The following is a 71,164-nucleotide window of genomic DNA, read 5'->3' as shown; positions in this document are numbered from 1 at the left end:
GTGGCAACCGTGACTGTGCCTCGCTTGACGACGTGTCAAGCCACTTGGATTGCTGACTCGGCGGTGGTCCAAAAAGAATAGTTTGGGCCAAGCACCAAGCCCAAAGACCACCCAAAGACCAATTGCCAAGATCCAAGTCCAAGATCCAAGTCCAAGTCCAAGTCCAAGTCCAAGTCCAAGTCCAAGTCCAAGATCGAGATCGAGATCGGGATCGGGATCGGGATCGGGATCGGGATCGGGCTCGGGCCCGGGCCCGGGCCCGAGGCCCGAGGCCCGCGGCCCGCGCCCGCGACCACGAGCACGAGCACGTGCACGGGCACGGGCTCGGGCTCGGGCGGGCGGGCGGCGGCGGCGCGCGCGTGTGCGCGCGTGTGGGCTCTTTCACCCATCTTGGTCCACTATAATTATTAAGTAACATAAAGTCACTTAATTTATACACATTAAAGATGTGTTAATCCTCCAATGTGGGATAATTAACACTAGTTAATTATTCCCTAAGCTCCATCTCCAAGCTTTAATTAAAAGCTAATTATGCCCAACTTTAATCCACTATTCTCACTCACCGGAAATCGGATTTGAGAAAGTGAATATACTACATTTACCTACGTAAAATGTAGATCGACGCTATGTCATTTAATTTCACAAAATTAAATGTCTCGTCACATTTATTATTTGGTCAAAATCCATTGACCGGGCATATTTAATCCATGATTTTTTACACGATATACCAAAAATTTGATTTTGTATCAATATGATATTTTGTCATAGCGCAGTTTTCGATACGGTATATGCGATCCGCCCCTAATTTAGTCAACGAATGAATGCAATTATGATCATCATAGTGTGGTCACTGGTGAGCATGGCCAAGGCAGCATTGAGCAACAATAATGCTCAATGCTCTACCTCTCTAGCATATGCATATCCGTAGTTGTTCTCCACTAACTGTACTTGTGCTACAATGTTATTTTGGATGGTTTTGATTAAGGAAAGAGTGTCATGCTACTATTTTTAATTTTTTCTGATTTAGGGATGAATCACTTTTGTGCCAAGGGTTGGCACTGAATGATGACTTGCAACGTGTACTGGCAAAGCACCAAGCACTTGCCTCTGGTGTGGTGTTACCCCCCTGTTCAGTCAGAGTAGATAAATCCTGAACCAACTAAAGCCTTGGTACCTCCTCTTATCGACACTGGCGATACCAAACTATCTGACCCTTCCGCCCTTTAGCATCTTTGCTCCATATGGCTGTTTGTCATTTTATTATTATTTTTGGTCTCATCGAGACAAATAATTTTGTGTGGCACTTGTTCCTGTGGGACATCCTCAATTGCTCTCATCGACATGTTTTCAGATAGTAATAACAACCAGCCGTCGACTCCTCCTCCTCCTTATGGTATCATCATGTTTTCTTGATTTTATGTAAACTATACCAAAAAAGAGGTTGTAAGCTGAACCTGAATCATACCTATATTTTATGTTTTGGTGTGATAGGCGCTGAGGCAAGTGACTCTCTCCCCCCTCCGCCATGGGAAGCAGAACTTGACAGCAGTAAACCAGCCAAGCAACTGAAGGAATAGTAAATCATACCCAACCATCGCCTAGCGGAGCTTATCTTACAGGTCAGCCATGATCAGGCGGCACTTGGTGTGTATAACAGTAGCCACTTCACAGCAATGCATCCTTATCTGATGCAGAACCCGCAGCTACCCCCCAACCCGTTGTTCTGTATCCTCCCTAGACGGGATACATGTATAATCCTCAGCACATGTACAACAACCAAATGCCTGCTGGTTATGGCTACCCACAACGCCAAAATCAAATGCAATATGCCTACTTTGCTCAGCAAACCATATCTGAGGGACGACAGCAGGCTGAAGAATCCAGTGTCGAGCATTCTTGTCGACATCTCTAAATTCAAACCGGGGAAGACAGCACCAGGTTGAGCTGAGAGCATGTGAAGAGATACATGGTTTTATTTGCCTTTGTCAAACCGTATTGGGGAGAATATCTCTCGTTTATTAATTTATGAATAATGTAGTAATCTCTCTTAAATAGGGAGTACAAGACGTGTAGCTATTCTAGGAAAATATTTACACACTAATTAGGTCCTACAAATAAGGAATGTAATTCTTAATTTGATTGCCTATGATCTTCCTTGATTTAATCTTGATTTGCATATATCCTGCTAACAATCCCCCTCAAGTTAAGTCACGGGATGTCTGAAAGAGCAGGTTTGTGCAGGTGTCGCGTCAAGCAAAGGATGTGTCCTACTGATCAGGATGGACGTCCCAGCTAAGCCTGAACCTGGTATCAATAATTGCTCAACCCACTTCTACTGACTAGTATAGTGGATGTAAGGGTCGAATCCCACAGAGATGAATGCGCTTTGGTAATTGTGGTGATATTCTGGAAAGGTTGGTTAGCTACCACGCTTTGGGTTGAGATTCTAACTAGACTGGAAATTAAGGTGGTACTCTACTGACTAGGAGGTGTGAAAGATGATTGATAAGCAGCTATGTACGTGAGAGTGGGGGAACATTATGTTTCAGAAAATATGTGGAAGGTACGGGGTTACTATAAAAGGCTAAACGGAATATCAGAGAATAAGTGGTAGTTAGGTGACTAGATTAATAGGTCTGTAGGGTACCAGCAGAAAAGATAGATAAAAGTAAGGACAAAAGCAAAAAGTAACTAAAAAGCAAAAGTGGTCACAAACTTAGATGTGGATGTTATCTTCTCCAACATGAATAAACTTAGATCAACAATCCCAGAATTCATCAACGAGAGTTTCAGATTAACAACTCACGAAAACAGATCTAACAATTAAAACTCCAAATCAAAAGATTAAACTAGCGAAACTGAGATTACGCGCACTGGGTAGCATGCAAGGTGGCAGAATCTGAACCTGGAATTCACACTTAACCATTTCGGATCTAAATCTAGCATCAAACTCAATTCACAAACTCAGAACGGTCAACTTAAAAATGAAAACATGCATTCAACACTTGGAAATTACAGTAGCAACTAGATCTACACTATCTAGGCAGAAAGACAACTTCATAGCATTAAAACGTTTGGATCTCAACCAAAGTACTTCAAAATCAGCAAGTATTGAAAATGCAACAGATCCAACGTAGAAAAAACAAGTAAGATTAACTACGAAAGCAATTAAAGATTGTTTTGCCACTTCGGTGATGAACGACTGTCACTACGCGACGAACTGGTTGGAACGAGATAATGCGGAACTCCGGCGAACTGGTGAACTTCAGGTGACCATGGCTGTGGCGAGGAATGAGAAGATGTAGGACAATGCTGAAAGGAAAGATCTACCGAGAGAGAATTCTAACTAAGTGTAGAGCTCCTAAAGTTGATGATTCCCTATGATCGACGATGATTTCCTCTCTCCAAGTGGCTTCCTTTTATAGAGAGGTCTGCCCTTGATTTTTAGGTAGACTCTCTTCGTGAAATGACCCTTTTGCCCTTACTTGTGGTTGATCTTCCCAGCAATCCTTCTTCTCCATCTCGAGCCTTTTTGGCATGCATACTGGTCAGCATAGCAACATTCTGATGCCCTTTTCACCTGAGTTATCCAATACCTTTCCTTCTGACTGGAACCCTTTCCCTGCACACTTTAGCAACTGTTTTGCAGATATATTCCAATTATGCACGTTATACTGACCAGTAAACAACACCTAGAATACGACTTATCAATTTCCGATACTTAACTTGCCAAGCACTTCTGAGAAATTCTTTGCTCCCACTGCTTTTGTCAGAATATCAGCTAACTGATCTTCAGAGCGAACAAAAGGAAATTCAACAATACCAGATTCAATATTTTCTTTGATGAAATGCCTGTCCACTTCAACGTGTTTTGTTCGATCATGTTGGACTGAGTTCTCTACAATACTGATTGCAGCCTTGTTATCACAGAATAATTGACAAGTGTATTGTGACACAAGTCCTAATTCACTCATCAACCCTCTAAGCCACAATACTTCCGTTAAACCGTTCCTAATGCCCCTGAACTCAGCTTCAGCACTTGATAATGCCACAACCTTTTGTTTCTTACTTTTCCACGTGACAAGGTTTCCCCCTACAAAGGTAAAGTACCCTGAGGTTGATCTTCTATCCATCGGGTTTCCAGCCCAGTCAGCGTCTGTGTATCCATAAACTTCAAAGTGTCCATTTTTCTTGAACATTATTCCATGATCAAAAGTCTTCTTCAAATATCTGACTATTCTCAATGCCGCTTCAAGGTGATCATTTTGCGGGCGATGCATAAACTGACTAACCACACTAACTGCATAAGCTATGTCGGGTCTGGTGTGAGATAGGTAAATCAACTTACCTACTAGTCTCTGATACATTTCTTTATCGGCTAGTTTTACTCCTTCTACAATCTGAAGTCCATGATTCACAACAATTGGTGTCTCTGCCGGTTTGCACTCCATCATCTCTGTTTCTGCTAATAGATCAAGAATGTACTTCTTTTGACTGATGAAGATTCCTTCCCTTGATCTTAAGACTTCAACTCCTAGGAAGTATTTGAGTTCCCCTAAATCTTTCATCTCAAATTCCTTGACAAGATTCTTTGTCAACTGCTCTATCTCTTCTGTGTCGTCTCTTGTGATGATCATGTCGTCAACATAGATTATTAAACACGTGATCTTGTCTCTTTTCTTCTTCAAGAACAACGTATGATCAACATGACTCTGTTGGTAATCATATTTTTTTTATCACCTCTGTAAACCTCCCAAACCAAGCTCTTGGAGACTGTTTCAACCCATATAAAGTCCTTTTTAATAAGCAGACTTCTCCACCTGCAAACTCATCTTCAAAACCAGGAGGAGCCACCATATAGACTTCCTTCTTCAGCTCACCATGTAGGAAGGCATTTGTTACATCGAACTGATGCAATGGCCAGTCCTTATTGGCTGCAATAAATAGTAGTACTCGTACATTGTTCATTTTAGCCACAGGGGAGAATGTCTCTGAGTAGTCTACACCGTATGTCTGAGTGTATCCTTTTGCCACTAAGTTGGCTTTGTATCTTTTAATGGATCCATCTGGTCTTCTCTTTATCGTAAATACCCATCTGCAACCTACAGGTTTCTTCCCTTCAGGAAGAAGACATTTCACCCAAGTGTGATTCCTTGCCAATGCTTTTAACTCCAACAACATTGCTTCTTTCCAATGTTTGACTTTGATAGCCTCCATCCATGTCTGTGGAATTTCCTCTTATTTATATAAAGCAACTTCAAACGCCCTTGCCATCTTTGTCATGTTTGCCTTGGCCACATTTCCATTCGCGTATCGTGACCGTCTGTCTATCTTCTCTGGAGAATACCGTTTTGGCAGAATTCCTCTCGTGCTCCTTGGAGGTAGGATCCCCATCTATAATCTCGTCATGCATATTGTCAGTAGTAAGGGAATTCTCAACGACATTATTTACCTAGGATACCAGAGCGGGAGGCGACTTTGGGTGAGCAATGGGCTCCTCGGGTTGTACAGTAAGTAAAACTTGCTCGGCAACAGATGTATCTGACTCGGGTCGATCTCCAGTAGGATTATGATTAATGGTCACAGGTGCCCAACTTAACATGTCACTAGCATTGAAGTCCATTTCACTCTCCCCCTGGTTGGTAAGTTGGGTATTGTAGAAGAATTCTGTTTCTAGGAAGGTGCAATTCATGGTTGTGGTGATATGTCTGGTTTTGGGATTGTAGCATCTATAGCCTTTTTTATTAGACCCATACCCAACAAAGACACATTTGACGGCACAGGGAGAAAGTTTTGTACGCTCATGTTTTGGGATATGGACATAGACAGAGCAACCAAATATACGGGGATCTAGAGATAATGCGGGAGGAATATTGGTTAGTGTGGACAGGACTTGGAGAGGGTTTCTTTTGTCAAGTATTTTTGTCGCCAAATGATTAATAAGGTAGGAAGATGTGGCAACGGCTTCTGGCCAGAAGGATTTTGGGACTTTTGAGTCAAAAAGGAGAGCCCTGGTCATTTCAAGAATAATACGGTTCTTACGTTCAGCAACCCCATTTTGCTTAGGTGTGTAAGCACAAGAAGTTTGGTGTACTAAACCAGTTTGGGCACAAAAGTCTCTCATTTTTGTGTTAACAAATTCCCCCAAATTATCAGACCTAAGGGTTTTGATTTTTGTATTGAACTGAGTAAGGATCAATTTATAAAAAAATGTAAACCTTTCAAAGACATCAGATTTATTTTTTAGAAAATACACCTAAATCATGCGAGTGCAATCATCAATAAAAGTAACAAAATACCGAAATCCCCCTCCCCCAAGTACTGGAGCCGGACCCCAGACATCATAATGAACAAGCGAGAAAACAGAATCGACTCTAGTATTACTGGGTTTAAAAGTCTGTCGTTTGTTCTTGGCCAAAATACAAGTCTCACACTCAAAAACTGAATTCTTAAAAAGGTGCGGAAATAAAATATTCAAATAACTAGAAGACGGGTGTCCTAACCGCCTATGCCATAACCATAAGTCCCGTTCTGAAGATCCGTAAGCCAGCATTGCCCTGCCAGTTTGAGCTATCTCGTCTACATAGTACAACCCTCGGCGCTCAGTGCCACGCCCAATGATCTTCCCCGTCCGGATATCTTGTAGTAAACAAAATTTTGGATACATCAATAGAGTGCAATTGAGTTCCCTAGTTACATGACTAATAGACATTAATTTTGTGACAGAGATGGAACATAGAGACAATTTGATATTGTCAAAGTAGGGGAAATTTCCACAGTTCCCGCCCCTTCCACAGGAGCCAAATCACCACCAGTGGTTTCCACATAAGTACGTTTAGCTTGAAACAGTTCACCAAAATCAGACCTATCATATGTCATAGTGTCTGTCGCTCCACAATCAAATATCCATCCCCTATCATCTTCTGTAACATATTTTTTAACATGACAAGCCTTGGAATTTTCAGAATCATTATCAAGGATTGCAAAACGATTACTACACATAATTCTGGGGTCGATTTGCAATGTATCACAATCCTGGGGTGCAATTCCTAAATCAGGCATGTAATGGGGTCTTTTATCTAAATATGAGTTAGATTGTGGGTTTAGATTAAAAACCTAAACCCATTACCTCCAAAGCTTGTCTGCTCAGCGAGATTAGCTTTTGCTCCCGTCGGCTGCGCCTCCCTGCCATTGACCACTGGGTTCGCCGCCCACCACCCGCCGGTTAGCGTCTCCGTCGGACCACCTCCAGGTGTTCCGTAAGAAGTCCCATTTGAGGCAGTTCCAGACTGAATGTCTTGTTCGTTTGTAGGAAAACCGACGACGGACCTCCCCCTCACCGTCTGGTTCCGATTTCGCTGCTTATGCCCGTTCTCCCACCATTCCGGGTATCCTATTAACTGGAAACATGTTTCCTTAATATGTCGAGGCATCTGACAATGGGTGCAATAAAGTTTGGATTTATCTTCCTTTTCCCTATTCTGATTTGAGGCAGATCCGGTCGGAGGTTGGCCTCGGCGTGGTGGTTGCGGTTGCGGGCCACGCGGTGGCTGTCAATTCTGTTGATGCGGAGGAGGAGGGTAAGAAGGACGGATTCTGAATCCGGCGCTGATGCCTGAATCTGGAGGTTGTAGCTGCCTCCAGATCCTGTTGCGTTCTTCCTCTTGCTTCAAAATCCCGAGCGCGGTCTCGGTGTCGGGTGTAGGGTCTTCCTTTAACAATTCCCTCCGGAGTCCATCGTATTTGCTGTTCACGCCAGAGAGGAATTGATGGAGTCTTTTGATTTTTGTCTCCGTCTGATAGATCTTGACGCCTTCGTCGCAAAATGTGTATGGGCAGGGCTTCCGGTTATCCATCCCGACCCATAAGTTCTGAAGCTCCGCCCAGTAGGCTTCGAGTGTATCAGTTCCTTGAACCAGCTTGTTGGTTCGATCCTCCAGATCATATATCTGGACGGGATCCTTGCGAGCGCCAAACGTGGTAGCGAGGCTCCACCACATTGAGGCCGCAGTTTGGTGTTGAGCAAACTGTAACACCAAGCGTTGTTCCATGTTTTGGATTAACCAAGAAAAAACGATGTAATCTTCCGCCTTCCATGATTTGAATGTCGGGTCGTCTTTCTTGGGTGGATCTGTATCGCCTTCAGATGGTCGAGCAATTCACGACCTCCAACTGCTATTCGCATTAGACGAGACTAGACACGAAAGTTATTCCCATCTAGTTTGACTCCTATTGAAACTGATTCGATTGTTTTGTGGCCATCGGTTGCTTTCACTTGATTTTGCTAATTGGTCCAGGGTCGGGGCTGATATGAGTCGTGCGTTGTTGCCTGATTTTAGTTGAGGGTTTGAGAAAGGTATCCGAACGATGATGAATGTGTTCTGAGTTCGAAGATTGAATCGGGTTTGGTACGGGTGTCAGATTGGTTTGATTTCTGGGCTGTTTGTTGAAGAACTGAGATGAACAAGATTCTGAGTTCTTGTGCTTTGAAAAAAAACGGCTTGTGTTTAGGGTTAGGATCGTATGGCTTTGATACCATGTCAAAGCGTATTGGGGAGAATATCTCTCGTTTATTAATTTATGAATAATGTAGTAATCTCTCTTAAATACAGAGTACAAGACGTGTAGCTATTCTAGGAAAATATTTACACACTAATTAGGTCCTACAAATAAGGAATGTAATTCTTGATTTGATTGCCTATGATCTTCCTTGAATTAATCTTGATTTGCATATATCCTGCTCAGCCTTGACTTTTGCTATTTTGTTTGCTAACTCGCGTGGCCTGCTGCATATACATTCTTCACCTCCTTGCGCCGTGTTGCTGCAATTTATCACCACTTCTTTTCTTTTTTTGTTATGGATTTCTTGTCATTAGAATCAGGTACATTTCATTGTAGAAACGAAACTCGTATAAAAGAAACAAACATTTTCTCTCTTTTTGCTTTGGTTGGGTGAGTAACAGCATAGATGAGCATACATTATAACACGTATTTAAAATTACTATACGAGACGCATATTAGTACTCCCCCGTTCCAATGAAGAAGGTGATTGTCTCAATCAAAATCAACCATTTATAAAATAGAAATAACTTTATCTGATTTCTACTTTATTTCTTACTAATTAGCACACAAAACAACATTGCATACAATTACATATTGTTTACATTTATTGGGGACGGATGGAGTACTAAGAGCATACACATCCGTACTCTTTGGCAAGAACATGGATATGGACCCCGACCCAGTTTTATTAATTTTTTACTCCCTGCTCTTCTCCAGGAGCACAACACCCACATCCATGCTCTTCCACAAGGACATGCTCAAGGGTCCTACCATTCCATTATTTAATTTAAATACTTCAATTACTAAAATACATTAAAATATAAAAATTACATAATTAAATCCTAAAAAATAAAAATTACAAACTTAAAATCCTAAAAATAAAAAATTACATAATTAAAATCCAAAAAAATAAAAAATACATAATTAAAATACTAAAAAATAAAAAATACATAATTAAAGGCTAAAAAATACCCCATGGAAGACTAATCTTCTTGCCCTATCCCCAATGTTTTTCAGAGACTCCGTATCATTGCCAAATGTGAATAAAATTGCTCGGGAGTCATATTTGACCTATTGGCCAAATTGAGATGAGCCAAAAGGGTCCACAAAGAGTTTGTGGGGGGTTGAGGTGGCACAAAAGGAGCGGGGGCGGATGGAGTCGCAGCGTGACGGCGGTTGGCCGTCGCCTTCTTCCTTCCTTGCGGTTGGCCGTCACCTCATCCTCGCTGGCGTCGGATAGGGATACCGACCTCGACCGTTTGCTGGAGGAGCTGGAGGAGGATGATACGTCTCCCTTATACTTTGGATGCACACGCACCTCCTGCCAAGAGCTGAGGTACTTGAATAGTTTGTAATGTTGGGATTGGTAGGTCGCCAAGGCGGCACTGACGATGCCGAGCTCGCTCCTGCCGCTCCCCGCCGACCGCTCTTCCTGGAGGTAATGCCTCTAGAACTTTTGGATTTCTTCATTGGCTCTGAAGATGGAATTGCACACCATACTCTCATTGCGCTCGATGGTTCCATCCGGACGGTTTTCATTGTACCGGTGAGAGATGCGCCACCAAAACCTATCCCCGCTTTGGTTCGTGCCAACCTCCGGATCTTCGGAGATAATCAAATAGGCTTTGAATAACTGATCCATCTCCGCCAGAGTGTACGGGGTGCGGACACCACGAGGAGTAGGAGTAGGAGGAGGAGGAGTTTGAGAGCCGCCGCTCCCTCCCGATCCGGGTTCGGGTGCCCATTAGGGGCATCTTGGTCGTCCACCGGGTATGGCCGGTAGCCATCCGGAACTTGAGAACCTTGGGTTTGAGGAGGGGCTGAGAATTGCGTTTCCGGACTAGGGAATGATTGTGAGCCAAACCATTCGTGGTTCCAACCGCGGGAGTCGGAGGGGTGATCGCCGGAGCCGAACATTTTTTTTTTGTAAGAGTGAAAGATTGAGAATTGATAAGAGAATTTAGATGAGAATTGTGTAGTGTGGTAAGAAATTTTTTGTGTGGAAGTGGGGGTATTTATAGATAAAAATGTGAATTTTGGGGAAAAAATTGAAAAATAAATTAAAAGTGGGGAGAAAACGGATATAATTTATTGGGAAGTGGGAAAATATTTTTTTATTTAAAAAAGATTTTTAAATTAAATTCTATTTTTTTTAAAAAAAATTGAAAATGCCAACGGCTTTGCCGTTGGCCAATCCCGTCGCGCCGCGTCAGCCTGCTCAGCGGCATGGACGTGCTCTATGTATCGAGCAGAGTCGTGCCAGCGGCAAAGAGCACAACGGCGGACAGCACAAAGCCCATCAGCGGCACAGAAGTCGTCCGTCAAGGAAAGCAGCGATGCGGATGCTCTAAGAAAGAAGGGAAAGTCGCAAATCAATGAGAAGCAACACCAAAATCTATAAACTAATTTAGAACAATAAATTGCATAAATATATGATATTTTTAAAGCGTAATTCAGTTGGTTGGAAAAAAAAATTACACATAAAGATTACAGTTAATGAGTGAGTTTGTACAATGCGTTCTTTGGCGTAATGCGCCGTCACACAGAGGATTACCGGTTCCTGGGAGTACGGTGCGCCGTAATGCATATGATTACAGCTTCTCCACGTAGAGCTCCTTTTCCTTCCCTCTCTGTGACGTTTTTCATTCTCAAGTTTCCATCTCAATTCAGCTGAGCCTCATCAATTCACTACGGTAATTTTTTTTTTTCATGTGAATTTTCGATTGCGTTGAGTTAGAACCAGGATTTTCGTTTTGTTTGATTATTTTTTTTAGCCAGAGAAAATCGCTTCTGTGTATCTGTTTAACTGATTCTCGGCCTTTCGGCTTTGTGATCGGTAGCATAATATTGCTAATTGTTGATTAAAATTTCGATTTTTTCTTCAATTGATGCAGACCGTACCTGAGAATTGGTGTGAATTTGATAGCAAAAGCCGTTGTTCAAAATGCAGGTTAGTATTATTGACCGCTTTCAGTGTTGTGATGATTTCGGTTTTCAGTCTTAACCTATCTTTTCGTATGATTGGGAATAGATTCCATTTCACAAATTTATACAAATTCGTTGTTTCGCATGTTGGTGGTAACCCTAGAATGTTGAAATTTCTGTTAGGCTTCCACTTCATTTTGACGAAATTTGTTTTTTTTATTTAGTTTTGTAGCTCAACTTTGTATGATTACACCATTGTTGTACTCATGCCTCTATTGGAAGGGATAAGGAGGCGAGTTGAAAGTTATTACTAAACTATGTTGACATTCTAACTGAATATCCAGCTGAAATAAGATACCGACTCGAGTTCAACTGCAAACTTAATACGAAAATAATGGGTATTGCTTGAGAATTGATCTGAACAGATATCCATAGGTTAAAGAATTATAAATTGGGAGGCAGTGGGAGAGTGAATTACTTTTGGTCTCTATCAGGATTGTTATTTTTAGAAGGGGGTTCACTGAACTGGAGGAATAGATTCTTGAAGCGTATTCTTTGACGATGAGACTTGGATTTCATGCCTTTTATTTGCGAAAAGGCCTCAACTATCAAATTATCCAATGCTAAGTCTTTGTTGAGATTTGAGAACTTTTCAAAGTCAATGCTCTTAAAATAGGCATCAAGGGCAAGGCTCTTTAAGGAATACAAAGAAGTGCAGCGAGAGAAAACGGCAGATCCTGATATCCAACTCGTTTGTGATGATTCAAACATATTTAAATGGACTGCACTCATAAAGGTACATTTTACTGTTTCTTGTTCTTCGTTGTGTGCCATGAGACGTTTTCCAAGTAGAGCATCTGATAAAATATTACTTCTGTGATACGTAGGGGCCATCCGAAACTCCTTATGAGGGTGGAGTTTTCCAGCTTGCTTTCTCTGTACCTGAGCAGTATCCTTTGCAGCCACCTCAAGTTCGGTTCTTAACCAAAATATTCCATCCAAATGTGCATTTCAAGGTATTTACTGTCTTTCCTAAAGTTTTAAGGTATATTGTCTTCAGCCAAAGCGATAATTTCTAGTCTCGCTGAACAAGGTAGATGATGAAATTTGCTGGAATTCTGTCTGTATAGTTGTTTGTGGAACTTAAAAATTCTGCATTAGAAACATCACGTATGCTTTGAGTGACGAAACTAAGGATCCAAATGATGCCATAGTTTGTGACATGAAATGATTGAGATTGTAATGCTTTGGGTATATATGACTAAATGAATGTAATGAGTTGAACTTCGTAAGCATCTGCACATGCTTATGGTCGTGGCATACTACTAGCCGCAATATCATAGCTAAAAATCCTTGAACTTGACCACGTCACTTACACTTCTGCGATCATTGTTAACTTACCATATAAAGATGAAGCATGGCCTATTGGCATTTTCTGTTGATGTTTTTATTTGAGATAGCAGATGTCATATGGAATAATTTTAAAGCTGTGATTTTTGTTTTCCTGCAGACAGGTGAGATTTGCCTTGATATATTGAAGAATGCTTGGAGTCCAGCATGGACGCTGCAATCAGTTTGTCGAGCTATAATCGCTCTGATGGCTCATCCAGAGGCTGATAGCCCGCTGAACTGTGATTCAGGTATTTCCCCCCAGATTCCTTCATAAACTACCCGTGTGGTATTGTGGTACTTTCTGAGTAGTTTTACAGCTTCCAAGAAACATTGAGATAAGTTTGAAATGGCACTTAAAATTATTTGAATTCAGATTCCCGCTCTCAAGAACATGCAACAATCTAATTTTCTGAACATGTGATTTGGGGAAGTCTAGCTTGTCTTGTGATTTGTTTAGGAGTAGTTTTAGTGATGTGTTTCTGGTTGGCTGTCATTGCATAGGCAACCTTCTCCGGTCTGGTGACGTCAGAGGATTCCATTCTATGGCCAAGATGTACACAAGACTTGCAGCCATGACCAAGAAGGGGTAAGAGAAGGATTTTATAGCGCTGGATTCCGACTTACCCAAGTTCGGAGTAATTTTCTCGCTCTTGGAAGTGTGATGATGCATAACATAATTGCATGTATAAGTGTATGTTTCAACCTTACAACCATGTGCTTTTCATTCAAGTGTGCATTTGTTAACATGTTTTTAGCATCCTTTCCAAATTGTTCATTTCCCTTTCATAGCTGATGTCTGATGAATGAATAGAGCTGGGGAATTATACCGAAATACCGGACTTACCGTACCGAAAAAATACCGATTTTTCGGTATACCGTAGTTTTTGGTACGGTATGACCGTACCGAAAGATTCGGTACAGTAACGGTACCCAAGTCAACTCTCGCCTCTGAAAACCAACAACACAGAAAGAATCCTCCTCAGGTTTAGGAGTCAAGATATATATACTGCAGGAATCAATGAAATGCAGACACGGTTCTTATATTGAGTCATGAACCTTCAAATACGTGCTTAAGGCTGTCAACTCGAGCGTGCCACATGTCATGCTCAATCGCCCAACGGAACCCCTGAAATATTTTAAGTACTGAGACTGTATACTTGTTTACGTAGTCATGTATGTGTCAGGAACAGCTACCTGAACTCCAATTACGGGGGGCAACTACTGAATAACGAGTATCAGCAGCCGCACCAAGCCATGCGTGCATTCCTGAACGATGGAATATCTTACTGAAAGGTGTAAACAGAATAAGATTTTCATACATACTACCATCTTTGCAGTAACTTACCTCCCAGTGATTCACCAGTAATTCCTATCCTAGAAGGATCGATATCCAGCCTTTCTACAAGATGATCTGCCAATTTTATCAAGTCCCATACCTGATATATTGAGTACACGCAAGAATATCAAACTAAGGGGAAAAAGAGCTGATTTCTTCAATTACTCGGTTACAGAAACAGGGTGGAACAATACCGTATCAAAAATGAAAGGCATCGTATCTCCATGTTTCCACGATGATACTAGAGCCTACATACATTGTAACAAACGTTAATCCAACTCATATTTTGTGCAATTATATTGATTTTACCAATAAAGACTTGGAACTTAGGAGGCATACATCTTGGTAGGTTGTCAAGTTTCTAGCACGCTCTCCGTGATAACGCGAATCAATGGCTATAGCAATATAATTTCTTGAAGCATACGCCTGAAGATATAAAAAAGAACATGCTATGGATCAATCTGCTAAACGGAACACCAGGTAACGCCTAATCATCACGAAGCATCTTATACCTCAAGTAGTGGCCTCAACCACTCTTTGTTTTTATGTGTGCTATGCAGGAAAACCACTGCTGGCCTTCTCTCCGGAGTAACCTCTTTCAGCTTCAATAGCATTACCGGCAGACGTCCTTGCTCCCCTGCCTGGTCAGAAATTCATTTCAAATTTAAGAGATATATCTACCATCGTATCACATTCATAACTCTGAAGACATCGCAAATGATAGACACCCAATAGTCTTATTATTGTGTAAGCTCAAGACGCACACATACACTCACAAAAACCACACAGAAAACAGAAATCATAGTACCTCAGTAGTTAGGTAAAAATTCTCCTCTTGAAGCAGTTCCTTGAAATTCGGAATCTCTTTCTTTGGACACGACTCCATAGCCTGATGATTCATCATAACAACATTTGTGAGTTAGATTCTGCTTATTTGTCCATCAAGTGATACGAAAAGGAATTTCAACGCGGTTTCGACCTCACTGTAGGTTGGCGTCGGAGTTTCCTGAAATAGTGGATCTTTTACAGGCTGCGCAGATTCAACAGAAAGAGGAACTGCACAGTTTTGCTGAATTTTAGTCGAATGCTTCGACGATTGTGACAGATTTTGCAACAAACAATAATTCGTGATACTGAATGCGTTTAAGACGAATAACAGATTCATAACCAGGATCTCCACATATTATAGCCAAAAAAAATCCAGAAATTCAGAAATTTCTTCAAAACTTGTGCAAATAGCAGAAGAATGTGCAATCAAAGTGATGAGGCGATCAGGCGATGCTAAACAAGCACCATTACTGTAACATCTGCTTCAACTCTAGTTCTCATCCGAGACTAAATCGCGCGAGGATCATTCTCAACAAAACCGCAATTCAACGAAACACTGACAAAATTACATCAACACACAGGGTGAAGTGAGTGAGAAACGACCTTCGGCAGTCCGGCGGCTGCGGAGGAGCTGCAGGAAGTCGGAGCGCATCTCGGCGGAGGCGGCGGAATGGTCCATTTTCCGATCGGCGGAGTGGAATCGAGTAGCAATTGCGTGGTGTGGTAATTTGGCGTAGCAGTTGGGTTTACAAGGCCCTCCACAATAGGAATAGCCCAGCAATAGCCCAGCCATAGCCTAGCCACTGCCACATCATCAGCACTAAAAATCCTCCTGCCACATCATAAATAGTCCAGCCATAGCCTAGCCACATCATAAATAGCCCAGCCACATCAATAGCCACATCACTAATAACAATTATATAAAATGACATAATTAACAATCACACAATATACGGAATTAAATTTACGCCACAAAAACGAGAAAATTCACTAATATTAATAAAATTTAAAAAGTACATTAATTAAAAAAAATTACATAATTAAAAAAAAACTAACGTCGTGCAGTCCTCCGCGCCCATAACTCTTCAATTAAATCCTTTTGGAGTCGAATATGAGCCTCCGTTTGGCGCATGTCGGCATGTGCTTGGAGGCGGCCGTCTTCATCGTTGCTCCAATCCGTTAACAATACGCATAAACAGGGACCTGCGCATCCTAAAACGGCGCCTGAAAAGGTTGGCGTTGAACCGCGGCTCCTGTGTGAAGTAGTCTTCGTATAGGCGCTGATGTGCAGCTACGTGATCACGATCAATCACCGCTCTGCGGTGTACCACTGGTCGAGGTCGAGGGTACCGCCGGCTGCAAGGCCCTCTGCATCCATTGATCAATCTCACGGTTCGTATAGGCCTCTAGCGCTTCGTTCATTATACGCTCGTACTCCTCAGCATCCCCACCACTCCCACCACTACCACCGGCGTTACTCATTTCTAGGTGTTGATCTTGTACAGAAATTAAGATAGAGAGAGTACTCGTTAATACAAGTGGTGCGAATGAAAATGACGGGCAAGTCGCGTATATATAGTGTTTCGGAAACAAAAAAAATTAAAAATTCGCGCTAGGCGGTGCGCTAGGCGATCCGGACGCTGCAATAGCGCCTAGCGGATCGCCTAGCGCACCGCCTAGCGCCGCGGAACCGTCGAGCGCTAGGCGGTTTTTTTCCGCGAAATCGGCTAGGCGGCTGCAATAGTTCGCCTAGCGCACCGCCTAGCGCCGGCGCTCGGCTAGGCGGTGCGCTAGGCGCTATTGTCACATACTCCTCCTGCCACATCCATAGCCCAGCCATAGCCTAGTCACATACTCCTCCTGCCACATCACCTAAAAATCCTCCTGCCATATCATCAAGACAAGCAAATAGCCCAGCCATAGTCTAGCCACATCACTCAAAATTATATAAAACAAATAATTAACAATCACACAAAATACATAATTAAATTTACGCCACAGATACAGAACTTGCAATAATTTTATTTAAATTTTAAAAAAGTACATTTAAAAAATTACATAATTAAAAAAAAAAACTAATTTCGTGCAGTCCTCCGCGACCATAACTCTTCAATTAAATCCTTTTGAAGTCGAATATGAGCATCCGTTTGGCGCATGTCGGCATGTGCTTGGAGGAGGCCGGCTTCATCGTGAGGTACCCCACTCCGTACGTTGGGGGCGGCCACGCCGTGGCTTGGACCGGCTTCATTATCGTCGTTGGCCCAACTAGTCAGTTGTACACCTTCGTCTTCGACAATCATGTTGTGCATGATAATACATGCGTACATTATATCAGCAATGCAGTCGATATGCCACAAACGCGTTGGACCCCTAACTGTCGCCCATCGAGACTGGAGCACACCAAATGCCCGCTCCACGTCCTTGCGCGCCGACTCTTGTCGTGCCGCAAAGTAGGTCTTCCTCACATCTGATGCGCCTCGGATCGTCTTCATAAAGACGGGCCACCTAGGGTATATCCCATCCGCCAAGTAGTAGCCCATATCATGCCGGTTGCCGTTGGCGACAAAACTGATGGCCGGACCGACGCCCTGACACTGCTCGTTGAAAAGGGGCGACGAGTTGAGGACGTTGAGGTCGTTGTTCTAACCGGCTACTCCAAAATACGCATGCCAAATCCACAACCGATAATCAGCTACGGCCTCGAGGATCATCGTGGGATTCTTTCCCTTGTAGCCGGTCGTGTAGAACCCCTTCCAGGAAACGGGACAGTTCTTCCACTCCCAATGCATACAATCTATGCTGCCTAACATTCCCGGGAACCCATGCTTCTCCCCGTGCATTTGCATCAGATCCTGGCAATCTTCGAGGGTAGGGCTTCGAAGGTACTGATCACTGAATATTTCAATCACGCCCTGACAGAAATACTTTATACATTCCAGGGCAGTCGTCTCACCGATGTGGAAGTACTCGTCCCACATGTCTGCCGCGCCTCCGTAGGCCAAATGCCGGATTGCCGCAGTGCACTTTTGAATAGGTGTGTGGCCGGGTCTGCCAGCCGCATCGTGCCTGAAGCGGAAATACAGATATCGATGCTCGAAAGCGTTAACAATACGCATAACCAGGGCCCTGCTCATCCTAAAACGTCGCCTGAAAAGGTTGGCGTTGAACCGCGGCTCCTCTGCGAAGTAGTCTTCGTATAGGCGCTGATGTGCAGCTACGTGATCACGATCAATCACTTCTCTGCGGTGGACAACTGGGCGAGGTCGAGGTATCGCCGGCTGCAAGGCTCTTTGCATCCATTGGTTTATCTCGCGGGTCGTATAGGCCTCCAACGCTTCGGCCATTCGACGTTCGTACTACTCAGCATCCCCCCACTACCACCCGAGTTACTCATTTCGCGTTGTTGCTCTTGTACAGAAATTAAGATAGAGAGAAAACTCGTTAAAACAAGTGGTGCGAATGAAAATGAAGTACAAAGCGCGTATATATAGTGTTTCGAAAAATTTTAAAAAAAAATCCGCTGGGCGATGCGCTCGGCGATCCGGAGCCTATAATGGAGCCGAGCGGATCGCCCAGCGCCCACACATCGCCTAGCGCTAGGCGATTTTTTTTCCGAAAACCGGCTCGGCGGTTACAATGGTTCGCCTAGCGGACCGCCTAGCGCCGGGGCTCGGCTAGGCGGTGCGCTAGGCGCCATTGTGGATGCTCTAATAGCAGGAAGTTGAGACTGAATTGGCTCGCACGTGAGAGATGAAGTTCGGCACGTGCCACACCGCAACCACCATTATTATTACGGATCAGAGCAAAAGCCACGAATTCTCACTTCTGTTATTAATCGGCTCCATGATAGTACTAAAATTTGAATTTTACTTTTGTAAAATAGAGCAATAATGATGTACAAATTATTGAGTTTTGATTTTAATCATACTTGTAACATGCAAGATACGATGTTTTAAATATTTTGTTAAGTAAGATACTATATAGTAGGTAGAACAAGAACAGAGACTAAGAGAAAATTATGTACTTATATTTAATCATTTAGGCTTTAAATATGTTTTGTGAATACAAACAAAATAATTAGTTGTCTGATTAAAGAAAAACCAATCTCAGAAAACTTGAGTTTAATTATTAGCGTTATAGTAGGTGAAGTATAAATTGACTGTGTAACATAAAACAAGGTCTTGGGAAAAAAATGCGTATTTAAATTTTTTTTGTGTGTAATAGACTATTTAATTTTTAATCATACATAAATTTTACCCATGGTCATCAATTTGCGAAGTGCGAGGCACACGATATTTTACCATCTGAATTTTGTCCCAAAATAAACATACTCCATATATTATACAAATGTAGTATAGTACGAAATCAAATATTTATTTACCAGTACAATAATACCGAACCATTATAGTATTGACCCTTCTCCCTGCACATGAGAGGCCAGCCATGATTCCCAACAACATGAGTTTAGGATGAGGAAAAATATTGTATCGAAAAAATATCGAATATATTGAATTTTCGGTTGTGAGACGGTGAGTGGATGGAGCCTTAGCAGCCACCATAAACGTTGCATCTCGTTTGTCACAAATGGTCTTCCATTTTGAATATCATAGCCATCAGATTCACAAAGTGATGCCCTATCTTTACATGCTACTTTTCCCGGCAGTTCCACAGCATTCCGTTGGCTTTTGATGGTGTCCAATGCCACCATCGACCACTCTCTTTTCTTCCAAGGAGGGTAAATACAAAACTCAAGACTGTCAAATTTTAAGTCTCGGATAACACAAAAATATGTATGGTTCCTAATAGTTACGTAGCTAATCCATCAAAGCAATCAACAAAACCGCATGCGCTGAACTAACAATTACGTTGCAGATGTTCTCGTCACCGTTTCCAAAATGATCAACGATTTGAAACTGCACACTCTGAGGCGGTGAAACCTAACTGGAACACTCTGCTTCTGTTGATACTTCAACCAAGAGTTTGCACAATTCCTTCACATGATGTAATTGGAGGATGCCACTTAAAAGAGACCTTCAATCATAGGAAGAGAAATTACATTTATATGCCAAAAACACTTGGTTACTAACAAGTTAATACACAACCACAAGGATCAAAATTCACCTGCACGGATTAACAAAGTCCTAATTTGGCAGGGTGGTCTGGTTTAGACAGCTGAACAAATGACGGAAAACATGAGTTTTCGAATGGTTCCTGATAGAAAAGAAAATTTCATCAGATATAAACCAATCACCTTATATAGGAAAAGGAAATTGATGAGATGACCTTAAAATTGTCTACTAGATGTCCAATCAAAACCAATGCGCGGATTTCTACTCTTCTTGCTTCGAGTTCCAATAGCTCCATTGATGGCCGCGTTGGCTTGCTGGATAAATGCTACTGAATCTACTGAATGGTGATAAAGACCAGTTTTCTTCTCTTTCACATCCTTCAATGTTTTTCCAGTTAGATTAGTCGGAGCAAGAAATATTTGCCTGGAAGCACTCACAATACTTCTTAAAACACCCAGTTCTTTTACAGTGGCATCCTCTATTATGCTCTACCTAAATCATATGAAATCATTCTGCGAAAAATATACAAATTTAGAAGTCAATTGAAGATGTCACAAAGACAGGAAACCTGTTCAAAAACTAAAAACTTGCTGAATTTTACCTTTGACAATTTTTCCAAAGGAAAACCACAGCTAACAGAGGGGAAGAGAAGAAGGAATAGTCAAAACTACACTGATACAATCATCAAGATGATTAACCCCTATAAGCAGAGGTTTAACGAAAACTCAGGAACTCTACTTAAAATTCAAAGAGTCCACACGCATCATAGAATCATTTGCATACCCCATCATCAAAGCCATCGGGTTTTTCTCTCCAAAACTGCATCAATTGCTTAATTCCTATCAGCCTCGTCCGCTTTTGTATCGTAGCAATTGATGCAGTTCATCAATCACATTACCATACATTTTGAGCCAGCTAAGTTCAGAGGTTGGATACATATACTTACAACTTCAACCATCATTCTGTTCTCGATTACGTTCTTGTGATTTCAGGGAGATAACACAGAATAAAAGGTTTATCTAATTGCTAAATTGCATTCAATTTTTTTCTCTCTGCCACAACAAGCAACGAATATAGATGGCATTGTAAATAGGAATGGGTAATTCAGTTGAAGCACTAGAAAAAGGCCGATCCAAAATCAACAAACACATAAACACGAAGCCTTACACCGGATGAGACAACCGCGGCGCTGTTGGATGCGATGCTTCGGCAGAATTCGGTAGGGTTTGGATTGGCGGCTGAAATTCACAATCCTCTTCTCCTGTGACCTTCTATCCAATTCCGTGATTAGTACACATTTGATTGAAGATCAACAGCATAAATCGCGTTGATGGATTCTTTCATAAAATGAGTTAATTAGGGAGCTACAGCTACTGAACTGAAATTACTCGGAAACGGAGAGAAGGGAACCGGAATTTTGGCGCTAAAGAAGATACAATCTGCTGCTGGTTGCATAAGGATGCACTCTGACACGTGGGACATTTTCATTGGACAGATTCTTCAGCGTAGTTTGATTGAGACGCAGAGAATTATCGCTGGTGGGTCATCAGTTGGGCCCACTTTGTCTTTTTATGACAGGATTTTTAATTTTGAAATTCTAGGCTCAGTTTTTAAATAATTAAAACTCCCACATCCCTATATTTGGACATCAAAGAAAAATCTAAAAAATTGCTCCTCTTGTTTTGGACAATTTATACAGAGACTGAAGTTTATAACCCTTCAATAACTTAACAGTGGTGCATTTCGAATCGCAAGCAACCGAAATAGATTGAACAGATTTCGATTCGACTGAGGGTAAAATAATCATTTATTAGTTTAGTCTTTGTTTTAATTGATTTGGAGTAGCATATTGGAGTATGATTTTTTTTTCAATAGTCTTACTTTACGAAATCATTGATAATTTGATATATATATATATATATATATATATATATATTATCCAAAGTCCAATAGTTTTGTCTGATTTAGGTCAATTTGAACCATAAGTTAGTAGTATCTATTAATTTATCTAAAAGTTATGTAGATAAAAAAGAATAAATGCCACATTTGTTTTTATGTACTTTGTAATTAAATAAATGATTGATCTCATTATAATTTTTAGCTTTTAAAACCAAATTGTATACATAAAACGGAAAAGAATGAAGCTAATATACATGCATGGATTAAATATGAGCTATGCTCATGACTAACGAGTTAATAGTACATGATAAACATCAACTATACTTTTGAAAATTTTGAATTTGGGGTGAGTTAGAAAAATAGTTCCCTAAAACGGGAACATCTTTTGGATTTTATAAATAAGGAAAATGACAATTGCCCTGGCGTATTTAAACACGCCAATACAAAATTTCAACTTTTTGTATATACATGTTTGTACAGCTTCATGAATAATCAAGTCTTCTCAAATTATTCACTTTTTAAATAGTAGAATATAAACACAAATAATTCAAAATATGAAAAACGCAAATGACATTGACATGTTTAAACATGTCGACATTTACATTAAACCCACCCTAAATTCAAAAATTTTCCTATAATGTTACTTAATTAACAAGAATTAATTATACCTTACAAAAGTACCCTAAACATGTGGACCATCAACTTTTCTATCTAATATAATTCACCTAAAAGAAACGAGCCATAAATACCGGCACCGGGGAATATAATATTTTATTAATAACTTTTTACTGTTACATTAACAATATCCAATTAACACGTGCGACCGAGAACATACATGAACTGCTTAACAAATAAAAACAAATTAAATAAAATGTGTGAACATGATTTGTTAATTTTCATTTCAAAATTTCTCCGACAGGACACGGTATGGGTATGAGTATGAGTATATTTATGTTATGTCCAATAACAAATTACATTCAATTCGCATAATGTATATCAATTATAGTAGAATGCATAATTCTTGCTAATAATCCACGTTACTTAACCTACAACATTTTTACTGGTCCCCGTTGGATTATTTCATAGATAATTAATATATATTGCTAACTAAGCACACTAATGGAGCAACTGCTTAATATATTATGTAATTTTTCTTATTTATTTTGATTAATTTTACATGAAATACTATTGCTAAATAAGTTGTTCAAAATGTTCTACCACTAAACAAGATTAACTAAATTTTTTTTTAACATACCAAATTCATAATCTCATGAATGCGTTTATCGTGATTATTAGTTATACTTCGACTAAAGGACAACCTTTTTTATTCAATTGTACACAGTATTTTAAGTTAAGTTTATCAAAACTAAATATATTAGATATACTGCCAGAAGTGTGATTCGTTGCTACTTTTTTTAAGTTGCTAACTCCGTTGACTCATTAATGTAGTGCATTAAAAATGTCAACATGATGATATTGAAATGTCAACATAAACTTAGTTGATAGTATTTTAATACACTGTGTTGATGAGTTGATATTTTAAAATGTCAACACAATATATTAAAATGTCAACACAAATTTGTGTTAATATTTTAATGTGATCATGTCGACATTTTCAATACAACGCGTTAATGAGTTAGCAAGTTAACATTATAATCATTTGCTTAAATAAGAAAAAAGTATAACTTTTTAATAATTATTCCAACATTTATTTCGAGAATTGCTTAAAGATGATACATTATTTAAGTATATATGCATATGCAATATAGGAGTACCAAATAATACTGAAAATAATTCTTTCTGTTTTTGCTCAGATAAATAATTGTGGCTCGCTTGGGTACAGACATGAGGTAGGGTTTTTCTTGACATTTGGATCGTGATTGCGACATATCATAAGAACCAATTCTTTCATTTTTATTACAAAATTTAATTTTTATTTTCATGTATGTGACAACCTATGACACATATTTAAAGTAACCATATAATCCTTAATTATTTCAAACTGTCAACAATAATCAAGACTTCGTGTCAGTTCATCTTTTATAAAATATTTATAAGTACTACATTATATGGTCTCAATTAATTTACTATTATGAAAGAAACCTACCTATATTTCAATATATAGTACCGAAAAACGAAGTGTCCTATCGTATTTGATTAGAGTCACTATGTGCCTTATAATTAAAATTACTTGAAAACGGCATGATATTCTTACTTTTTAGGTTTTGAACATTAATTACTTAGTAAAAGTGAATATCGAGAATTAAAGTTCAATCTATAGAAATCAACATAATACATGTGGGTTAGATATCATTCTGTCACTATATCTGTCTTGACAGTGCAAAACACTATTGATATTCAATAAAACGTTGCATTATATATATACATATTTAACACCATTTTACTCTCGTCATCCGCCGTTTATAGTCCCATTTTGATTCGACACAGATTTTAAATATTATTTACTTTATAAAAATAAACGAAGAAATAATTAATGGAATGCGCGTCCAACTTTTATATATTTATTTAATAATAGAATGCAATTGTGATTATTTGGTTGAAGTGAGGTTAAGTTAGCCAAAATGGAAAAAAAAGTACTCCGTAGATGATATTTTAAATCCTAGATATATAAAATAAGACATATTTTCACGGAAGAAAACTGAGGGAGTATATACTTTTAATTTATTATTTTACAATAATTGAACACATAAAATGCAAATTCAAAGGTGAGATTTTCACATGACTTCTATGCCATGCAACAACAAAACTTTACTAATTTAATAAAATGGCAAATACAGCTTAAAAAGAGAAAATGAAACCCTAGCACAATTTATCCCCACCTACCTACATGATTAATCCAAAAATTTTTATTTCTTTTTCTTTTTTTTTGATACCTTCCTTCTTAATTACCACAAAATTTAGGGTTCTCTTTTTCCTCGCATCCCAAATCCTAGCCCACTCTCACTCTCCTTCCGTGAACGCACGCACAAATGAAATGCGAGTTAAGTGCGTGGACCATGTTTTGACAAGACAGCGACCGTTCACCTACCTCGCGGATCTGCGCGTGTGCGTCACGGCTGGACTCTCGTTTGACTAGGGTTTCATCGTGGGTAGTGATAAACATCGCACCTCAATGTCGCGCTGGCGCTCTTTCATTGGTTGGAGCTCTCTCTGTATACAAACACATGGGTTTGTATGTATAGACGCCAAAAAATCTGTACCTAAAGAGAAAAAGAAACTCAGCTCCTCTCTCTTCATTTTCATGTTTCTCTCTCTAAAACATTTCTCCTCTCTTTCTATTTCGGATTTCAGACCTAATACGCTAGGGCACGCGGCGGTTTCCGGCGCCAATTTCTCCGGCGCAGCTGTGGAATCGCTTCGAGGAAACGGTGGAGATTGTTCTAATTTGGAGAGAAGCTTATGCTGGAATCCGATTGTTTCGGAGTGATTTCTGGAGAAATTTCTCTCTTCTCGGATTTTTCCATCTGATTTCGCGATCCGAGAAAAAGGTGCATATTTTCTTTTCTTCTTCTTCTTCCAGTATCATTTACGTTTTTATTTTTTCTGATTTATTGTTTTTTTCTTTTTTATTATTCGCCTATTGAAAATTTACTAGGTTTTAGCTGATTTTTTACCTGATAAATCCGTATCTATTTATCAGTGGATTTCAAAATTTACCTTTGTTTATCTATTTATTTTTGTTGTCCTTTTTTTTGGTGTGTTATTTCTTATCACGTTCTCATCATTTTGAGCACTTTTTTTATTGCTTATTCTTTACTGTTTTTGTCATTGGTGAAGTTGGTGTAACGAAATAAGTCAATAATCGCAGCTTTTATGACTCAATAAACCCTAATTTTAGCTAAGCAAATTAACACATAAAATCATGATCCACATTTCCGTTTCTCCACAGTTGTGATTGCTGAGCTGTACGGGTTTTTGAGTTAATTGTTGGTCCTAGTTGAATTTCTCGATCTCATTCAAAGTTGAAAGTTGAATGTCTCCAACAGAAAAACCCTAAAATTGAAATTGTTCTTTTATGGGCTGTCTCATTTTGCTTTCTTTTTGGTTCGTTTATCTCTATCGCATGATGGCATCTGTATGTTTTTTATGGGATAAAGCTTGTCCTTTGCTGGGATTCTTAATTAGGGTTTCAACTGTTGTGTAGTAAAAGCAAGACTCATAAATTCACACTTTGCAATTGATGGATATGCTTCTTTCACTTTTGCTAATTGCTTGTCTATTAGTTCATTCTGTTAATGACTGTAACTGCTTGTATCTTTATCTTTAAACTCTTAGGTTATAGGAATTTCATACCATGATTTTATGCACTAATTGTTGCGACTGTGTACTAATAACTTCATTTATTAACCGCTTCTTAGGTTTATGTTATTGAAATGGATATTGTTGTATTGGGAGAAAGTCCAGGAAACAGTGGTTTTGCAGATTCTACATCGAAAGTAGGATCATTTGTTCAGATTAGCTCAATAGCTATTGACATTAGTAGTTCCATGGAAGCGATTGAGCCACCAGAACATGAGCATTTTTCTATACGGTGAGTACAAGCTAATTAATTTGATATCGTTTTCTGCACAGTGCATATTGTAGGTGCGACGGGCCCTAGAGATGTATCATCTAGGTAGAATCGCGTGGGATATTGAGTGCTTCCAACTATGTGAAGTGTAATGGCTCAAAATTTGTTGTATAGAAGCATGTTTTCCTTTATGGATGTTTCAATCAGGAAGTGATATATATTTGATCCAGTTTGCACAACAACCGATCTTTTTATGTATGAATACCGGGTATAGTATTTAGAAAAACCAAATGTCAATGTTTTAGCAGTAGTTATTTTCTTACTTTCCATCTTCTTCTTTAGATATTGCTTTATTCCTTTTTCGTTATAGTTAAGGTGTGATCTGATAGAATATTGGACGATGATACAAAAAGCTAGAGGTCTGATAGAAATGATATACATTTCTTATGCGTGCTGATTCATTTTATTACAACATATATATTCATTTCTCCAATGTTAATGCAGTGGTTTTGTTGCTGGGATGAGAAAAAAAGATTGGAAGACATGTTTTCCGTTTGCTTCTCAAGGCAAAGACATTGATCCAGTGAATAATTTGCCTCCTCTATTTGTTCCTGAATTTCGATGGTGGCAGTGTTCAAGCTGCATTCCAAATGTTGAAATGAAGAGAACAACAAAAGAAGTGGCGACCAAAAGTGATCCCAGTACAAGTTCTTGTGAGAATGTTGGAGCAAAGGATGGCTTCTCCATACTCAGGAGAGACAACACAGGTAAAGGGAGACTAAGTGAAATTCAAGGAAAATTTGTTAAAAGGGTGTGCTTTGTGTATAGTTTGGGAACTATAGAGTCATAGAGATGCATAAATATGGTAAATCGCTATTGGTAAACCATGTATTTGTGACAGGAGTAGATAAATTGGTTTCTTGTGCAAAATTTTTTAATTGTGCATCCATAGATCCATAGATATGGTTAACAACATTGTGTTGAGAATTTTTTGTTGTATTTGTTATACCCTTACAATATTGGTTAAAACTGCAGAAGGGGAAAACAATGATAATAATGTATCTGAAACTGCTCACTGTTTATTTTTCTAGCAACGATAAGATCATTTTGTATCTAATGGTGCAGATATGGTATGTCTTGCTGACCACTCTTCATGCGCAGTTGAAGAGCCAGATAACACATCATCGGGAAGCGATGGTACTTTCAGTGTACTGCCACATAAGAGAAAGCCGAAGCTACGATCTTTGGCTGATATATTGGTGGAAAAAAGGAATCAAACTAGCAGTATTCCAAGGACAAGATCTGCCTCATCAGGTGGAGTGCAGATTGCATCTACTAAGATGGAAGCAGTTTTAGTTCCTCAGCTTCAGGTAGCCATCCCTGCTGGTGTTGCAGAAGCTGCTCAATGTCCTGGGAGGAAAAGAAAGATCGTTCTTGAAGAAGACAGAGAGCCTCTAGCAGCAACCTTTCCAAGGGATTTCGCTAAGAGAACTAAGGGCCCTGTGCTTGATGCGGAAAAAAGTTCTAGGCGAGTCGAAATTACTGATACCGTAACTAAAGTGGTTGATTCTATGAGATTGGATTTTCCAAGGACTCAGCAGGTCCAGCCCAAAAAGGTTAAAGCTATTGATGCGAACAAAAAGATGAGGCACATCCGTAGAGAGGATGAAATGGCCCAAATGGGAGAGCCAAACAACGTTTCCTCTGCAAATTTACAGGAACAAGTGGTTCCTGTGGAGACAAATCTGGGAGGTGCTCCTTCCATGGCTAAGACACCGGAAGTTGGAACAGATGATGACACTTTATTGCCTCCCAGAAAAAGAATCTTTAGAAATTGCAATATCGGAGGAACCATGGCATTCGGCCTTTCACTCAATAGTTCTATGGATGCTGTAGGTAGTGTCAGGGAACATAGGTTCATTCCTGATCTCAATTTGGAATTTCCAGAGAAGGATGCTATGGAAGAAGAGCAACAATCCACTATTCTTTACGAGGAGAGGCGTTTTCCCCTGCAAAAAAATTTGGTACCTAAAAAGATGAAGTTTCGTATTCATTATCTTTAGATTTCTTGTCTTTATTAATCATCAATGGTGTTAATTCCCGTAAGTAGCATGCCAATTCATGATCAAAATTGTACAAATGAAGATTTTGTGTTTAAAATCTGTTTTCTTTTGGTGTGCCTTATTTCTCCTCTGCTACTTTTTTCTCTAGGATGCCCCTGTCTCCTGCAGTTATGAGACTGTTAGACAAGGCAAGCGAATATCTGAGCCGAGAAACAAGGATAACAACGCAGAACTTGGACCATCAGATGACATACCAATAGAAATAGTTGAACTGTTGGCCAGAAACCAACATGAAAGAGAACTTGAATATTCGAGGAGACATCTGCTGGGAATCAATGATACAACGAAAGGATATTCTTCTGCAGTTGCTGTGGATGGCACGGTCCGTTTTCCTCTTCCCAGCAGAATAAATGGTTTAAAAGTGGCAAATGTAAACATGGGTGTCCAACCAAATAAATACTGGATGGATATGAGCAAACCAGAGAAAAGTCACTTTAGACTCTCGAGTTCATCTACTCCAAGCCAACTGAGGAAACCGGAGTATCCCACATCAGCTTCTATAATGGCGGGACCAAAGTCTATTTCATTGGAAGATATGCTGTATTCCCGTGCCACGGATAATGTACCTTTTCGTCTCAGCAATCCCCCCATTCAGCCGAGTCGACATTCATTCTTAGACGAGTGTCACAGAGGAAGGACTGTCGACGGCAAGGGAAAGACAGCTGTACCTGATGTGGCTGAGCTCAAAGAGGGGAGAATTATAGGATCATCAGATCCTTACCAGAACGATACAATTCCAGCAATGCAGTTGTTATCCTTGATGGATCAGAGAGTTAAATCGGGCCCTTCTTACAAAGTAGGTCCTGTTAATAAGCCCTTGTCTTCCTGCAAGCACCACCCGCGTCTAAATGGAAAGGAGAACCACAGCTTCCTTCGCGGGCCGTACTTTCCTCAAAATGGCAGTTCTTTGTTAAGATATGGTGTTTATTCCTCTGGCGAAAGCTCTTTCACATCTTCACCTAATTTAAGAGGTAAGTAAGATAAGATAAGACCCTTCACTACTGCAATACTTCTTCATTTTTATCTTGACAATATTTATCTTGATTGTGTTATTTTCTTTAGTACCTAAAGTGGTCAGAAACTCAAAAACCACTCTCTTGGATGGACCGGATGAGCTTGAGAGACGGACAGCAAGAAGTAATGAAGCCTTTGGTGAGTGCACTCTCAACAGGAATCCTGCAGACTTCAGCTTTCCTCAAGTAGGAAATGAGTTCACCATAAGCGCAAAAGATTTGAGGCCTAGGAAGAAGAGGAATGGTTTGAAAGAAAGGTCGCGGTTAGGGAATGTCGATGGCAGGAAAAGACAAAGAATGGCTTGCAGGAAGAACGAGTTAGAATGCTGATTATAACTTGTAGCCCGCACATAAAATTATATGTATGTTGTTATTAGTAGACCTCTTGCTTCGAATTCGTTTTGGTTTGTATTTAGTACTCACAGTATCTGTTTTTTTTGTTAGTTTCATATACAAAACTCAACTTCCAAATGTGAACTGGACTATAAATGAATGAAATAAAATACTACTACTACAAATTTATATGTGCATTTGGACTCTCAACATGTTCCTTTCTTTCATGAAATCTTTGTTTCCAATATGAATGTGCTACTTCAGCAACTGGTGCTTCTAAATACTACTACTAATACATTCAGTCCAATGTAAATATAATGATGACAGTATGATAATTTTGGGAGATCAGCAGTTACAGTCTTACAGAGTGGTTAAATACCATTAATTTCACATAAAACTTTCTGTCGCATGATAATCTTCGAAGTGACAGTATGATCTCAGCTTTACTAAATTCTGTTTGATTGACGAGATTGAAGAGCACTTTCGAAGATGCCCCCGAGGACGTGTTGGTGAGCCAAACGCCAAGTAGAAGCCGTCCAATCGGGCAGAAGACAGTGAAGCACAATTAAGGGGAAGGGCAAGGTGGTGACTACATCTTCAACTTCCCCGGCCGAAAATATAGGAGTAATGAATGCGCGCGGAAATGAAACAATCCATTGACATTGGCTTCCTAGCTTTGTACTACACGACAATGACTAGAGATTTGTCCGGTCTCAACGAGAAGAAGATCAAGGACACACAAGAAGTTTGTTTATTACCATAAGGGCTCAATTACATGGATCCTATGACTTCATTTTTTATAATGTAATTTTTTTAATTATGTGATTTAGTTTTTCTCTAATTACATTATTTTAATTTTTTTGATGACATACTATTAATATTTTTATAATTTCATATTTAAAATCGGAATTGTATAGTATTAATTGTTTAAGATTAATTTTGTGTGCTTTACATGTATATAAATAGGGATGTAGAAAGAAAATAGAGATAAACACTTGGGCTACTAAATTCTTGAGATTTAAATGCTCGACAAAAAATAGGTTTCGGATGCGGAAGTTTTTCTAGGAATGTTTATTTTATGTCAATTTTTATTTATTTATATTCGTAGCATAAACACAAATACTATAGTTCATTATATATGCACATGGTCCACTCTCCACTGCCACTTTCGGACTCAATTCTAATGTCATGGCACCATCTCCAGTTGTCCAAGCAAAATAAATATAGAAGGCCCCACCCACCTGCCAATTGGATCTCGTAATAAATACTCTATTCCCCATACAAAAAAATAGACAAATTAGAAAGTAAGAGAGAAGTGGGGTGTATGTAAAATTAATACTCCCTCTCTTCCACTCTAGTGAAGATATTTCTTTCTCTGACATGAAGATCATTAAAAAAATGTGTAATGTATTAAATAAAAAGATAATAAAGTATGAGAGAAGAAAAACTAGAGAAAAAAATAAAAGAGAAGAAAAAGTAAGTGAGAATAAATGTATTCATTTTTACTAAAAAAGAAATGACTCCGTTATTAGGGGTAGACGCAAAAAATTTGATTAGTATGGGCTATACAGTAAATGATACCCACCATGTCCTTCATGGTCTTGGGCAGTGGCAGACCTATTAAGGGTCTTGGGGAACCCATGGAACCCCCAACAATTCCAAATAAACTTAACTATATTCATTCCAATCACGTAACTGCTCAATTGCGCAAGTGGTTATTCATAAAAACATTGTAATTAACTTACTTTAAAATTTATTCAAAATTAATAATTTCATTTTCTTTGCAATTTTTTGTGATATCTTTCATTTTTCTACAACTATTATACACCAAAATTTTGATGTTATCACTTAACTTATTTCAAATTTTATTTATAATTAATAATACTAAATATATACATATCTCGAATTTTCATATCATTTAATTATTTTTATACCCAATTGTGAAATCTTATGTGCATCCTTGAATTTTCATATCATTTAATTATTTCTATCTCATTACTCATCTTATGCGCATCTTTGTCGCAACTTTCAGTTACGACGACATAAAAAATACACTACAACTACAAGACTACAATTGTTACCAATATATTGGACCCCCCATCCGCAAAATCCTACGTCCGCCACTGGTCTTGGGGGTATTTTTGTCCTCAAAAAAATTGATATAGTGAAAAAGTAGCTTAAATGATACTGAGTCATGATGGAGCTCAAAAGATATTTTCAAAATTTACAGACTAAAATAATATTTAGCAAAGTTCGCGGACTAAAAAAATATTCCCTCTATTAAATTACAACTAACACTCCGAATTTGTTAGGTATCAATCATCTAAAATTTTTTCAATCTAAACAACTCAAACGCAAATCAATAAATTCAGTAAATAAAAAGTTCTTATAATTTAAATTTTCTTATTATTAATTTCACTTAATAAAGTAAATATGAATAATTTTAAACATACAAACTTACGTATACTTAAATTGAAAAATAAACAAGAAAAAAACTAAAATTATACCAAGCAAAGTCAACCATGGATAAGCTGAATAATAAATTATAGAGTATTTGCATAGTTCTAGTCCAGGAAAATTTTAAAATTAAAGAAGAATTCAATTGGATTATAGTTCTACTAAATCAAGTTTATAATGACCAAACAGTATATGCACGTTAGAGCATCCACAACCGTGCTCTTGCCAGCGGTACGGTTGTGGGCCCGACCCCACTTTTTCCTGCTCTCTGGCAAGAGCACAACACCCACAGCTGTGCTCTTCCGCAAGGACGAGCACAATTAATTTAAAATTCATTAAAAAATCACAATAAATATTACAAATTACAAATAAAATAAAAAGACATAATTAAAATCCTAAAAATTAAAAATTACATAATTAAAATCCTAAAAATTAAAAATTACATAATTAAAATACTAAAAATTAAAAATTAAATAATTAAACTCCTAAAAATTAAAAATTACATGATTATTGGCTAATATTACCCGAGGAAGACTACGCATCAGGCGGTACCAACCCCAATTGTTTTTTGAGACCCAATATCATGTCCTCGTGCGTTTGAAGTTGCGTGGGGGTCATAGTTGACCTATCGGTCATATTGAGTTGGGCCAAAAGGGCCCACAACGAGTTGTTCGGGGGTGGAGGTGGAACATAGGGTGCGGGTTCGGGGGCGGGGGCCGATGGAGTCGCGGAGCGCCGACGGTCGGCCGCCGCCTTCTTCTTTCCTTGCGGTCGGCGTTGTGAACCGCTTGGTCCGGCGTCGGGGCTACCCAAGTTAGCTCCGGCGAGTTGGCTAGCCACTTCTTCGGAGCCGGAGTCGGATAGGGATACCGACCTTGACCGTTTGGAGGAGCCGCTCGAAGAGGATGTTACGCCTCCCATATACCTCGGGTGGAACCGCGTTTCCTGCCAAACGTTGAGGTACTTGAACGACTTACCATTCAAGGATTGGTAGGTGCTCAGCGCGGCAGTGATGATATCGACCTCGCTCCGGCCGCTCCCGGCATTCCGCGACTCCTAGACGAAATAGCCATTGAACTTGCCAATTTCTTCGTTGGCTCGGCCGATGCAGTTGCGCACCATACTCTCGTTGCGCTCGATCGTTCCTGGCGTCCGGTTTGCATTGTACCGGCGAGAGACGCGCCACCAAAAGTGATCGCCGGATTGGTTCGTGCCAACCGCTGCATCTTCGGAGATTTCGAAGTACGCCTTGAACAATTTATCCATCTCCGCCGGAGTGTACGGTGTTCGGACACCGCTACGAGTAGGAGCCGGCGGAGTTTGGAAGGGGGCGGTCGGCCTAGGCTCCGGTGTCCACCCGTATCGCCCTTCGGAGGCACCTTGGTCATCTATTGGGTATGGCCGGTAGCCACCCGGAACGGCCGAATCTTGGGTGAGAGGAGAGGCAGAATATTCCATTTCCGGACTAGGAAACGGTTGTGCACCAAACCATTCGGGGTTCCAACCGTGAGAGGGCGGGTTGTCATCGCCTTGGCCGGACATTGTTAGGGTATGAGAGAATGAAGATGAAAATGGATATGAGAGAATGAAGATGAGAATGGATATTAGAGAATGAAGGTGAGAATTGTGTAGTTTGATGTGAATTTTTTGGTGTGAAAGTGGAGGTATTTATAGATGAAAGTGTGTATTTTTGGGGGGAAAAAATAAAAAAAAATAAAAAAAGTGTAAAAACGGTAATAAACGGTTATAATTTTTTTGGGAAGTGAAAATTTTTTTATCGGTTTTTTTAATTAAAAACCGATTTTAAATTAAAAAAAACATTTAAAAGCCGTTGCCCAATCGCCGCGTGACACGTCAGCTGCTCGCTGGCGCAAGCGCAGCAGCGCGGACGGCGATGGCGACGGCTGCCACCGTTGCGGATGCTCTTAAAGAGGCCAGAATTAAGTTCGTATCTTTTTTGTAGGAATATATCATTATTATATTATTTAATATTTAATTGTCTTTTTCTTCTTCCTCAAACCACTATCACTGTTGTTGCTTTTCTTCAACTATTTCAGAATTTCAAATTCAGTCCAATACTTAGTCTTCAGAAATCCTGGTTTTGTAAGGGCTAAAAGTACATGGTTTTCAAAAAATTCAACAAAAATTACAAATTAGAAAAAAAAAGAACTATTGGGTAAGGGCTTAAGCTCCACTCGTCTATATGGAATGGAGAGAGTATTGGTTAAAAACTTTCCATTTCTAAAATTAATCTAATTTTGATGGATGGTCCAAAATAGCAAAACTAGTCTATTTTGTTGCACGAAGAGAGTAGTATACAAGGTTAACTATAATATTAAAATTCGAATTAATAACATACGCATTTTAGTGTTCATAAGTATGGGTTTGAGACATATCCATGAAAAGAGTACCTTAGACTGACAATTAACTACTACATGTAACAACAATGTAATATACAATAAATAATAGTGCGATCAATTGTTAACTATTTAGATTGCTAACTCTATTAACTCATCAATGTAGTGTATTAAAAATGTCAACACGATAACATTAAAATGTCAATACATAATAGTTAGCAATATAGCATACCCCCAATAAATAGTGTGATCAATTAAAACTACATATAAAAATTATATAATTATAAATAATAAATACAATTAAAATATTTACAGATAAATTTATTTTACTAAATTCAAAATACTCTACAAATTTAAAAAATCTATTATAATTATAAATATGTATCACTATAATAATCATGATTACACTATTAAATACTTTCATAATCCTACTTATTTAAATTATTTTTATAATTGAAATGTCTTATTTTATTTTCTTTCATACTTAAATGACATAAATATTATCAATAATTTATTTTTTCTTATTAAATTATTTTGAATTATTAAATATAGATAATATATGTAAAAAATTATAAACAACATAAAATTGTTAACAATTAATTAATAAATTGTGTTATATAAATAAAAAAATGTAGCGCGTAAAATTGACTAAAATTAAAATACTATTGGGTAAATTTTTTACTATATTATATTGTGATTTAGATCATGGGAAAAAAACAACTCGAGTTATTACGATGCAAACTATAATACACGATTTTTAAGACAATTACTCTAAGTTTGTTGGAAATTTTGCCCAAAATTCATAAATGTATTCAAAATTCTATCCAAAACTTGGTTTTTATATGTTATGATGATGGTATCGCCTTGTGCAAAGACAGAAAGACTTATAGGTGAGGTTGTTTTTACAAAATTTATAGTATTAATTTTAATATGTATTTTTTTCATTATTCTCTATTATTTAACCTTCACCATTTTAATTAAATTTCAGTAATTTTTTTGTTTATTCATGAATCAATATGATTGGAAATTAAAAAGAAAAAAAAAATTAAAAAACGTTAAATGAAAAAAGTAAGGATCTAAATATGTTTACTTCGAATCATATCCTTACATAAGTCTATTATTCTTGTGAAAAAAAACTATTATTCTTGTGGGCATCTATATATCACATGTAAAATGCAATAAAACAATATCCTCTCCGTTCCACTTAAGATATTCAAATTTTCTTTTCTCTCACTCAAGATATCCACTTTTTATATATACAAATAAATCTTTTTCTTCTTACTAAAATATTATCTAACATCTCCTTCTAAAATTTCATGCCAATAAAAAATATGGATATCTTGAGTGGGCACTCAAGAGGAAATATTTTTCTTTACACACTTCAATGTTGCAATTTAAATAGATAGACGACTTACTTAACTTTCAATTAAACCAAAACCATTATAAATATAGTTACCTAATTTTCTTTACACACTTCCATGTTGCAATTTAAATAGATAGACGACTTACTTAACTTTCAATTAAACCAAAACCATTATAAATATAGTTACCTAATTTTCTTTACACACTTCAATGTTGCAATTTAAATAGATAGACGACATACTTAACTTTCAATTCAACCGTGGCAAGCAAAAATAAAAAACCTCATTTGTACAAACAAACCTCTTCAACAAATCACCCCGATTTCCAACCACCAAAAAAATGCCAATCCCCAATTTCTATTTCCAAGCCCTAATTATCCTCATAACGTCCGGTTCAGCCCTAACCGGAGCCATGCCCCCTCAAAACCCGGTCCAATGCAACCAGGCCGGCTGCACCTTATCCAACTCCTACGGCGTTTGGGGCGATCGCCAGCCCTGCCACGTCACCACCGCCGTCTACCCTACCACCGAATCGGAGCTCCTCGCCGCCGTGGCCGACGCCAGCAGGAGGAAGCTGAAGGTGAAATCCGTCTCCAAATTCTCGCACACGATTCCGAAGCTCGCGTGCGGGGGTACAATCCTGATAAGCACAGAGAGGTACAACTCGAGCATCGCCGTCGATCCGGCTAATTCGGCCGTGACGGCGGACGCCGGCGCCGGGCTGAGGGCGGTGATCGATCAGGCGGCGGAGGCCGGGCTGAGCCTGTCGGCGGCGCCGTACTGGGAGGGGGTGAGCGTCGGCGGCGCGATCAGCACCGGCGCGCACGGGAGCTCGTGGAGGGGGCGCGGCGGCGCACTGCACGACCACGTGGTGGGGATTAGGATGGTGGTGGCGGCGGGGGAGGCGGAGGGTTTCGCGAGGGTGGTGGATTTGAAAGAGAGAGATTCGCTTTTTAGTGCGGCCAAAGTCTCGCTGGGATTGCTTGGAGTCATTTCTAAGGTGAGTTTCTAAATTTCAATATCTTTAACAAAAGAGTGAACTACGCAAATGAAACCTAAACTTTAAAAATATTATAGGTAGTCCTTCGACTAAGATATAATCACATTTTTTATACTTTTTCACTATTCATCATAATTTTGCACCAAAAATGCCCCCAAGTCATGAAGGGAATTTTTAGACTTTCATATCTTGGTAGTGAATTTGATATTTTCTTTATTTTTCTCTCTAGTACTAAATATGATATTTTCTTACAGTTTGAGTTCCTAAAATGATATTATTCACTTCACTTTTTTCAATCACTTTCATATCTTCTTTCTCTCTTTCTCTAAAAATTGTAGGAAGTAAAAAATTTAAATAAAAAAATACACTATGAATTCTTAAATATGGAATAAAATTTAAAATTATAAATTTAAGTATCAAAATAAATTTTAGCTAAATTTAATTAAAAAAATTAATTTTTAATATTAAAAAAAATCAAATCACAATCAAAATGAAATTTTGTTACAAATAATTTTTATAATTTAATTTATAATTAATATATTTAAGAATTTCATACTATTTTTTATTTTAATTTTTTACTTCCTAAAATTTGTAGAGAAAGAAGATATGACATAAAGTGATTGAAAACGAAAGTGAATAATATCATTTTAGGTACTCAAACTGTATAAAAATATCATATTTAGTACTAGAGAGAAATATAAAGAAAATATCAAACCTAGTATCTAGATATGAAAGTCCAAAAATACCCTTTATGTCTTTAGAGGCATTTTTTGTGCAAAATTGTGATGAATAGTGAAAAGTATAAAAAAATGTGATTATACCTTAGTTCAGGGACTACCTACGATATTTTAAAGTTTAGGTACCATTTACGTGCAAAACGCATAGTTCAGTGACCATTTGCGTAGTTCACTCTTAACAAAAAGATAGGAGAAATATCACATATTCAAATTATATAAACGGATTGAATTTTTCACAAAATTAAGAAAGATATAGGAAAAAGAATATAAAATCATTTTTATTCTTGAAAATAGAAACTTTTAAAAAATATGAATTTTAATAAAAAAATGATAAAATAGAAAAGATATAAAAAAATATCTGTTAATAGAAAATGGATCCCGTTTCTTTAGAAAGAAAAAAAGTTCTTAGTATAAAAATTTCTGTTTTCAGATGATAGACGATAAAGAAACTCTACATAGTTAATAGAGCATAATATATTTCAAGTTGTGCTCCAAAATATTCTCCAACTTATTATATGAATGCAAAATTATCTATATCAATTAAGCTAACCTTCATAGTCAAATGAAATAGTTCTGTTACTATAAATTATTTAGTTTTCAACTTTTCATAGTCAAATGAAATAATTATTTTATACTGCACATTATTGAGTTTCCGTATTGTAATATGCCCAAATCGTGCGCTCATATGCACGTTGTTGCCATTAAATGGCAATAATTACGTGCATTAGCTAGGCAGCATGATTAGGGCTGGCAAAATATACCGAAATACCGAAATACCGCACTTACCGTATTGAAAAAATACCGAAAATTTCGCATTTTCGGTATACCACATTTTTCGGTACGGTATGATACCTTACCGTTAGATTAAGGTACGGCAAATGTATGAATTTTGCATATACCGCGGTATACCGCATCATACCGCAATTACGGTATATACCGTTAATAATTATATATATTTAATATATTTATTATTTATTATTTATAATATTATAATATATTTATTATTTATAATATTATAATATTTAATATATTTATTATTTATAATATTATAATATTTAATATATTTATTATTTATAAATCAAACAAGTATGATTTGCGGTATACCGCGGTATACCGCAATGTCGGTAAGGTAAAGGTTTTCAAATATTGACATACCGAATTTTCGGTATACCGCAATGCTGTATACCGAAAAATTCGGTAAGGTATAGGTATGACATTTTCTCATACCGCAATTTACTGTACGGCATGCGGTATGATATTTTCGGTGCGGTATACCGTACCGTGCCACCCCTAAGCATGATAGCTGGAGTAGTAATTAAGATAAATAGATAATCAAGTACTATACTTAATTAGTTGAATTTTTTGAAGCACATATATACCAACTAGAAAAGCTCTATCTGACTAAAAATAAAAAAAATACATTAATTGGTCAAATTTGAGAGCTCAATATGAAGAGCGCCTCTCTCTTCTAATTGGTATTTGGCCCTCAACAAAATTTAATTAATTACCATAATTAATAGTACTACTTAATTATCTTATTCGAAATGTAATCATCCTAATTAATACTAATGCTTGTTATTAATGGCAATTCGCGTATGAGAGTTGAATACACTACAACAAAAATTCGAAACCACATTATTATAGTCTTTACTTTAATTAGGTGCTTATAAATAAAAGAAAAAAGTTTTGTAACGTTAATTACTAAAAATATTGGAATATATTACTTGTAAACAGGAAAGACAATTTATATAGAAACTCAAAAAATATATTGCCCTTATGTTTATTTCAATGTAATCACAGAAAAATACTACTTCATTTTATAGGTAACGTTCTCATTGGAACCGGCTTTCAAACGAAGCATTACGTTCAATTTCAGTAGCGATGATGGCATTGAAGAGGAATTCATGGACCACGCCAATAAATACGAGTTCGGAGACATCCAGTGGTACCCGTCACGACACGAGGCTGTGTATCGCTACGACGACCGGGTTCCCATGAGCACACCGGGTGATGGAGTTAATGATTTTATCGGATTCCAATCGAATTTTGCCCTAGTCGCAAAAACAGTTCGAGCATCAGGTATGTTATCATCACTCTTATTTATTATCAATGCATCATATCATAAATTAATTAAATAGAGACTAAATGTGCCCTATGACATATTTACAGTAATATGAAATTGTAGTCAAATGAATAAAAATATAGAGATGATACCTATTTATGACTTTAATACCTCTATATGGGAAATTTTGCGTAACATTGTTGAACTAAAATTTATATTAGTGTATATAACATTGTTATATCAAAATAATATGATTTTGCAAAGGCTTAATAATAGTAAAAAATGGCTAATTATTTCCATATTTTTTCACATGGCATATAATTTCGTTTTGGTATGTGAAAAATGCTAGAATGGCCTATTAACCCAATCAATTATAAATTATAATTATGTTTAGATATACACATGATTTATGGAGTATAAGATATGCTATGTGAGCACATTATATGATCAACATCATCCTTGTTTGATGCAGGTTTAGCGTTGTTTGGTTTGTTTTATAATTTAGTTCAACAATAATATATTAAAAGATGCTATTGATACTTTTAATTTGACAAAAAATTCGTTTAAATCAATGCTCAATTTACTCATTTTCTTTATAAGTTCAAATAAATGAATAAAAAAAAACCACCTAATCTCATCTCCTTGGTGCATCTTCTTCTCCTTCACCAATAACTGATGAAATCTCCTCTGATCATTTCTGCAACAAATCCAGAAAAAGCCGCAGAAAAATCAAGAGACACAAACGCCAAATGCATCCTCGCATCCTCCTTCGTCGCCTACAAAAAGCTAATCGCCAACGGATTAAAAAACAACAACCTACTCTTCACCGGCTACCCCGTCGTCGGCCACCAACGCCGCATGCAGACCTCCGGCTCGTGCCTCTACTCGCCCGAGTCCGACAAGACCACCTCCTGCGCGTGGGACCCGCGGATCAAAGCCCTCTCCTTCTTCGAGTCCACCGCCATCTTCCCGGCCGCCCAATTCGCTGCCTTCGTCCGTGACGTCAAGAAGCTCCGCGACCTCGCGGGCCCCGCAAGCTTCTGCGGGGCCGACATCTACAACGGCTTCCTATTGCGCTTCGTGAAGAAGTCGGACGCATACCTAGGTCAACCTGAGGACTCCGTGGTGGTTGACTTTAACTATTACCGTGCAGATGAGGCGGGGACTCCTCGTCTGCACGGGGATGTGTGGGAGGAGGTGGAGCAGATGGCTTTCTTCAAGTACATGGCAAGGCCACATTGGGGTAAGAATAGGAAGGTGGGGTTTGTTAGGGTTGGGAGGAAATATCCTAATTTTGGTAGGTTTTTGGAGGCTAGGAAGGGTTTGGACCCTTTGGGGATATTTTCGAGTGAGTGGTCGGATGAGATACTATTTGGGAGAGAGGGTGGGAGAGGGGATGGTTGTGCACTTGAAGGTTTGTGTGTTTGCTCGGAAGATAGGCATTGTAGCCCTAGAGATGGCTATTTTTGCCAATGGGGGCTTGTTTATAAGGAAGCTAGGGTTTGTAGGTATTCTAACACTTCTACTAGTTGATTTGTTGTTGAATTTGAGGAGAAAAGGAAGTGTGTTTTGATGCATAAGACTATAAGAGTGTTGCTTTCATTCTGTTCACATTTCATTCGCCAACTTTTTCACTACATTCAGGTCTCATTCTATTTACGTTTCATTTGCCAACGTTTTTCACTAAAATCCTTTGCATTTCTTAAAACTCGGAAGAAAAAGTTTATACCTTACTTGATTTCTTTTGAATTCCTTACTTGAGACTTGTCAAGGTTTCTTCGGATGAAGAAATAGATCATGAGAAAATATGAAGGAATAATATATTGATCCTAATGGATCATATTAATAGTAAATCATACTAATAAATTGCTAGAATAGATCCTTGAGGAACATAATAGATAATGGGATACTTATTTTAAAGTCTAAACATACATATTCATAGTTTGGAAGAGACTTAAGTAAGATTTAAATCTTAATAGGAAAGAGATTTGACCTCAGTGGACATTTACATCTTGAAAATCCCAAATTAATTTCTGCCAAAATCCCACCAATCTCTTGACTAGGTAGTGCAAATTTTATAAAATGCTCATAACTTCTATACAGAATTAATCCAATTGAGGTATGCGAGAATAACAAAGTAACAATAAAAATGAGATTTAATTCAACGTTTAGTTTACATGAGTAAATTTGTGATGAATAACTCGACCTAATCATGCAAATGAACTACTATTATTTTTTCGATTAATTTTGTTATATTTAGTTTTAAATATAACATGTGGTAATTTAAATAACATTGCCTTAATTTTTTCATTTACGTGTAATTTGTAAAATATTTCAACACGATTTCCTCTCTCCCCTCCCTCCACAGATGGAAAGATATTGGCCTGTATTTTGGGCCTTCTACATTAGAGCATCCACAATGGCGCCCGTCCCGGCGGACGTCCGACCGGCGTGCCGGAGTTCCGCGCGGGACGTCTTCCATTGCGCAACGGTAACGCGGATACGGACGTCCGTTGTGGACACCGGAGTTCCGCTGCGGACACCAGAGTTCCGCGGCGTTCCCGGGACGTCCGTCGCGACAACCTTGCGGACGTCCGCCATTGCGTTGACCCCACGGACGTCCCAATTATTTTATATTTTTTTGTTGAAATGTGCCTTTCTTTTTTTTATTTAATGAAATTTTTATTCCGTAATCGTGGTGAAATTTTAATTACGTAAATTGTTTAATTTGGTGAATTTGTGAATTTTTATTATTGTGGGAAGTCCGTCGGGATGTCCGCCACTGTGCAGTGGGAAGTCCTTATGACGTGACAGTGCAGTGGGAAGTCCTTATAACATGGCAGGAGGTGTTTTTGGGATGTCCCCCGGGACATCCACACCACTGGATGCTATTAGTATTATAAAAGGCCTCTTAGCATCGATTAGTTAAATGAACAATTTTTTACAATATATAATGAAATATTTGAATTAGCCCTATAAATATGTACTATAAATAAATGGAAAGTATCTCGTTTTCAAGAGTAATTAGTCATAATTAAAATGGTTGATTAAACTTAATGTTCATTTGAATTTAGAAGTGAAAGCACGGATTAAACATTAATAACAATTAACACACATTGCATACACACAAATTCGTATTAATAGCTACTACCATACCTTGATGAATTTTCCTTTTCACAACATAGCATAATAAATGCACAACACTATGTCCTAAAATTTGTTAAAAATATTTAAAAAGCTGTTAAATAAAATTTGAAGACTCTCAAAGCATGTGAGGTAATTATGCAACAATATGGTATCTCTAATTTAATTAATGCAATACTTTTTGAATAATAATTATACACATTAAATTCCATCTCTGTATGTGTTGTTCTTGAGAATGATACCAATCAACATATATGCAAAGATACCGTCTTTCTTTATTCCTTTTCCTTTACTTAAAAACTTTTCTATTACTTGAATCAACATAAAGTTGAATTGAGCTTTTTGTTGTAGATCTAGGCTGTAATAATTTAATATAGGTCTGGGCCCTCTTGGTTTGAATTTATCACTTTCTATTGGATTTGGTTTGTAATTGTATACACATTTATTCCCCTCTTTTTTCCACTCTCTTTGCATCTCTTGAAATGATGCAAAAATTGAAGTCTCCTATAATTTCGGGATGAAATCAAGGTAACTGATTCTTGCTACAACCTTGTTTTTTTTTCATTATCTAAGCTTCAAGACTAGTTTTTTGTAGGATTGATATGGGAATTTTTGCTGGCTTTGTAGCTGTTGATGTTCGTTTATTGTTCTAGCTTGCATCTGTGATTGGAAGGAAAATACTAATTATAATAGTGATTTGAATTTTTTAATGGGATTTGTTTGTGGAGGAATTTAGTGTATGTTCAGGCTTTGAAGATTGATTATGATGTCTCAAAATGGAGTCTGTTGCGTTGCAGAATCATAAAAATCAAATCTTTGTTTCAAGTGATATAAAGGGGAAGAGAAGAGAGGATTGTCTACTTTGATATAGCAGCACTTACATATCAGATAATCATGTTTGCAAAGGTGGGAAACTGCATTTGGTATGATTAGCATATTATCTGATTGGAGGGGTCTTTGTTAGGGCGAAATTCGAGAAAACGGGATGTCATGTTTAGGAATTGATAGAAACTGTGTGGGTTGGGGAAATCAGATCTCCTAGTAGGGATTTGTGATGGCCTCAATCAGAAGAACGTTGTCTCCCGTCCCTCGACCGGGAGGTTTAACCAATGGTGAGGCTTGTCAAGTGGCGTCGCCTTTGTCCAAGTCGTCTTCCAACAGTCAGAACTACCCTCCACAAGGGGGTTTGTTGTCTTCCTCGTTGGGATCCTTGGACTATGCGTTGTACAGAGTACAGAGCTTCGTTCTTGGCCTTTTCTCACAACGAGCTTCAAGGGATGTTGATAGGTCGAGGATGAAGGGGCAGAATTGGCGGAGGGCGTATTTACATTTCTTGTTGTGCTTTGTTGTTGGTATCTTTGCTGGGCTCACACCATTTGTACCGATGAGTATGTCCGGGAATTCCTTGCCTAAGCAAGAAGCTTTTGATTCTGATGAGTTGCTTGGGTTAAAAAATGAGATTTCAATAGTAGGTAAAGTTTCTTTGCAAAAGAACTCTACATTGGAGATAGAGAAGGCGAGTGTTAAAGTTAATCCTCCTCCTGATTATTCACTATTAAATAAGTCGTTGGATCTGTCTCGTGATGGGGTGTTTGATAAGCTTCTGATCATCATCACTCCTACACATGCTAGGCCGCTTCAGGCCTACTTTCTTGATCGCTTGGCACTAACGTTGAGACTGATCCGACACCCTCTTCTCTGGATAGTTGTTGAGATGAATTCTCAATCCATGGAGACAGCTGAATTGTTGAGGAACTCCGGTGTCATGTACAGACATCTCGTATGCAATATCAAGAACGCAACCGAGATAACAGATAGAAGTGCACTCCTTAGGAATGTGGCCCTCTCACACATAGAGACACACCGTCTTGATGGGATTGCTTACTTTGCAGACGATGATAACATATACTCGATTGCCCTCTTCGACCAAATGAGAAACATCAGGTACTGCTCCATCTCCACCATTTTTATTATGTGTTCTGTATTACATGCTTGAATTTTCTAAGAGGTAACAATTTTAGCGTCGAACTTACTCATCTCTTCGAGCTACTTAGATGCATGGAGCTATTGAATCAGTAACCTATCCCAGTTGTGATGATACTCAACAATTTATTGATGCAGTCGGATTGGGACATGGACAACGGCCAAGCTGGTGCAAAGCAGAGACGGAATTCTTCTGGATGGTCCGATTTGTAATAGCTCCCAAGTGTTAGGGTGGCACGTTGATGACAAGAAGAAACGATCTCAGAGATTCCACGCTGAGATGTCAGGTTTTGCCTTTAATAGCACCGTCATTTGGGATACAAAGAGATGGCACCGGCCTACAAATGAACCTATCAGGCAGATTGAGACAGTGAAGCAAGACAAGCAAGTGAGTTTGCGTATAACTGTACACTATGCTACTTCTAGAAACAGAAACCACGAGCCACGATATGAATGCTTAAGGGATGTTGTAATTTTAAGTACTAAGCTGCAAAGGGAAACTTTAAATTACGTTGTAGAACTTAATATGCTGAAAAGGAGGAAAAAGCACAACAAATTTGAGATTTGAAAGATGCTAATTTTGTCAGTGCATCGTGCTAACATATCTACTCCGTTGCAGGCAACCACGTTCATCGAGCAGCTCGTGGAGGATGAGAGCCAAATGGAGTGCTTCTCTGCGGAGACTTCGGGAATCATGGTTTGGCATCACACATATTCATACCCTCATAACTGGTTTACTAGTATCTCGAGCGCCATCACTCCACTTGACTGATGCTTTGCAATTTTGGTTCAAGTAAGAAGATGAGATAATAACTAACCATTTCTTTTGTTCGTTTCCCTTCTTCTAAATCACGTATTAAGATTCATTTGTTTCTCCTTTAAGTACTGGAACCGAGGTGCAGGCGATGTTTGGTGCCATCTGCAGCCTCAAGTAAACGAGCTTGTGCAACGAATCCTTGTCAGAGTCATGGAGATTAGACATCCAGCAGATTCGTTTGAGCATCTTTTCCCAGTCTCAGGTCCGAGGTTGGATATTATTCATGTACAGCTTCTGAATTTATCTGATTACTAGCCATCCATGGGAGGGAAACATGCTGCCATGAAAGCTAGAGTGGTTGGAGTTTTAGCATATTTTTGCCAATATTAGCCAATTATAACTTTTTTTTTGCCCTTCTTCTAAATTTTCATGGTGCAATTGCAACTGTATTATGTGTTGATCTTTGTGAAAGAAAAAGTGCTTTCCTCTCTTCTAGTTAGGCCTTTTCTTAGGAGAAGATTGCATTCTCTGTAGTTAGGAGACTTGATGGGATGGGAATAAGTGGAACTCACTTCAAATTCTTTCCCATTTCACCAAGAAAAAAATCACTATGTTTTCACTTTTTCATTTTTATTTTCATTCTCTGCAAGAAAGCTCAAAAATTTATTTGTCGATGATGCCCGGTATCGATCTGATCTTGGTCACGCTACTTCACGGTTCTTTCATATCGTTTGTTGTAGCTCTTGCTACGTGTGTCGTCTTTATATGTCTTTTCGTCGCGTTTTGTGTTGTTCTTCTTCTTGTTGTGCTTGTAGATCTCCATGATGTCTTTTCGTTCGTGTCGTGCTATCTTGTCGTTGTTAGATCTAACGTGGAGTTAGCGTTCGTGCTATCTCTGGTGGTCTTGATAAGATTCATTGTCGATACTGAAAGGATATGGGCTAGATTAGATTAATATGGATTAAATAATTATAGTTGGGCTACAATTATATTTAGTTCATAAGCCCAACAATCATGAAACCCTAATGACTCTTTGTCTATATAATGGTCATTTATTCTCCATTGTGGAAGAAGAGAAATAGCGTAACATTAGAGAGAAAATACGTAAAGCTCTGTAGAGAGAATTCCTAGCTTTCTTCTACGGAGCGATTGTACCGGGATAGTTCCTGCATCGGATTGGATTGCACGTGGACCTCGATAGTAGTGGATTCAACTTGCAGGATTCAATCGAAGAAGAACAACACAATAAGTAAGATTTAGTTCCGTTGTGTGTTACGTGCTCAACTTGCAATATGATTATGAATCTAGATCTGTTATTCTTGTCTGCAACTTCCGCTGCGCTCATTAGATGAATACAAGAATTACTAACAGTGGTATCAGAGCTCGGGGCTCGATTCATAATTAATTTTGTTTCATAATTAATTTGTGGATGATTTTGGAAATCAAAATTCTGAAATTGGATTTCAAAATTCTTTCAAAGATTTCCTGCATGCTAGAAGTAACAAATTCGTGGAGTTTGCCTTGAGAGGAAATAATGATAATGGCGATTTGAGCATCGCAAAGAACTTCAAGGTCATATGCCTTCTTGAATCAAAACAAAATTTTGAAAAATCTTTCATGCTCTTCACGGCGGCGGCGTATCCATGAAATTTTCAAAGTGTTTGACAAAAATGCATATGCTAATATGCCTAAATGGATTAATTTCACCATTGATGAATCCGCGAATTATTGATGATGATGAATGCTCGTAAAAATAAATTACGACACGGAAATTTTACGTGGTTCGATTTACTGAGGTAAATCTACGTCCACGGGGAGAAATGGGGGCAGGTTTGTATTGCTTGATCTGCGAATTACAGCTTACAACACAGACTTGCTATATGACTTTTTCTCTAGAGAGATTCTAACCTCCTCATATCAGATCTAAGTTCTATTTATATATGGAACTAAGATCGTGGCTTGCATCTCCACCCTAAGTCGTGGATGTCGTGTAGGTCATGGCCTAAGATCGTGGATGTAGCGTAGGTCATGGCCTACGATCGTGGCCTGAGTTGACACCACGTGGTAGTGGGTGCGTTGGACATCCTGTATGGGTCCACTAACTCCTTGTTCGGTCGAATACTGAGACCGAACTGCTTTGGTTGCCGATCTTTGAGTAGAGCTTGATGCCGACCTGAGAGCAGAGCTTGATTGGTTGGCTTTTACCGAGCTGTAGGCTGAGGCCGAACTCTTTGGTAATGCCGAACTCATACTCCTGCTTTGGTTGCCGATCTGAGAGTAGAGCTTGATAGGTTGGCTTTTACCGAGCTGTAGGCTGAGGCCGAACTCTTTGGTAATGCCGAACTCATACTCTTCCTTGGGCTTTGGGCTGATGGGCCGTCATTGCTGTTGGGCTTGTTTAGTGCGCACCCCATCACTACCCCCCCCGAAGGGCGAAGTGAATCACTTCGGAGAAGTGAGTCACTTCGGCATTCTGGATAAAGGCAAGGGGGAGGCTGATGTCAGGGGACGTGCCTTGCGCGTGACTGCATTAAATGCGACAGTAAAATCCGGCCGTTGAATCCTGAAAAGGTGGGATTCGAAACGGTGCGACGATTTTGAAATCTTCGCCGAACCTGATAAATACCTCCTTTCTTCATCATTGAAGCACTTTTGCGACTGCTTCTTCTGCACTCTCTCTTTTTTGCGAAGATTCTCTCTCCGCTTTCAAGAATTTCTTCAGACTTTCTTCACCTTCAAAAAGTAAGAAAAATGTCTTCTTCTTCTTCTTCGGAGTCGGGTAGCGTTAGGAGAGGCGGTAAGGGGTCTTCTGGCCGGAAAGAGTCCGGGGAGAAGACCGTAGAGTATTTCCATAGTATTTTGAGTAAGGATACTGTGATGTCCCTACCCGAAAAATACTTTTTTCCTGGGGGGAAGGCGGTGGTACCTGACGGTGATCATAGGGCTGACTCCCCGCCGGAGGGTTACGCCACCGTGTACGAGGCCTGCTTAGAATGCGGGCTTCGTTTCCCCCTCCCTTCTGCCTTTATAGATTTACTAGATTTTTTTCAGCTTCCTTTAGGCCAGGTGACTCCGAACTCTTGGAGGCACTTGTCGGCCTTTGCTGCCGAACTCCGTAGGTTAGGAAGGGATTTGTCTTTGAAGGCGATCCTTAAATTCTTTCAATTTAAGAGGAAGGGGTCTTGGTTTTACTTGATCCCTGTACAGCCCTTTAGGGCCTTTTGTAAAACGAAGTGGCCGAAGTGGCAAAACCGCTTCTTCTACTATGATAGGACCGCGGCTCCTAGTTTTCCCTGGAGAGGGCCGAAGTCCGTTATCCGTCATCCTCGGCCTGAACCGTTGGACGAGCTCGATGGCGAGCTCAACAAGATTCCCATAGTTAGGAAACAATACACGGAGTCTGAGCTCGTCAAGGGCGACGTCGTGTTCGACATCTCGTCTTCGGACGAAGAGGCCGAGGGTGAGGATTTCTCTTTATCTTTATGCTCTACTGCTTTAGCGAAGAAAACTAACCTTGCTTTCTTGCTTTTTGGCAGTGTACATGCTGAATAAGGCTATCCGAAAGTCCTCCGAGCTTGTGGAGCCGGAGAGGCAGAGAGCCCCTCGCTCGGCGTCTGAAGCCGAGAAGGATCCGAAGAGGCAAAAAACCTCTTCTTCGGATCCGAAAGAGCCGGAGTCGTATTCGGCTAAAGGGAAGGGGAAATTTCATGAGTCCCCAAGAGTGCCGGGGAAAGACCTGGTCATCTCCGAGGTGGTTGCAGACATCCCGGAACACGTCCCTGAGCCTTTTCAATGGCCGACGAATTTTGTGGAGGTAAGCTTTCTGACTTGGCTTCTTTTCCACATTTTTTGATGGCCATTCTGTTGAGTTTTTTCCTTGTTCATCTTCAGAGAGCCAAGCTCGTCTCCGTGGAGCTCTCCAAAGCGTCCCACGACTACGAGGAGATGCAGAAGGAGTTGCATCTTGCTCGTAGTCTGGCCGAACAGGCTGAGGCCAAATTTGAGAGGGCCCGAGCTGCTAGGATCTCGGCTCAGGATGAAGCCCGGTCAGCCAAAAACCAGCTCATCATCCTGCAAGAGCAGACGAAGCACCGGGAGGCTCAGAAGGAGGCTGCCGCCGTGGCTGCCCAGGGGGAAGCTCTCCGTGTTTACACGGAGAAACTCTTTTTGAGCAGCCAGTTCTCGGCCTTTGTCGGTAGTCTGGTAAGGCTAATTACCGATAAGGGCGAGCAGGGGGCCGACGTCGTGCTGCCTCTGTACAGCCGAGAGATAGCAGCTCGGCTTCAGAATCTGCCGCTCCTTGAGGAGCTCGCTTCATCCTCGGTCCTGCTTTCTGCAGACCGAGTCCGGAGTTGTCGAGCTGACCGGGACGAGAACCTGGAGGCTATCTTTGCCTCCGTGGGACCCGTTTCACCCGCTTCGACTTACAACGGAGAGGGTGAGGCCGAGCCGCTGGAGCCGGAGGCCGAAGTCGAGCGGGCCGGGCATCCGGAGAAGGAAGCCGATCAGGAGGCGGAGGCGAGGCCGGCAGGATGCGAGGCCGAGGCTGAGGTAGCTCAGGAGAAAGAAGCTGAACCAGAGCGAGGAGCCGGAGACGAAGCTGGCGGAGTATGATTTCGTCTCCCTTCTCTTACTCTGGTTTCTTCCTTGTAAAATGGCCTTGAAGCCCTCCTAGTGTAAAAAATTTTCCTTGTGAATGAAAAATTCTCTACACTTGTCTTCTTATAGCTTTTCGTACTCGCCTTTATTCCTGTTGTATTTTACTATCTGCTCGGTACAGCTGCCGAACTAATATAGCTGCTTTGTACTCAAGGAGATGGAGATACTTCACTGGAAACGGCTGTACTCTTCAGCTTTAGATGAAGCTGAGAAAAGAGCTATAGCCGATCAGACGAAGAATGACGAGCTTCTGGCTCGTTTAGTGAAGCTGGAGGCCGATAATAAGGACTTAGAGTCCGATAAGAAGGATCTGGAGGCCGAGCTGAATACGACCATTGCTGAGAGGACTGCGTACGAGGATTACATCCGTGTGCGCGGGGGAGTGACCATATCAGATGTTCAGAGTCGAGTTGACGAACTGTGGGAGGAATATCATGTACTCCGGAGGAACAATGCGCTGGAGAGCTCGGCTTGCCAACAAGTTGTGAAATCATTGCGGCGCTGGGCTTCTCGGTACAACATTGTTCTTTCTCGGCGCCCCTCCATAGAAAGATTCCTTCGGCATATCGTGCCAACAGATGCTCGCACTCCAGATCAAACCTCTGGTTCCCTTGTTCAAAATCCTACTCCCAGTCAACAACGAACTCCGGAACAGCCGGAAACGTCAAGACGAGAACGGGCTCAGGAGCAACCGGAATCGTCAAGACAGGGACGGACTGAAATTCGCCGAGGAGTTGTGACTATGAGCGAGCAAGATCAGCAGATGCTTATTGCAGTGACTCTTCATCGCCGAGGTGTTAGGACTTCTCGGGCTCGGGGAAGAGGCGTTGGGTCGAGGATAGCATCTCGTCGACCTGCTTATTCTTCATCTGCTCGGAACAACCGAACTCGGCTTCCAGAGGATTTTGCAGATAGGTGGCTTAACTTCAGCAACCCTGGACAGTAGAATAGTCCTTTGTAATAGCGTAACGCCATTTTGTAGGGTAGCGGAGTTGTATGCCGAACAAGATTTGAAAAATGAAATTTTGTTTTCGCTTCTAACACTGTATTTACAGCTTAGCGAAAAAATTTCATCGTACTTGTCCTCGGTCTTATGAAGTAAACTTCTTTGACCGGACTTGGTCCTTGGTCTTATGAAGTAAACTTCTTTGACCGGACTCGTCTTTGGTCTGATGAAATAAACATCTTTGACCGGACTCGTCTTTGGTCTGATGAAATAAACATCTTTGACCGGACTCGTCTTTGGTCTGATGAAATAAACATCTTTGACCGGACTCGTCTTTGGTCTGATGAAATAAACATCTTTGACCGGACTTGGTTTGTGTTCTAATTTGGCGATTTTTGTCGCCGGGATCGAACTTTCCCTTGTCCTAATTCGGCGAGTTTTATCGCGTGGATCGGACTTTCCCAGTTAACCGAAGTGGTCTTATGCAGTAAACCTCTTTGACTAGACATGGTCGTCCCCGGTCTTATGAGGTAAACTTCTTTGACCGAACTTGGTCGTCCTAATTCGGCGAGGTTTATCGCGTGGATCGGACTTTCCCTTATTGCAGTTCGTTTCAGACGAAGTGCTTATTTCTTAAGCCGAATTGTGGTCTTGTATCTTCCTGAGAAGCTTGGACTCACAATCGTTGGCTTATTGCAGTTCGTTTCAGACGAAGTGCTTGTTAAGCTGAATTGTGGTCTTGTATCCTCCTTGGAAGCTTGGACTCACAATCGTTGGCTTATTGCAGTTCGTTTCAGACGGACTGCTTGTTAAGCTGAATTGTGGTCTTATATCCTCCTTAGAAGCTTGGACTCACAATCGTTGGCTTATTGCAGTTCGTTTCAGACGGACTGCTTGTTAAGCTGAATTGTGGTCTTATATCCTCCTTAGAAGCTTGGACTCACAATAGTCTTTAATAATCGATCTAAAAAGGGGATCAGTCTTTAAAGAACGATATACCTTGGTACCATTTGTAAGAGACGACAAGCACAGAGACAAAACACATAGAGAAAAAATGAAAAAGATGAAAGAAAAAAAACTTTATAAACTTTTTTTTTTTAAAAAACGACAAGTAAAAGGTGCAAGTAAGAAACAAACAAATAAAAACATATACCCCTATGACCGAACTAGACACGAGACGGACTGACCGGACTGTCTCTTACAAGTGGAACTTCTTGAGGTTGGAGATGTGCCATGTTCGGGGTACTTGTTCTCCTGACATGTGAGTCAATTTATAAGACCCTTTGCCGAGGACTTCTGACACCCGATATGGACCCTCCCATGTGGGTTCGAGTTTGCCCAGCTTTTCTGCTCGGCTTACTTCGTTGTTTCTCAAGACGAGATCTCCCACTTGAAATTGAAGCTTTTTCACCCTTTGGTTATAATACCGGGCTACTTGCTCCTTATACTTGGCTGCTTTTATGCACGCCAATTCTCTTCTTTCTTCGGCGAGATCTAGTTCTGCTCTCAGTCCGTCGTCATTCATTTCTGAGGAGAAATTTAGAGTTCGGGGACTGGGTACGCCGATCTCCACCGGAATTACGGCTTCAGTGCCGTACACCAGACTATACGGAGTTTCACCGTTGGAGGTTTTGGGTGTAGTTCGGTAGGACCATAGGACTTGAGGGAGATTTTCTACCCATTGTCCTTTGGCTTGTTCTAACCGAGCTTTTAACCCTTTCACCAGAATCCGGTTCGTTACTTCCGTTTGTCCGTTTGCTTGGGGATGGGAGACCGAAGTGAACCGCTGTTGAATGTTCAGCTCTTGGCACCAATTCTTGAACGTCTTGTCGGTGAACTGAGTCCCATTATCCGAGATGAGGATGTGGGGTATGCCAAATCGGCACACTATGTTCTTCCAGACGAAGTCCAATGCCTTTGAGCTCGTTATCGTAGCTAATGGTTCAGCCTCCACCCACTTCGTGAAGTAGTCCACGGCAACGATAAGGAATTTCATTTGCCGAGGAGCTTGAGGAAGTGGTCCCACTATGTCTATGCCCCATTGCATGAAAGGCCAAGGGCTTTGCATAGTGTATAGATCGGTCTGCGGCATCCTTGGGACATTTGCATGAATTTGGCACTTCGTACACTTCTTGACGAGCTGCACTGCCTCTTGTACCATGGTTGGCCAATAATATCCCCATCTCAGAACTTTTGTAGCTAAAGCTCTGGCTCCGATGTGGCTACCGCACGATCCTTCATGAACTTCTCTGAGGATGTAGTCCGTCTCTTCTGGTCCTACGCACCGCAACAACGGCTGGAGGTAAGACTTTCTAAAGAGGACTCCTTCATGAAGTTCGTACCGAAGTGCTCGGCACGTGATCTTCCGAGCTTCTCTCTTATCCTCGGGCAATTGTCCTTGATCCAGATACCGCAAGATCGGCGTCATCCAGTTCGGCGAGCTGGATACTGAATGTACCTCGGCTTCATCAATGCTTCGATGCATTAATTCTTCCACCTTTGAGCTCGGATCTGAGGCCAACTTACTTAAGGTATCTGCTCGGCTATTTTCCGCTCTGGGAATGCGGATTATCCGAAAATAGGAGAAACTTCGGCTGATGTTTTGCGCTTTGTCCAAATACTTCTTCATTCTCTCGTCACGAGCTTCACTTGTACCCAACATGTGATTTACTATGACTTGTGAATCACAATGGACTTTGAGAGATTTGACGAGCAGACTTTGCGCTAACTGGAGTCCGGCCAGGAGGGCTTCGTACTCGGCTTCATTATTAGTAGTGGGGAATAGAAACCGAAGTGAGTAGGTTACCTCGTGTCCGTCGGGAGCGACAAGTAAAATACCAGCTCCACTTCCCGTCTTATTCGAAGCTCCATCTACGAATCCGCTCCAGCAGTCCGGCGGCTCCACTTCGGATTCCAAGGGCTGTGCTAGCTCGGCATTGGCAGAATTCTTCTGTTCGGCAATAACAGGAATTGCTTGATCGAACTTTGCTTCTGCAAGAAAATCTGCCAAGGCTTGTCCCTTGATGGCTTTCCGAGGTAGATATTCAATTGTGTGCTCTCCCAACTCTATAGCCCACTTGGCGATTCTGCCTGATGCTTCTGGTTTGGTCAACACTTGCCGAAGTGGCAGATCAGTTAAGACGCATACCTTGTGAGCATAGAAGTATGGCCGCAGTCTCCTTGCTGCATTTACTAATGCCAGAGCAATCTTTTCCAGAGGTTGATACCTGGTTTCCGGACCTCTTAATGCTCGGCTTGTAAAATAGATGGGAAGCTGCTTTAGGCCTTCTTCTCGTACAAGCACCGCGCTGATGGTTTGATCCGATGCCGCTAAGTATAAGAATATTACTTCGGCTTCGGTTGGAGCAGAGAGAATAGGAAGCTCGGCTAGGTAACTTTTGAGCTCGTCAAAGGCCTTTTTCTGCTCGGCTCCCCACTCGAACTTTGGTGCCTTTTTCAACACCTTGAAGAACGGCAGTTGCTTTTCGGCTGCTTGGGAAAGGAATCGATTCAGTGCGGCTAGACATCCGGTTAGCCTTTGCACGTCATGTATGGACTTCGGCATTGCCATGTTCTGAACGACTTGAACTTTTGAGGGGTTTGCCTTGAGTCCGTCCTTTGAAACCCAACAACCCAGAAACTTTCCCGAATCTACCAAAAAGGTACACTTTTGGGGATTAAGTTTGAGGTTGGCTTTCTTGAGCACGTTGAGAGTGGACTTGAGGTTGTGCTCGTACTCCGAAGTGCTTTTGCTTTTGACGACTATATCGTCAACATACACTTCGACCTCCTTTCCAATCAGGTGCCGAAAAAGCTTGTCTACCATCCTTTGATAAGTGGCTCCGGCATTCTTTAAACCGAATGGCATCTTTTTATAAGCGAAAATGCCGAAATCAGTAATGAAGGCCGTTTTTGAAGCGTCAATCTCATCCATTAAAACTTGATGGTATCCCTTGTATAGATCAAGAAAACAAAAAATTTCAAAGCCTATCAAAGCTTCTACTTTTTTATCTATGTTCGGAAGGGGATAGCAATCTTTGGGACAGTGCTTATTTAGATCGGTGAAATCTATGCACATCCGCCATCCTCCTTCCTTTTTCTTGATCATGACAGGATTGGCTACCCACGAAGGATACTTCACTTCGAATAACACATCCGCCTTCAATAATTGACGGACTTCGTCATGGATGACTTGACTTCGTTCTGCCGCAAAGAGTCTTTGCTTCTGTTTTATCGGCCGGACCGAAGGATCAATATTTAAACGATGAGTGATTACCTCGGGGGACACTCCGGTCATGTCCAACGGAGACCATGCAAAGACGTCTTTGTACTCCTTGAGGAGCTGGATGGTTTTTTCCCGAAGTAGAGGCGTTCCCGCGAAACCGATCTTGACCGTTCTGGATGGATCATCTTCGTATAACTGAACGGTCATTGAGTTCGGCTCTGGTGTGACTTCGGTAATTTCGCTTGCCTCTGACTCCGGCTGCTGTGATTGCTATGCTTGATGATGCCGATCTGATTGCTCGGCACTTTTAAGCGCAATCTGCAGACACTCTTTTGCTCTCTTTTGATCACCTCGGATGACCGCTATCCCCCCTTTAGTGGGGAGCTTGATGGTGAGATGATAAGTAGAGCAAACGGCCCGAACTGCGTTGAGCCAGTCTCTTCCCAGGATGATGTTGTACGGAGACCGAGCTTTTACCACAAAGAACTCAATCATCGTACTGGAGCTAGTAGGCGCTTTCCCCACCGTGATCGGAAGGCTGATAATACCTTCAGGGCGGGTGTCCTCCTGGGCGAAACTCTTCAGGGGAAGCGGAGCCGGACTGAGCCGAGCTGGGTCCACTTCTAGTTTGTCGAAGCACTCTTTAAAAAGAATGCTAACCGACGCACCTGTATCCACAAACACCCTGTGGATTAGTTTGTTTGCCACTCCGGCTTGGATGACAATGGCGTCTTGGTGAGGAGAGATGGCCGGGACGGGATCAGCATCCGAGAACGTAATCACTTCGTCCTGCTTCAGCCTTTTATGCGTTGGCTCCTCTCGATTGGAGCCTCTGCGCTCTGACTTCAGGGACGACTTGGTCTTCCCGGCAGGGAGAGCGTCGATAGTCTGGATTACTCCATCATATTGCGGCTCGTCATCGTCTTCGGGATCCGGCTGCCTTTTCGGATCTTGAGGAGCGCAGTTCGCACCTCTCTGCTTTTTATTCTTCTTTGACTGCTTGCTTTGGTATTTTTTCAATGTCCCTGCCTTCACAAGAACATCGATACCTGCAGCCAAGTTTCTGCACTCCTCGGTATCGTGACCGTGGTCTTGATGGTAGGAGCAGTAGTTATCCCGGGGTCGGCGCGCGGCTGATTTCGTCATCCGCTTTGGCTTTTCGAACAGGTCAGAGTGCAGTTCGAAAATTTCCGCTCTCGGCTTGTTCAGCGGTACGAACTGAGCGGGCGGCTTCTCGGGATTGAGACGGGGTCCCAATCTGTCTTGTACCGGAGCCTTTTGAATTCTTTCAAATGGAGTCCGGCGAGGATGCCCCTGATCGCTATGATCGGGCTTCCTTCTGTCTCCTCGGGACGATGAGCTGTCTAACGACCGTTTGCGACGGTCTGCCTCATCGGCCCGGGAGTACTGGTCCGCAATGTCCCACATTTCCTGAGCTGTCTGCGGACCGCACTCAACGAGCTTCCTGTAGAGAGCTCCGGGCAGGATTCCATTTTGGAATGCCGAGATGACAAGCAGATCGTTGAGATCGTCTACTTGCAGGCATTCCTTGTGGAATCTTGTCATAAAGTCGCTGATTTTTTTGTCGCGACCTTGACGAATGGAAAGCAGCTGAGCCGAAGTGATTCGGACTTCCGCTTTCTGAAAGAACCTCCTATGGAATGCGTCCATTAGATCTCGGTAAGATCTAATGCTGCCTTGGGGGAGGCTATCGAACCACCTTCTTGCGTTCCCGATGAGCAGCTCGGGAAACAGCTTGCACATGTGGACCTCGTTGAGACCCTGGTTCGCCATGTTATATTGATAGCGTCCCAAGAAATCATGAGGATCCACGAGTCCGTCATAGGTTATCGACGGAGTTCGGTAGTTCTGTGGTAGGGGAGTTCGGGTAATATCGTCCGAGAACGGAGTCCTCAATGCTCCGTACACGGCGAACCCGACATTTCTTCGGTATGGAGGAGATGGAGTTCTCCTGTGATTCCGGTACCGAGGATTCTTTCTCCTGGAAGACATGACACTACTGCGGTAGTGACTGTCTCGTATGGAGGGAGAGGGAGAATCCGCCGTTTTCGTCTCCGGCTGCTTTTGGCTTTTTTGCAGGAAGGTTAAGAATTCCTCCTGCTTTTCAGCCAAAAACAGCTTGACAGCCTCGTTCAAATCGGGCTGCTGGGAGGACTCAGTGGGACGATTTTTGGAGCGGCTTGTTCCTCCGCCATGAGAACTGGTGGTGGATTTATCCCTAGGCTGTTTTCCAGACCTATGGGATGGATTGGCTTCCTCCTGGTTCTCACGGGCAGGAATACGGGTACTCTGCGATCTGGTATGCATTTTTTGGGTGGAAAAAATGGTCAAAAATTCGCTTTATCACAAATTTGGTTCTCTGCTTCCCACAGACGGCGCCAGTGATGAATCCGCGAATTATTGATGATGATGAATGCTCGTAAAAATAAATTACGACACGGAAATTTTACGTGGTTCGATTTACTGAGGTAAATCTACGTCCACGGGGAGAAATGGGGGCAGGTTTGTATTGCTTGATCTGCGAATTACAGCTTACAACACAGACTTGCTATATGACTTTTTCTCTAGAGAGATTCTAACCTCCTCATATCAGATCTAAGTTCTATTTATATATGGAACTAAGATCGTGGCTTGCATCTCCACCCTAAGTCGTGGATGTCGTGTAGGTCATGGCCTAAGATCGTGGATGTAGCGTAGGTCATGGCCTACGATCGTGGCCTGAGTTGACACCACGTGGTAGTGGGTGCGTTGGACATCCTGTATGGGTCCACTAACTCCTTGTTCGGTCGAATACTGAGACCGAACTGCTTTGGTTGCCGATCTTTGAGTAGAGCTTGATGCCGACCTGAGAGCAGAGCTTGATTGGTTGGCTTTTACCGAGCTGTAGGCTGAGGCCGAACTCTTTGGTAATGCCGAACTCATACTCCTGCTTTGGTTGCCGATCTGAGAGTAGAGCTTGATAGGTTGGCTTTTACCGAGCTGTAGGCTGAGGCCGAACTCTTTGGTAATGCCGAACTCATACTCTTCCTTGGGCTTTGGGCTGATGGGCCGTCATTGCTGTTGGGCTTGTTTAGTGCGCACCCCATCAACCATAATTATGATGAAGAAACACGAAATACATATGCTATGATAAGTAAAAGGTTTCGCTACAAACTTCCGTAAACGGCGGATCTAAGAGGCATGAAAGGCAGCGCCATGGAGGGGCGTCTGTTATTTTCCAAGAACCCTAGCGGGTTTTGAAGATCCGGGTCGGATCCGAATCGTGGTTTTGGTCACTGTAAATCACATTATTAATTTAGAATTAATAAAATTAATCAAGCAAATAAATTATTTACTATCATTATTTTGAATAATAATAGTAAATGTGTTTTAATATTGTTTTAGAATTAATATTAAATATCTGTTTATATTAGTTTGGAATTGATATAGATTAGATGATAAATTTATTAATTGGATTAATGAGCAAAAATTTGTTAATATTATTATTTTGGAATAATGAATAACATATGTGCTTGATGATGATTTGGAGTCATTACTTGATTTACAAATTTATTAATTTAGAATTAATATAGATTGGATTAATTTCGTTAATTAGATTAACAAATTATGACATAGTTATCATCTGGAAATGATAACATATACTCCACATCACAATATTAATTTGGAATTAATATTAAATTTACAATTATATTGATTCAGAATTGATATAATCGTTAAGTCCACATTTAATTATAGAATAAAATTTTGATTTTATTCATTGAGCATTATTTGATATCCTATGTGATAAGTATGCTATTTGATTTATGCTTATTTATTCAACTATAGTAGTTAGAGACCGTGTTATATTATGTCTGGGTAGGCGGCGCCCAGTATGTGTAGTCCGTGTTATACTATGTCTGGGTAGGCGGCGCCCAGTATTTGTAGTCCGTGTTATACTATGTCTGGGTAGGCGGCGCCCAGTAATTGTTTGAAATTTAATATTGGATATTATATTCACAAAACTAGTATCACACTTTTCCCCATAAAATATAAGTCTTGTTTTGAAACAAATGCATCGTCCATCATAATTGTTTGATGTTCCTAGCCTTTTCGACCACGAGTTTTACGCCAAAGTGTTTACTCTAAATCTACAAGGCCTAGGCTCATTCATAGATGCATGGTTGGCATCGTGTGATGGGGTTGACTTGCTTAAATTGTTTAGTGACGCCAAAGCGACCTAAATAGTTTATGGATGCATATTAATTGGATTAATAAACCAAGAATTGCAAAATAGTTGTTGCAATTGGCTTGGAGGCCTACCTTGTGATATTATTGTAGTGATCAGCCAAAGCAGGGGCTGCAATAATATAGACTTGGATCTTGGACCACTAAAATTTATATCTGATATAAATTCGTATTTTATGTTTGGGGGACATAATATATGTTAAAATTAGTGGGAGCTAATCAATACAATAAACCCTTGTTTGATTAGTGATGCGAATGTGATCTTTGTATGCTTTTCTAATTTGCTTTTCGTTTTATTTTCTGTTCAGATAATATGTCAAACTTATCTTATGAGTGTATGATGGAAATAAACAAATTGACTAGGTCAAATTTCACGGAGTGGCAGAGAGACTGCCCAAAACTCAAGGCACAAGGTGCAATGAGTGAGAGTTCTGCTATGTTTGTCATTGAGATAAATATGTCTATGAATAACTCATAATCCTGGGTATTGGATACCGCTTGTGGTTCACACATTTGTAATAATGTGCAAGGTTTAATTGACAGCAGGAAAGTGAGGCCTGAGGAAGTAGACCTACGTGTTGGAAATGGAGCAAGGGTTGCTGCCGAACGCGTAGGAACTTATAGATTAGATCTTCCCTCAGGACATAGACTAGATTTACATAATTGTTATTTTGTTCCAGTTATTTCAAAGAATATTATTTCCATTCCGATGTTGGACATCGAAGGTTTTTCCTTCCATTTTGCAAACAGCAGATGCTCGTTTTCTAATAATGGATTGTTTTATGGAAATGCCTCTTTAGAGAATGGATTGTATATGCTTGAATGCAAACGGGATATTCTCAATGTGCAAAATAAAAGACTTAAACTAAGTAATACGAATAATGCAACCTATCTTTGGCATTGCAGACTTGGTCATATTAATGAGAAAAGAATAGCAAGATTGAGAAAGTTAGACTATCTCACTTCATTTGATTTTGAATCATATGGTGCTTGTGAATTCTGTCTCAAAGGAAAGATGACTAATAAGCCACTTTCTGGGAAAGGGGTGCGTGCTAATGGTGTGCTGGAGTTGATCCACACAGATGTGTGTGGACCGTTTCCAACTCAAGCAAAAGGTGGTTATTCGTACTTCATTACTTTCACTGATGATTTGACAAGGTATGGATATGTGTATCTTATGAAACACAAATCTGAGGCCTTTGAGAAATTTAAAGAGTTTAAGTGTGAAGTTGAGAAACAACTTGGGAAAAGTATCAAGACTCTCCGATCAGATCGAGGAGGGGAATACTTGAGCCGGGAATTTCTTGATTACTTGAAATCACATGGAATTCAGTCAGACTGGACACCTCCTGGTACACCACAAATGAATGGAGTATCTGAAAGGATAAACCGAACATTATTAGATATGGTTCGATCCATGATGAGTTTAGCTAGTCTTCCTTTATTCCTATGGGGTCATGCCTTACTAACGGCTATTTACATTCTAAATAGGGTTCCTTCTAAATCAGTCGAGAAAACACCATATGAGTTATGGTGTGGCAAGAAAGCAAGTCTTAACCATATCCGGACCTGGGGTTGTCCAACTTTTGTTAAGAAAATGATGACTGATAAATTGAAAACTAAAAGTGAGAAATGTTATTTTGTGGGATATCCTAAAGAAACTAAAGGGTACGATTTCTACTGTCCTGAAAATCACAAGGTGATAACATCAAGGAATGTGACGTACCTTGAAGACAATTATGTCTGCAAGGAACAAGGTCAAAATACAGTAGATCTTGAAGAAATTCAAGAACCACAAGTTAACAATGAGGATGAAGTATTATCCACTGGATTAGACAATAACTTAGTGGGAGTTTTTGATGATCTATTGGGAGAGGAAATTACTCTTAGAGAGGACCTTAGAGAGACTCTCGAAGGACCACCTCAAAACAATGAGATGCATCAAAGACAAGATGATACAATAGTTGCATCACCTCTACCTCAAGAAGATCATAGTGATATTCCTGAACCTTCTTACATACAGAATGAACAGCCTGAACCAGAGCAAAACCAACTCAATAGGCCTAGAAGGATTCGTCGTGCACCTGAGAGACTGAATCTAATGGTTGAGAACCAACATGATGAAGTTGATTTAGATGATGATGAGCCTAAGACCTAGACCGAGGCGGTGTCAGACACCGATCGAGAGAAGTGGCTTGAAGCCTTGATATCTGAAATGGACTCGATGTACTTCAACTTAGTCTGGGAACTAGTTGACTTGCCAGATGGGGTTTACCCCATAGGCTGCAAATGGATCTTCAAAAAGAAGAGAGATGCAGATGGCAAAGTACAAACCTACAAGGCTAGGTTAGTGGCAAAGGGTTATAGTCAGCGCGAAGGCATTGACTATGATGAAACCTTTTCGCCCGTTGCTAAGATCAAGTCCATTCGGATATTACTTGCAATTGCTGCATACTACAACTTCGACATTTGGCAAATGGATGTCAAAACCGCATTTCTCAATGGAGAATTAGAAGGTGATGTCTATATGACACAGCCTGAAGGTTTTGTATCGAAAGAAAGGCCGAATGCAGTGTGCAAGCTAAAGAAGTCCATCTATGGACTTAAGCAAGCTTCGAGGAGTTGGAATATTTGTTTTGACAGAACAATCAAATCGTTTGGTTTTGTCAGAAGCAAAGAGGACCCATGTGTTTATAGTAAACGCGAGAATGGAAACGTTGTCTTCCTCATCATATATGTTGATGACATCTTGATTATGGGAAGCAATCGTTCCATGATGCAATCCGTGAAAGAATGGTTGTCTAGTTCCTTTATGATGAAGGATCTGGGTGATGCTTCCTACATCCTTGGAATCAAGATCTATCGAGATAGACCAAATAGGATGTTAGGATTATCACAATCCACTTACATAGATAAGTTGCTAAGGCGCTTCTCAATGGAGAATTCTAAGAAAGGTTTTCTTCCTATGGGACATGGCATTGTATTGTCGAAGAAGGATTGTCCTTCTAATGACAAAGAAAGAGACAACATGAAAAGGATCCCGTATGCTTCGGCTATAGGATCTATTATGTATGCCATGATTTCTACTAGGCCAGATGTGGCCTATGCGCTTAGCATGACAGGCAGATTTCAGCAAAATCCCGGTGAGGAACATTGGAAAACTGTTAAGACTATTCTTAAGTACCTTAGAAGGACTAAAGAATATTTCTTAGTCTATGGTGGACAACCAGAGTTATCAGTTACTGGGTACACTGATGCTAGTTTCCAAACAGACCATGACGACTATAAGTCTCAGTCTGGATATGTTTTTGTTCTCAATGGTGGAGCAGTGAGTTGGAATAGTTCCAAACAAGGTACAACTGCCGATTCCACCACCGAAGCCGAGTATATTGCTGCATCTGAAGCTGCCAAAGAAGCTGTTGCTTTGTTAGAGTTCGTTAAAGAACTGGGTGTCATTCCGAGTGCCAATAGTGCAATACCTTTGTATTGTGACAACACTGGTGCTGTTGCGCAAGCAAAAGAACCCAGAGCTACGAACAGGAACAAGCATGTTCCCAGAAGATATCATCCGATCAGAGAAATAATTGAAAGAGGCGACATAAAATTAGAAAGAGTACCCACTGATGATAATTTGGCTGATCCTTTCACCAAACCGTTATGTATAGCAAAACACAACAAGCACTTTGAGAGCTTAGGTGTTAAGCATCTTGGTAGATGGCTTTGAATCAGTGGGAGTTACAGTTTTATATGTCTTAGAAACATTTTGTGTTGAGACAATATTACTTGATCACATTATATGAAAATTTCATTTTCTATGAGTTTTATGCACTTATTGGAATAATTGTGTTAAATGTTTGATTTTATTCTAAATATTTGTTCCCTTGAATTGTGACTGTCGTTAATGGTGTGAGACATTAATGATATAGTATAATTCTAAAATAGCCATAACCAATGATCATCAAGAATGAGATATTGATGATATGTTATAGGTTAGCATGGGGTTTGCATCACATTCTTCGAGAATGTAGTTGTTCTCACAACTATGAGATATTAGATACTCGTGATGGACACATGGTATACTTTGGAGAGTATTGGTATACCCTACTCTTAAACTGTTTTGTTAGGTGTCTACAGTTTATTAGTGCATGAAGTATGTAATAGTCCTTGGATCTGAGGTCATTACACATTTTGTTTGTTGAGTGGTGTGCTTTGATCTTGTCCAACGCTTTGCCTCCCCTCGGAGGATTAAGATACGGACTTGTGTTGGGTACATCATAAGATAAATGGAAATGGTAGTTGAGCCAAGAATGAGATTCATTCCTCGATTAGAATTTCGAGAGAACACTCAAATTCTCTATATTACTTGACCATTAAGTCATTGGCCAATGCAAAGATATATTCAATTAAAGTAATTGAATATGATCGAATGAGTCATTTAATAAAGATGATATAAAGTGATTGAGCTATTTGGATGACACATGACAAATCTTAGGCTCAATCGGGTGGTTCGTGAATGAAAGGATATTACTATAAACTTTGTGTAAAGGCTTGTTTACCGAATTCACGTAAACGTCCGTCATATATCGAGCTACGCTGCCAACGCAGTCTAGGAGTTTTGTGCAGACTTCGATTAGATCGTCGTCGATAATGGGGGCCTAAAGGGTCACACTATAAGTGTATTTTGATCCGCTCAAGGGTACAAAGTTGGAACTGCGTATTATATCTAATGCTAGTCCAAGTGGGAGATTGAAAGGATATGGGCTAGATTAGATTAATATGGATTAAATAATTATAGTTGGGCTACAATTATATTTAGTCCATAAGCCCAACAATCATGAAACCCTAATGACTCTTTGTCTATATAATGGTCATTTATTCTCCGTTGTGGAAGAAGAGAAATAGCGTAACATTAGAGAGAAAATACGTAAAGCTCTGTAGAGAGAATTCCTAGCTTTCTTCTACGGAGCAATTGTACCGGGATAGTTTCCTGCATCGGATTGGATTGCACGTGGACCTCGATAGTAGTGGATTCAACTTGCAGGATTCAATCGAAGAAGAACAACACAACAAGTAAGATTTAGTTCCGTTGTGTGTTACGTGCTCAACTTGCAATATGATTATGAATCTAGATCTGTTATTCTTGTCTGCAACTTCCGCTGCGCTCATTAGATGAATACAAGAATTACTAACAGATACATCATTAGCTTTGAGATCAATTGTGCAAATGAAAATGAAAATGAAAATGCTAAGGGTGAAAATGTAGTAGCATCATTTTCGTGGGGGATTATTTGCTATGTAACTATGATTTACTTTATTTAATTCTATGTTCAATTTATGATCTGTGGAGTTTTTTTTGGTTTCGTAAAATATGAATCTATTAACATGGCTTTATGAGTCGATATAACGAATGAACAAAAGAATTGAATTTTCCAAAAAATAAACCTTTCCTATTTGACTTTATTTTCATCTGAAATGGAGTAATAATTAAATGTCCCTTATTTTATTTTTCATCATCCGCAAACGTTTCATTGCATTTTTATTTTATTATTTTGAGTTAACTAAGTACAAAAATATTTTTTAGACAATAGAGTTAATTTGCATATTTACAGTTATCTAAAAGGAACAAAACAATTTTATTGGGTTAATAGGCCGAACTAAAACCAATTTTATTGGGTTAAGATTATATTATTATAATAGTTCAAATAATGAAATTGGATTATAGTGCGGTATGTGAAAAGGAATAATAAACTAAGTTGATGAAGTACTTTAAGAAACCAACCAAAACGCAAGTAATATAAAATTCTAGCAAAGTGGGCTAGGATTAAAAGGCTGGTAATGGCGTACGTGGGGGAATTAATTGATTAATTAATTAATTAATTAATTATACTCAGTGCACCACAATCAAATTAATCTACTTGATTAGGCTTAACTTAAAGCAAAGATTAAAGCCACACTTAACTTATTTATGCAATATGCATAGAATTTAGTAAACTACCATCATTACGCTCATCATAATTCCAATTATTCACTATATTATCGTCATGTAATATACTACTATATGGCTGCTAACTTCAATATACAAACGAAACACTAGCCATAATTTAACTACAAACTAATTAAGCACAGTAAATTGGATCATTTGAAATTCTATAAATCTATAATTGATGATGAATTATAACTTTATTGGTAAGAGGAATTTCCTCTTCTGTACTGCAGATTAATCGATACTGCAAAACAAGTGCCTTAACATTCGAATAAACTATCATATCACTAAGCTTAAACTATATAAAAACCAATATTAATTATAAAAAAGCACATTTTATACATTGATGACATAGAAATACGACCAACTCTAACTGGTAGCTATTTTGGTGACAATTCGATGCAGAAATTCTGCAAAAGTGTGGTCAAGACTAATAGAATCTAAAGAGAGCAAGCACTATACTTTCAATATCCCAAAATCAGCTGAATTTTTGGGTCAGACAAATATTCTTCATTATTTCAATCCAAATAAAGCTACCACATAATGGAATTGAGGGCCCTCATTTCATACAAACATTGTTAATGGAGGATTATAAAGATCCCTTTGTAATAATTTGACCCGCCGTTCAAGAGAAAAAAAGCTGAAAAATAGAAAAAAAATAAGTGAATTTTTTTTACTAAATCAGACATTTTGAAGTTGGTCACAGAGTTTGCTCAATAGCTTTATCGGTTTGTAATTTTTATTTGTTTAATTTTAGGAAACATTACTAATAAATAGAAGGTGCTGTTTGTCACTACTATTATGCTTATTTTTAGCAGGGTTGGAGAGTTGTAGAGAGTGAGTGATGTCCAAGTCCAATCGGCTCAAGAACATCGAGGAGGAAAATGCCGAGGAGTGGCCGCCGGTCTCGTGCCCTCAGCCGGAGACCCCGACTGAGTCGATGGAGTTCCTAGCGAGGTCGTGGAGCGTGTCGGCTGTCGAGCTCTCCAAGGCTCTTTGCAACACCCACAGTGAGGAGAAACCCGACCGCAGAAGCTCCTTGCTCGTTGTACGTAGACGATTAGTGCATCATGTGATACTTTGAAATTAAAACGAGTGTGAAGAAATTAACTATATTTATTTAATTGTAGAAAGACAATCAACCATTGTTAGCCTCGGGCAGCCCTCCGGAGTCACCAAGGGGGAGCGACGAGACTAAGGTAATTACTATAACATTTTTTTTCTATCACATCTCGTGTTTGACTTAATTAATTAATACATGTCGAGTCGTGTATAAAATATTTATGATTGAGTTTAATTTCGTTTAAATTCTAAAACAATAGGAGCTACTCTTACTACATCAAGCCCTCAACCCGGAGTTAGAATCCCACCAACATCTTCTCTCTAACGGAGTAAGCACGTTCTAGAAAAACAACATTCGATTTCAGAAAAAAAAACATAGGAATTAAAATTAACGATTAATCCGAAAAATGCAGCCGATATACAAAAGCGCGGTGAAGAGGAAGACGATGGGGATGCGGATCAAAGACCACAAGGAGCGGAAGAAGCACGAGATCCGAGCTCACAACGCGCAGCTCCAAGCGGCGCTCTCAGTCGCCGGAAAAATCGAACTCGTCGGCAAAAGCCAAGAAAAAGCCTTCCAAAAAAGCCTCTGCAGTTGCGTCGGCCGCGGCGCTGGTGGCGTCACACTGCATAGAGATGGCCGAGGAATTGGGGGCCGACCGCGATCACATCCTCGCCGTTGTGCACTCGGCGATCAACGCGAGGACTAACGGCGCCGCCACAGGTATATATTAACATCAATCAACTAATTAAAATGTTGTTTTTTTTCATAAATGAACATAAATTTTTTAAGACTGGGTCACAGTGGACTCGAACTCGAGACCTTTAGCCTCGGGACATTAACCACTTACCATAATTAGGCCAACACACACAGTCACAACTAATTAAAATGATGTTGATTTTTTGGCTGCACTCATTTTTGTGTGGTGTAGCGTTGAGAGGCGCGGCGACGCTGCGAGCGCGGCTTCATAGGGAGGGTGGCGCCGCCGTGGCATTGGCGGAGGAGAGTGGTTGGAGCTGCGGCTTCATAGGGAGAGTGGCGCCGCCGTGGCATTGGCGGAGGAGAGTGGTTGGAGCTGCAAGGAATCATGCGTCTCTAATTTGCTTAATTTCGTGGCTAAAGGTGGCGAGCTACTTAAGTGCACAAGGAAAGGTGGAGATGGCTATATATTTTGTGCAAAAAATTACTATCAAATAAATCACGAAAGATGAGCAAATTATGATCCGTCCCACACTTCTGAATACGCATTGATGTGATAGTCGGTTTAAAAAATGTAGACAAAAAAATCGTTTCGATCTTAATTATATGTTGTCGTTTTGCCCAACCCCATTTTATTCACGGCTTTTTAAACTGGCAATCATATCAGCGCGTAAATGGAGGATAAGATAATTGAAAAAATTTCACCTTTCATGATTTAACATTTAGATTTTGAAAAGTGTGAAAGTACACATCAGAATTTGATTATATATTCAATAATTTGCGTTATATAGAGGATAAAATAGTTTGTGTAAAACTCTGAAAAGTTTAATTTTGAATGGTTGCAGGGGATTTACACTGGAAACAAGTGTTGTTCAACGTAAATTCCAATTGGGAAGTGGTGGTTAAGATGAAGAGCAAGCACATTGGAGGCACATTCACCAAGAAAAAGAAATGTATGTAAGCATCTTTTTTTTTGTTGTTGTACAAAATGACTTGAACTCTCACAACACATTGGAGTGAGAGGTTTTACAAATTGAGATATGTTTATGATAGTTTAACTTTAACCTGATGAAAATAATGTGGTTGCAGGCATAGTTTCGAGGGTTTACAACGACGTGGCAGCGTGGCCGGGGCGCGAAGCAGAGGATGCCGGGTACTTTGCGGTGCAAACTGAAGTTAGAGTGATTGAATTTGAACGTGGAAACAAGGACAAACACATCTGGATTGAAGGCATACAAAATATGTTGCATTTGCATCTTGTGTAACATGCTTATTTATAAGTGGGACTAGCAGGATTTAAGTGATCACTATTTCTGGTTAAATTACATGGGTCCATATTTATGTGATGTGACAAAATTTAAGTGATCGATTAAGTTGTACAAAGATTAAAATCTTGACAATTTTCTAATTTTAGTGGTTTTGTAGATTATTAAGATCATGGTATATATGTTGGAAACTAACGGGTTTTTGGGCTTAGGCCCAGTAAAGATTAGCCCATATTGATGTTGAGTACAATACCCATTTAGTTGACCATTAAATCGACCAATTTCTTCTTTTTATATAGTGATATTGTTTTAATTGGAGGTAATAGGTCAAAATGATCGATTACTTAGAATTTTTTCCAATAAGCCATGTTAACTGTTTACAATTTTAGAATGTTTAGATTTCCTACATGTTTATGTGCAGAAAAAAAGATTAGTAGTGACATAATTTTAGTGGCACCATGAAAGGTGTCATAAAATTTGATAAGTAGTATACATTTTTTTTATTATCAAAGCATATAAATAAATCTTGCAATATCTCTATTCACACACACGAACACACCCAAGCACACCATATTCTTTAATTAATTATAAATAGATATACTAAAGTAAAATATATAGTTATATTTTGACATGTTGCATTATAAAATCAGCCGCACCTTCAAATATCACTTTATTTAATGACATATATTTATTTTTGTTACACGCGCGTGTAATAGCTACCTAACAATAACATCTCATAACTTTATTTAATGACATATCATAAATTTTCAAATATTATGTCACCAGTATACTTAATATTTTATTGCAGTAATATATGTATCTAAAAAAAGAAGTAACGTTAATTAAAAAAATGATAAGTATGCATTTAGCATTACTTTTAAATCCAATTTTAAATAATGCATTTTAATTAAATTAAACACAAATGAATTTGTATTTCTCAAAATGTTCAACACTCCACTCCATCTGGAAACTTAAGAGACGACAAAAACATCAAAACGTATATGGTGGTTAGGAATATTGATAACGAAACCTATGAGCAGATGAGTTCTTACATCGCATTAATGATGTTGGCCTCTGTGTTATTGTACTAAATTCTCATAAATACGTAAACTGAAAATACACATAATAGAGATTTCACAATTAAAAAAACAGATTGACGGATTTATCGATGGCATGTAACATGTTTGATCATGAGGAAGAAGATGTCTTTTCCCAGTGAAAAGCTAATAAACTTAGTATGGTCTAACTATTTCATAATCAAATTTAAGAAATGTTTAGTACTAAGAAGGAACAAATGTTATACGAGTTGAGTTTGCGATTCAAGCCACATATTTTGATGCTGTATTCGAGCAAGAAAATACGAGTTGACAATAAAGAAGATGATGAGGATGACAACGGTGGAGGAAGCAACAAAGAGAATGGCATCGGAGTCTAACCAGCCGACTCCACAAGTTCCATTTTCTGCATATGTCTGTGATTGATGGACATGTGATTGTTATTGACTACTAACGTATAGTTTATTAGTAAAGTTTCTGACGAGATGAATGATATCTCGTCTTAACCATTAGTTCATTTTAACATAATTATAAACAGAAAATTAAAGTTTACTTATACTTGTTCCCCTAAAAAATCAATAATGGTCCTCATCTACAGTAAGTAAGTGACTCGAATACCAAATTTTTTGGATGAAAAAAAGACCATCTTTACCAATTGAATAATACACTACTTATAATAGGTGTTGGTAAATTCCGACCACACAAGTCCACATCACGTTTGCCCATTTAAGTATCATATCGACAACGACTATACAACTGTTTAGTAATAAATCATGTAGTATACATACTTCTTTGCTTTTAATGAAGTAGTTTTGGATGGTCAATTGTATAATTACGTCTTTATTTTTTAGGCAATGGTAGCTAGAATAAGCCCACTACAATTATGCGTCGTAAAGTGCTGTTACAATCTTCACCTATTTAATATTCTTATTGTTGGGTCCCGGTGGTGCACATCCGAACTCCATATTAGTATGATATTGTCCGCTTTGGGCAAAGCCCTCACGGTTTTGCTCTTGGGGTACTCTCCAAAAGGCTTCATACTAATGGAGTTGGGGAAGCCTTTATAAATATGCTTGCAACTCTTGTCCATTCTCCGATGTGGGATATGGTTTGCTTCACCACAATCCTCCCCTCAAACCAAGACCATCAGACCAA

General features: G+C 39.6%; 5 protein-coding genes, 1 long non-coding RNA gene and 1 pseudogene across 9 annotated transcripts; 5 read left to right on the top strand and 2 right to left on the bottom strand.

Annotated features, from left to right (window-relative positions):
• Nucleotides 1-11,174: 11,174 nt before the first annotated feature.
• LOC121780553 (protein PEROXIN-4-like) lies at nt 11,175-13,636 on the top strand. The gene is made up of 6 exons (XM_042178141.1): nt 11,175-11,255; nt 11,457-11,512; nt 12,164-12,283; nt 12,375-12,503; nt 12,998-13,127; nt 13,381-13,636. Exons 2-6 carry the CDS (start codon nt 11,507-11,509, stop codon nt 13,467-13,469), a joined length of 474 nt encoding a protein of 157 aa, XP_042034075.1. The 5' UTR covers nt 11,175-11,255; nt 11,457-11,506; the 3' UTR covers nt 13,470-13,636.
• A 105-nt stretch (nt 13,637-13,741) lies between these two features.
• LOC121780552 lies at nt 13,742-15,781 on the bottom strand. Its single transcript, XM_042178140.1, has 10 exons — nt 15,647-15,781; nt 15,195-15,271; nt 15,024-15,104; nt 14,728-14,856; nt 14,555-14,641; nt 14,410-14,463; nt 14,225-14,315; nt 14,074-14,145; nt 13,936-14,005; nt 13,742-13,827 (listed from the first exon to the last, which is right to left on the bottom strand). Exons 1-9 carry the CDS (start codon nt 15,720-15,722, stop codon nt 13,986-13,988), a joined length of 687 nt encoding a protein of 228 aa, XP_042034074.1. The 5' UTR covers nt 15,723-15,781; the 3' UTR covers nt 13,742-13,827; nt 13,936-13,985.
• Nucleotides 15,782-19,454: 3,673 nt separating this feature from the next.
• Nucleotides 19,455-21,517, bottom strand: LOC121781263. 2 transcript variants are annotated; one of them, XR_006046167.1, is made up of 4 exons: nt 20,714-21,517; nt 20,327-20,624; nt 20,165-20,254; nt 19,455-20,074 (listed from the first exon to the last, which is right to left on the bottom strand). It is a non-coding gene; the product is annotated as an uncharacterized LOC121781263 (long non-coding RNA). The 2 variants fall into 2 exon arrangements; XR_006046168.1 differs by having other exon boundaries at nt 21,280-21,517.
• A 3,731-nt stretch (nt 21,518-25,248) lies between these two features.
• Nucleotides 25,249-30,142, top strand: LOC121782658. Of its 3 annotated transcripts, none has more exons than XM_042180605.1 (6): nt 25,249-25,520; nt 26,437-26,563; nt 27,047-27,309; nt 27,668-28,566; nt 28,754-29,636; nt 29,728-30,142. In XM_042180605.1, the coding sequence occupies exons 2-6, from the start codon at nt 26,520-26,522 to the stop codon at nt 30,006-30,008; spliced, it is 2,370 nt and encodes a 789-aa protein (XP_042036539.1). In that variant the 5' UTR covers nt 25,249-25,520; nt 26,437-26,519; the 3' UTR covers nt 30,009-30,142. The 3 variants fall into 3 exon arrangements, with proteins under 3 accessions (XP_042036539.1, XP_042036538.1, XP_042036537.1); XM_042180604.1 differs by having other exon boundaries at nt 26,391-26,563; nt 27,704-28,566; XM_042180603.1 differs by having other exon boundaries at nt 26,391-26,563.
• A 6,082-nt stretch (nt 30,143-36,224) lies between these two features.
• On the top strand, nt 36,225-41,596 carry LOC121780982 (L-gulonolactone oxidase 3-like). Its single transcript, XM_042178648.1, has 3 exons — nt 36,225-37,186; nt 39,747-40,002; nt 40,698-41,596. The coding sequence occupies exons 1-3, from the start codon at nt 36,527-36,529 to the stop codon at nt 41,516-41,518; spliced, it is 1,737 nt and encodes a 578-aa protein (XP_042034582.1). The 5' UTR covers nt 36,225-36,526; the 3' UTR covers nt 41,519-41,596.
• Nucleotides 41,597-43,403: 1,807 nt separating this feature from the next.
• On the top strand, nt 43,404-46,364 carry LOC121782852 (probable beta-1,4-xylosyltransferase IRX9H). Its single transcript, XM_042180826.1, has 5 exons — nt 43,404-43,657; nt 43,927-45,073; nt 45,251-45,500; nt 45,732-45,905; nt 45,996-46,364. Exons 2-4 carry the CDS (start codon nt 44,184-44,186, stop codon nt 45,882-45,884), a joined length of 1,293 nt encoding a protein of 430 aa, XP_042036760.1. The 5' UTR covers nt 43,404-43,657; nt 43,927-44,183; the 3' UTR covers nt 45,885-45,905; nt 45,996-46,364.
• Nucleotides 46,365-66,578: 20,214 nt separating this feature from the next.
• Nucleotides 66,579-69,011, top strand: LOC121781129 (annotated as a pseudogene).
• Nucleotides 69,012-71,164: the final 2,153 nt, after the last annotated feature.

This window comes from Salvia splendens, chromosome 20, assembly GCF_004379255.2.
Source record: "Salvia splendens isolate huo1 chromosome 20, SspV2, whole genome shotgun sequence".
Classification (NCBI taxonomy): Eukaryota; Viridiplantae; Streptophyta; class Magnoliopsida; order Lamiales; family Lamiaceae; genus Salvia; species Salvia splendens.
The sequence above is the reverse complement of the archived record's forward strand: the minus strand, read 5'-3'. Positions and strand labels throughout refer to the sequence as shown.

Bases quoted from the DNA above. Each gene is read 5' to 3' on its own strand.
- LOC121780553 (XM_042178141.1), top strand. The intron at 12,504-12,997 runs GTATTTACTGTC...GTTTTCCTGCAG, and splicing joins ATCCAAATGTGCATTTCAAG to ACAGGTGAGATTTGCCTTGA. The intron at 13,128-13,380 runs GTATTTCCCCCC...GTCATTGCATAG, and splicing joins CCCGCTGAACTGTGATTCAG to GCAACCTTCTCCGGTCTGGT.
- LOC121780552 (XM_042178140.1), bottom strand. From the start codon at position 15,722: ATGGACCATTCCGCCGCCTCCGCCGAGATGCGCTCCGACTTCCTGCAG. The intron at 15,105-15,194 runs GTCGAAACCGCG...ATGAATCATCAG, and splicing joins CGACGCCAACCTACAGTGAG to GCTATGGAGTCGTGTCCAAA. The intron at 14,642-14,727 runs GTATAAGATGCT...TTATATCTTCAG, and splicing joins GGTTGAGGCCACTACTTGAG to GCGTATGCTTCAAGAAATTA.
- LOC121782658 (XM_042180603.1), top strand. From the start codon at position 26,406: ATGGATATTGTTGTATTGGGAGAAAGTCCAGGAAACAGTGGTTTTGCA. The intron at 26,564-27,046 runs GTGAGTACAAGC...ATGTTAATGCAG, and splicing joins CATGAGCATTTTTCTATACG to TGGTTTTGTTGCTGGGATGA. The intron at 28,567-28,753 runs GTACCTAAAAAG...TTTTTTCTCTAG, and splicing joins TTCCCCTGCAAAAAAATTTG to GATGCCCCTGTCTCCTGCAG.
- LOC121780982 (XM_042178648.1), top strand. From the start codon at position 36,527: ATGCCAATCCCCAATTTCTATTTCCAAGCCCTAATTATCCTCATAACG. The intron at 37,187-39,746 runs GTGAGTTTCTAA...TTCATTTTATAG, and splicing joins TGCTTGGAGTCATTTCTAAG to GTAACGTTCTCATTGGAACC. The intron at 40,003-40,697 runs GTATGTTATCAT...CAACAAATCCAG, and splicing joins AAAAACAGTTCGAGCATCAG to AAAAAGCCGCAGAAAAATCA.
- LOC121782852 (XM_042180826.1), top strand. From the start codon at position 44,184: ATGGCCTCAATCAGAAGAACGTTGTCTCCCGTCCCTCGACCGGGAGGT. The intron at 45,074-45,250 runs GTACTGCTCCAT...TTATTGATGCAG, and splicing joins GACCAAATGAGAAACATCAG to TCGGATTGGGACATGGACAA. The intron at 45,501-45,731 runs GTGAGTTTGCGT...ACTCCGTTGCAG, and splicing joins CAGTGAAGCAAGACAAGCAA to GCAACCACGTTCATCGAGCA.